At 40.9% G+C, this 72,089-nt stretch overlaps 2 protein-coding genes across 2 annotated transcripts in view; both read left to right on the forward strand.

Moving 5' to 3' along the window:
• Positions 1-6,395: 6,395 nt before the first annotated feature.
• On the forward strand, positions 6,396-43,910 carry LOC145407520 (myosin light chain kinase, smooth muscle-like). The gene is made up of 13 exons (XM_080278444.1): positions 6,396-6,431; positions 31,880-32,024; positions 33,114-33,266; positions 33,835-34,015; positions 34,557-34,703; positions 35,279-35,426; positions 39,399-39,505; positions 40,048-40,257; positions 40,809-40,991; positions 41,311-41,443; positions 43,001-43,065; positions 43,520-43,656; positions 43,905-43,910. The coding sequence occupies exons 3-13, from the start codon at positions 33,177-33,179 to the stop codon at positions 43,908-43,910; spliced, it is 1,407 nt and encodes a 468-aa protein (XP_080134570.1). The 5' UTR covers positions 6,396-6,431; positions 31,880-32,024; positions 33,114-33,176.
• Positions 43,911-48,303: 4,393 nt separating this feature from the next.
• The window catches only part of LOC145407439 (uncharacterized), a 447,869-nt gene continuing 424,083 nt past the window's right edge, over positions 48,304-72,089 (forward strand). The window contains exons 1-12 of the mRNA XM_080278366.1: positions 48,304-58,581; positions 60,902-61,105; positions 62,855-63,040; positions 64,984-65,164; positions 65,497-65,640; positions 66,164-66,271; positions 67,042-67,059; positions 68,767-68,877; positions 69,879-70,035; positions 70,440-70,633; positions 71,030-71,202; positions 71,796-71,901. Of these exons, the coding sequence (XP_080134492.1) occupies positions 48,304-58,581; positions 60,902-61,105; positions 62,855-63,040; positions 64,984-65,164; positions 65,497-65,640; positions 66,164-66,271; positions 67,042-67,059; positions 68,767-68,877; positions 69,879-70,035; positions 70,440-70,633; positions 71,030-71,202; positions 71,796-71,901 (11,860 nt within the window). The remainder of the gene's footprint in view (positions 58,582-60,901; positions 61,106-62,854; positions 63,041-64,983; positions 65,165-65,496; positions 65,641-66,163; positions 66,272-67,041; positions 67,060-68,766; positions 68,878-69,878; positions 70,036-70,439; positions 70,634-71,029; positions 71,203-71,795; positions 71,902-72,089) is intronic.

A 72,089-nucleotide genomic window follows, 5' to 3' on the forward strand; every position in this document is an offset into this window, starting at 1 on the left:
TATATATATATATATATATATTTGCACAGGGATGATTTTGATATTTTTCTGAGATGAACTAAGACGTTTGTTGTTAGCTGGGTCCTTTTTTTTTTTTTTTTTTTTTTTTTCTATTTACAGGTCTTTTTTATTATCTTTCTGCTCAGAGAAGGATTTAATATTTTTCTTAGGTGAGTAATATCGTCAGTTGTTTGCTGGATTAAAAGAGAGAGCTTCACACCGTCAGTCCTGACTTCCCTCTTCAGGCTACATTCCAAAATTATTAATCTGAGGTTCTTTTTCGAACTGAAGGGATTAGATATAGCCTTCAGCAACCTTTTTAGGGCAACAAATCCTCCCTTAAATTGAGTTCAGTAATTTGGAAAGAGTAAGAGTGAAATGTCAATAGACTTAATCGTTGTGAAAGGGTTAACTCGTGGCAAAAAATTAATCGGAGAATATGGGTCTCTCTCTCTCTCTCTCTCTCTCTCTCTCTCTCTCCGGTAAGCTTGTCTCAGGTGAAAAAAGCCGCATGATGTTAATTGGAAGAATATTAAGGTATTTCCCAGGCAAGGTGTTAAGGTGCCAAGGTGAACTCAGACACAACACAACTACGTCACGTTATGTCATGCCCAGGACCACATGGCACCCCCCCTCTCCTCCTCCTCCTCCTCCTCTCTTGCGCCTCCTCCTCCTCTTCTCCTCCTCCCCCTCCCCCCCCCCGCCAGCTCATGACACCTGCTATTTTTAGGCCCTGGATATTTGTTTAGGCTTAACGGTGTGCTATTTCGGTTTATCTCAGGCCGTGATGCGTCATTCGTGCGTACTGTACTGGCGCTGCGATGCCAAGCACTTTATTTTCGTGCGTGGACTGTGTTGGTGATTTACGTCCCTGGTAAAACTGTCCTGTACTTGCTTTTTAATTTTGAAACAGGAGACGAGGCATTGAAAATATTCTCGAGTATTTAATTATTCTAGTATACCGGTTTTCCTTGTCAATGCAGCATAAATATGGATTTTTTTATACATCATAATATGAAATGCACTTTCCTTTCAGAAATATTTACCGAACTGCAACAGCGTTAATGAAACTGTCGATCGCTTAAAGATCCCCCCCCCCCTTTTTTTTTTTTAACCAATGTACAGTATAACATCAGTGTAACGTAGGCAGTCTGTCGGACAAAGTAATACAAAACCAGTCTAAATCAGGTCTTAGTAAAATCTGCCGTCATGAGAATCACGGCAACGTGTGGGCAGAATCTACCATCATGAGAATCACAGCAATATATGGGGAGAAGGTTTTCTGAAACTTTGCAGATTGGCGATTGTTTGAAAATAATATACTATTCTTATACGATGATGGACAGAGTGATACATTATGAAAGTGCTTTGGGAATGTTGTGTGGGTAGGGAAGTGGGTAGCGGTAGGCAGTGTGTGGGCAGCATATGAGCATTGTGTGAAGGAGTGGCAGTGTTTGGGTGTGGGTGTGTGGGTGTGGTCAGTGAGTAACTAATTTTTGTTGGTGAGGAGTATGGGTGATAGTGTGTGAGTAGTTGTAAGATATAGGTGTGAATGACTGTGTGGATAGTAGAGTAGTTATGTGGGTGGCATTGATTAGTGTGTGGGCAACGCCTGAGTATATAATGATTTTGCTGCTGTGTGGGTAGTGTTGGCAATATATGAGTAATCTTTATGGTGTGGGAGTTATTGTGTAGGAAGCTGTGTGAGTAGAAATGTGAGTGGCAGTAGGTAGTGGTGAATTGCTGGGTATGTGGTATTGTGTGGGTAGAGTAACTTCCCTGCTTAAAAAACAAACAAAAATACACTAAATTATGGTACTGGTTGCGAGAACAGCTCTGGGAAGGATGTAAAGCCATAGTATTATTTCTGTATAACTGAGCTGCGGAAATTTACTGCAAAAGGACAAAAACCTTGGCCTAGTTAAGGTGAAAAGAGTATAGTAAATATAATCATTCTGAGCCAGCAAGAAGAAAACAATTGCTCTGATTGTGAAGGTGTATTAATTTGTATGTGGTCGTAATAGAGTCCTGGAACACATGGCATTTCAATAGGTCTATGGGCGGTGTGGGTGGTGGGTGGTGGGTGGTGATGTGGGTGTGGGCGGGCTGCCAGAACTTGAGTATATTGGAGTTATTGGATAGAACGCGTAGACTCTCTCTCTCTCTCTCTCTCTCTCTCTCTCTCTCTCTCGCATCACGCTACCGTAAACCCTTCCCTCTTTCACCCAGTCTTTCTCTCCCTCTCTCTACCTCCCCCCTCACCCTTCCTCCCTCTCTAACCACCCTGCATCCTCCTTTCTTCCTTCCAGCTCCCTATCCCAAGCTTTTCCTTCCTTCACCCTATAATATGTTCCCTGTCTTCCTCCTCCTCTCACCATATCGTCCTGTGATGATGATGATGATTAAAGTGTCATTATTGATGATGATATAGATGATGTTAGTATTGATGATGATGATGATGATGATGATGATTAAAGTGTCATTATTGATGATGATTTAGATGATGTCAGTATTGATGATGATGATGATGATGATGATTATAGTGTCATTATTGATGATGATGATGATGTCAATATTGATGATGATTAAGTGATGATGATGATGATGATGGTGGTGGTGGTGGTGGTGGTGATGATGATTGATGATGATGATGATGATGATGATGATGATGGTGGTGGTGATGATGATGGTGATTAACGTGGTCAGTATTGATAATGATTGTGACAAAGATAGCAATAGATTTGATTAGTAATACATCTTTATGGATAATTACTGATGATAATGACAATAATAATAATAATAATAATAATAATAATAATAATAACTACGAAGAGAAAAGAGCGGGAAATAAACTAATACGTGACAGATCGTTTCGCCTCGGCAGGGACAAATTCAAGGTCGCGATTGTGCTGAAGCCAAGAGAGAGAGAGAGAGAGAGAGAGAGAGAGTCATGCATGCACAGGAATATGGAGATGAAACAGGTAGATGATGGTGGTGATGGTGCTTACTATTATTATTATTATTATTATTATTATTATTATTACCGGGTATTATTATTATTATTATTATTATTATTATTATTATTATTATTATTATTACCAGTGTCACATACATGCATAACATAATCAGTAATGCACCCTCATTCTCACACTAATTTCACTACGAACTCACCTTACCAATACGTACTTGGCCTGCGTGGGGAAGGGGTAATTTTGGCCATCGCTCTCCCTTCGAAAAAAAATGTCCAGTCCTGCATTGAACCTCATATTGATTGATAAGGATACAGATACAGAATTTCTCTCGTTAGAAAACCACTGATTGCCATTGAGATTTTGGTGTTGTTTTCTTTGAGTATGCGTCTGGCGTTTTGGTTTCATCTTCATGTTTTGTTTTGTTTTTTAATTGTTCCTACGCGGTCAATGAGAATGTATATCGGAATCTCTCTCTTTCTTTGTGTGTGTGTGTGTGTGTGTGTGTGTGTGTGTGTGTGTGTGTGTGTGTCTGTTTTTGTCTGTCTGGATGCCTTTGTTTACATCTTTATCAGTCTGTGTTTGTCTGTCTGCCTGTTTTATCTGTCCCACTGTGTCTGTCCATGTTTGTGTCTGTGTCTGTTTGTTTATGTACATTTATATCTGTCCCTATGCTTGTATCTATATCTATCAGTATATTCACCTATTATAATTTGTGTAAACGATAAAGCTAATCTCATTGCATCTGTGTAAAGGACTTCTAATATACAGTAGTGAGTTTTTTAGGAACACTATTTCATGCACCTGTTCCACATCTTACATAATCATTTCTCCACTAGAGGACTATATTTAATTTTAAGAAGATGTGGTATGCTCTTTTTACTCTAACTTGGCGTAAAATTGCTTTCTCTCCATCTTGAATCTGAGTTCTGAGTTTTAGTATTAGATGTACAATAGGCATCAAAAGTCCTGTCCCCTGTCATGCTTTTCTCCCCAAATACCATGAAAAATAGCTTGATGAATCCGTAGCAACCGACACGGATTTATTATTATGATTATGATTATTATTATTATTATTATTATTATTTTCATTTTTTTACTTCTGATTAGTGTTGTTGGTGTCGGCTGCTGCGTAATTACCACACTGATTTTCAAACTCCATAGAGAGAAGCAGGAGAGGCGACAGGACTTTTGCTCTCGACCGTACAATACACCAGAATTTGATGCTAGTCACGAAGACGTGCGATAGAAAGGATGCTGAACCGTATCATTGTCTTTGTCCGTCATTGATCTTCGTGGAGTAAGCTACGAAAGGACGAAAATTTTTGCCAAGTTTAGGTGAAAGTAAGTTGCAAAAGGACGAAAATTTAGGCCAGCTTTAGGTGCAATAAGTATAGGAAGTTGCAAAAGGAAAAAGACATAAAGTTGCAAAAGGACGAAAACCTAGGCCAAGTTGAGGTGAAAAACGTACAGATGGTTGCAAAAGGACGAAGACGTAGAGTAAGTTGCAAAACGACGAAACTCTGGGCCAAGTTTAGGTGAAAGAAATATAGGAAGTTGCAAAAGGACATAGACGTAGAGTAAGTTGCAAAAGGATGAAAATCTGGGTCAAGTTTAGATGAAAAACGTATAGGAAGTTGCAAAAGGACGAAGACGTAGAGTAAGTTGCAAATGGACGAAAGTATGAGCCAAGCTTATGTTAAAAAACGTATAGAAAGATGTAAAAGGACAAAAATCTGGGCCGAGATGAATAGTGAGGTGTGTAATAAGCCAGTGCGGCCTCTCTCTCTCTCGTCTGGCAGGCAGCCCAAAAACAGGGATATTTCCTCACGTACTTCCCTCATTCCTCTATGCAATCATCCCCCCTCCTCCCCGCCCATTGAATAATCTCAGGGTTAAGGCCATAATAAGAGATTTTTACTTGTTTTTAATGGATTTATTTGGCTTTGTGGCTGAAATAATTTGGGTGTTTTTACTGTATAGAGAATATCGCAGTCTAACCTGATTTTACATAAGGTAAATTAACCTTACTTTACCTTGCTTAACCTTACCTTGCCTTACCTTGCCTTACCTTACCTTACCTTATCCTATCCCATCTTATCCAGCCCAACCCAACCGAGCCCAGTTAAACTTACCTTTACCATATCCTACCCGACCATACATTTCCAAGCCCAGCCCAGCCCAGCCCAACACAACACAACACAACACAACACAACACAAGCCAAACCAAACCAAACCAAACCAGCCCAAACCAGTCGAACCTAACCTAACCCTTTTTTAACTTCAGCCAATCCAACTCAAGCCGACCTGACCTAACCTAACCTAATTCCGCTGTATAGTTTTGTCTGTAAAAACATGAACAGTACTTTCACAGGACCTAGGATTTTGATGAAAGAATACTACTTGAAAATATACAATAGAGCTAGCAGTGAAAGAGTGAGGTTTACGCATAGAACTGGACGGTATTGTACAAGTTGGTGGAATAGGGGGCTTCGTAGCTCCATTTGCTTTGCGATTTACTTCTGTGTGTTATATCAGCTTTATTTTTTTCGTTTTGGTATCGACGTATTTTGGATCAGCAACACACAAGATGATACTGAGATGTAATGTGCATGATAAATCGCTAAGGAAGAAGCGTTAGGAAGTCCTGTATATTCTAGGTTTCTGTTGCGTTTGTTTCTTGGCTGACAGGTAAATGCGGGAGACAGGTGCTGGGAAGAGGAGCCAAATGTCACCGTGGATTTATTTGTGTCCCTCCTGGAAGAATGAGACCTTGTTTGTCTTTTATTTAAGGACGGATCTCTGCAGTATTAAGAGAGTTAAAGATGGGTTTATGTATCTGCTTGTCTATTTCTGTCTGTATGTCTATATGTCTGCGCATCGCAGTCTGTGTTTACCTTTTTTCTTTATGCCAGGAAGAAGGAACCAAAGGAAGCCCTCAAGTTTGCCAATATATATATATATATATATATATATATATATATATATATATATATATATATATATATATATATATATATATATATATATATTGGTTTAATCTCTTCCGTCCGGTTGCGTATTTTCTCTTAGTCTTGCTACCTGTAGACGATTTTATACAGCCAGAGAGAGAGAGATTGATTGATTGATTGATTGATTGATTCCGACAGACTGTACTTACAGTAGTAATGATAATATATAGTTAGATAGATAGATATAGATATATATGGTTATAGTTATTGTAGAATGGCCACATTTAATGCAGAATATAAGTAGGAAAGCACCACAGGTTGAGAAGTATTTTTTTTTCCCACAAATATCGACACATTTCAAACCCTTTTGTTGTGCCGCTTGTTCTCACCTGTTGTTTTTCACCTGTGCAGCCTCGGTGACGCCACGGATGGAGGCGGTGAGTGTGGTGGCGGGGGGCGACGCTGTTCTCGTGGTCTCCCTTGACAACATACACCCAGCTAGGATAACATGGTGAGTACAAGAGTTCTTTGTAATACACGGTGGTCGATTAAGTCTGGAGAGCAGAACACCATTGCACAGTCTCCCAGGAAGTGATGGCAGAATATCCAGAAGTTTTCGGTCAGTGATAATACACTAATTCTTCGTCATATCTGGCAGTACAGGGTGACCGAAGTAATCTGAAACTCTGCCATCACACTCTGGAACGATAACAATAAATGGTGATACGAAAATTTTTTATTCATAGGACGTTTTAAGTGTTTACACCATTGTTCCTGATACATAAAACCAGGTGAGATACCCAGGTAGCTTCTTGGGCCTGCAAAAACAGAAAAGAAAAGATTATAGATAGTTTTGAGCCTGCAAAAAGTTAAAGAAAAGAAAAATTTATAGATTGATAGATAAATTAAATGAATACATAAATGAACTATATTTCCCAATGCTTCCAGACTTATGACACACCCTGTATGTTTATTTGATGTGTATTAACTTTTTTATTTAGATATTGTGTCAGTTTGTATTTTTTTTACTCAATCATCATGTGTGAGAGAGAGAGATAGAGAGAGAGAGAGAGAGAGCACATTTTTTTAGTTTGTTAGTTAATCAGTTTTTCCTATTGTTAAAAAAAAATAAATAGGTTATGATGGGGTGAGATAAATTTCAGTAGATATAGGTAAAATAATTTGGGATTGGATTAGACTTGGTTAGATATGGGTAAGTTTGGTTGGGTTGGGTTGGGACAGCTTGGTTATATTAGACTAGGTTGGACTGGGGTAGACTAGTTTAAGTTCAAATTGAATTAAGTTCGGATGGGTTAGAATGGATTAGATTAGGTTAGGCTAGGTTAGGTTAGGTTGGGTTAGGTTGGGTTGGGTTGGGTTGGGTTGGGTTGGGTTGGGTTAGGTTTGGTTAGGTTAGGTTTGGTTAGTGTCTCCGTCTGCCTGTGTGATTGTGTTGCTAATTATAATGATTGTAAAAGCCTCAAGGTATTTCCATCTACTAAGCAATATTCATAGATGTTTAGCATTAACGAGAAACATGTGACGTAGAGGTGAAAATTTCTAAGGTATACCCTGAGCTTTATTATTATTATTATTATTATTATTATTATTATTATTATTATTATTATTATTATTGTTGTTGTTGTTGTTGTTGTTGGTATCATTATTATCAAACAGGAAAATGTTTACGCTTTACCCTGAACTGTTACTGTTGTTATTATTATTGTTATTATTATTATTATTATTATTAGTAGTAGTAGTAGTAGTGTTTATTGTTGCTCTTGTTGTTGTAATTGAGCCGACAATAAAATCAATAACCAAAGCAAGCAAAAAAAAAAAAAAAAAAAAAAAGCCATCTTCCAAGCACTATTGATAAACGTTCACCATATCCCCGAATCGTGTGACGTGGACATCAAAATTAACCTTGGCCATGGCAGCACATACCACCGTCTCGTGACTTTTATAAATCATTGAGAATCCCACACCATGAAGAGAATCAAAGCCTATAAACAGTGGCCATACACAACGAGAAATGAATGATGAAGAAAATAGAGTGGTGGTATAAGGAACAGAAGAAATATAGTGTTGTAGTTAGAGAAGGCTTATTCATAATGGTCATACACTACGAAAAATGAATGATGAATAAAATAGGATGGTGGTATGAGGAACAGAAGTAATATAGTGTTGCTATTAAAAAAAAGTTTATGCACAATGGCCGTACACTACGAAAAATGAATAATGAATAAAAGTAACGTGGTGGTATTAGAAACAGAAGTGATATATTGTTTTGGTTATTGGAGACTTTCTTACCTTTTAATACGTATTAGTCCAAAAATTAGTAGAATCGAGTTTTTAAAGACACGTTTTGAGAATGCAAAATTATATATACGAATAACATTATCTGTGAAGTTTGTTGGCTGTCAAGAAAAATGATGCTTCTTTTCTTCTGGTTAGTATTTATGGTTCATTTTGTTAGCTTTCTATAAAACACTATGATTTTGTTGTCTGAAGTAAGCTCGCAGTTCAGCCCTCAGGCCATGTAAGAGTGGATGTTTCAGTGTAATAACGTAGACTACAGTAAATCTCAGAGGCTGGAATCCTACAGAAATTCGTTCTAGCCAAAGACAAGTAAGGAAAAGAGAGCCACTGTCAATATCCATTCACTTTGAGGTACACGGACACACTGCATAAAACACACACACACACACACACACACACACACACACACTGAATAATCATAGGCAGAGTCTAGTGCAGAATGATGAAGACAGTTCCAGATTTGACCAGTTGTACTCATAAAGAATTGAAAGCTCCTGTTAATCTTTGTACATGAAGGCTGTATAGAAAAGGAGTGACTGATTTGTTGGAAAGGTACTGCTCCCCCGACGTAAGGATGGATGGACGAAAGCAGGCAGTTGAAATAGCATGAGTAGAGGGCGTGGGATTGTGTGTGTGTGTGTGTGTGTGTGTGTGTGTGTGTGTGTGTGTGTGTGAGTGTGTGAGAGAGAGAGAGAGAGAGAGAGAGAGAAAGAGTATAAGAGAAAAAAGCGACAGAATCACATCATGGGCGTCGTTGTGGGTGTGTCGTGGGGTGAGAAAGGTGGGCAAACTTGGCATCCAGTTCTAAAAATCTCCCCCATGAGTAATACCTTGGCGTAGGGAGCCACAAGGGGGGTGGGGAGGATCACCTGTTCACTAGTATTTGTAGTAAAGGGAAGGGGGGGGTAAGGTTTTTAGGGCCCGAGTTGTTAGGAAGTTTTGTGGGGTGAGGGAATGGGTTGTGTGGGGTTGTGTGGGTGGGGGAATGGGTTGTGTGGGTGGGGAATGGGTTGTGAGGGGTTGTGTGGGTGGGGGGATGTGTGTGTGTGTGTGTGTGTGTGTGTGTGTGTGTGTGTGTGTGTGTGTGTGATGACTCCTGCGTTTGTGTTTTCTGTTTCTTCGTTAATTCTACTTCACCTCACACAGCCACACCACACATCTTACACACCCATCACTACCACATCTCCTACACACCTCATACGTTACTTCACCTTTCACTGCCACACCACACACCTCCCTAGCACACTCGTAACTACCATACCTCACACAGTCTCCCCTCATACACACCTCATACCTTGCTTCACCTCCCACTGCCACACCACACACCTCTATAGCACACCACTCGCTACCACACTTCGGTCACCCCTCTTTCGCACCTCACGCACATTAGAACTCCTCACACCGTCTCGCGCATGTGACAGACTTTTCGTGGAATTCGTGAATAGGATGTGGGTGACTCACTGTAGACTTTTAAGTGTGCCAAGGGCGTTGTGATAGGCGGGTGTCCAAAAGCCGTATTCTTGTATGCGCACCAGACTCCGTAGCACCTGTTTGTTACTGGTTTATTTCTGTATACGGCATGCTGGTATTCTTTGTAACGCTTTCGTGGCTGTGAACACATTCGGGTTATAGTCAAGTCAACTCTAGACGGCATTGTTCAGTTGATAGAAATCGTAGGAGTCAGAGTGTAATATGGTATGGTAGTGAATTGGATAGGATAGTTGGTGTTACTTAACCCTGGTCTGTCTAGCCGAGCAGTCCCGTCATCCACAGGTAAGCAACTGCCTCTGTAGAGACATCCTCCAGGCACAGTACCGGTACGGTACATACACCGAGTAGGGATTTGCTGCCCCCACCCCCCTCCCTTTTGGTGGACAGCGCCTTACCTGGGTCGGACCAGGGCCCTTCCCACGGTAAGGTGCAGGGGAATACGAGGAGGTTTGGCTCCTAGGTGGACATCGCAGCTGCTTCACCCATGGTTCAGAGCGCCACCACGTGTAGGCTCGCCGTTAACCCCTGTATTGTATTGTAATGTGTTGTGTTGTATCGTATCGTATCGTATCATATCGTACTGGCCAAGTGAACCATACGCTTACAGGCGGGCATCTCTGCTATTAAACGTTTACGCCGTGTTATGATCTTGAAGGGCAGGTGATCTGTGTAGCCAGGGAACACCACTTGATGTCAGCAAAAAAAATGACAGATCCCTACACACTGCCTCACGCTTCGGTGTAGAGGTGGATGGCGCTCTCTTATTTTGTTTTTTGTTTTTATTTTTTCTTGGAACAATCTTGAGGGCTTCTGGGTTTTTGTTCCTTCATCCTTGCATTAAAAAAAGGTGGGAAGTGCATGTGGAAAATTGTACTGGAGTGGCTGTGCTTGTGAGTGAGAAGTCTGTAGGGTGTATTTTATCGAGGGACACTCAGTGGGATGTGGGCATATGAGAAAACAGGAAAGGACATATTATAGCGTACACTCTTAAATTCCGTCCCCGGATGTAATCGAACCCAGGTCATCAGGATTGGTAGACACATACACAACCAACCCAACCACCGGAGAATTAGCGATAAACAATAAATCACAAAAACTCGCAATAATTTTAGTGTCTTGGTGACTGTAATACACTATAATGGCAAAGTCTGGTTCATTTTCGTATTTTTTTTTAGGCAGGGAAGAGGAACCAAAGGCCAGACGTATTATTATTCCCCGATTCTGGACAGAGGCTAGACTATCCGTTCCCCAAGGCCCAGCAATCCTTCCTGACCTTCAAATGTCACCCCTTGGACTCTAATACACACCGCCCATAATGAATACACGTTAGGACTATTTCATTCAGGAATTGTGTGATAGAATTAGCGGATATATTTCTTAGCCTTATCGAAGATCTTATGAAATATTAATGAAGACGATTTGAACGACACTGAAGTCATCAAATTGTTCCTTGCCTCAGTTTTGGATCGAACGTCCGTCCTTCTAAACAGGCGACGTGACGGCTGGCGGGACAGGTAGCGGGCAGGTGGCGAAATTTGGCCAGCCCTTGTCTTATCGCGAGGATGGTGACGTAACTGGCGAGAGAGAGAGAGAGAGAGGAGGTAGTAAGAATAAATACACACGAAGTTGTAATAAGTGGCGACCATGATTGAAAGCACAGTAGTGGGAGAAATGATGCTCTGAGATGGCGATGGTGTGGTGGAGAGTGGTGGTGGTGGTGGTGTGGTAAATGTGGTGAACTGTTGTGGATGTGAGGGAGGTTTGGTTGGCTTGGTCGTGGTGTGGTGCTTATAGGATGCGTTTTAGGTAAGTAGTAATTGGTAGTGGTGTGGTGAAGAGTGGTGGTGGTGGTGGTGATGTGGTAACTGTGGTGAACTGTGGGGGAGGTCTGGGTGTAGTGTGGTGGTGTGGTGCCCGGAGGATGTGGTTTGGGTATGGTAGTGTTGTTGGGGTGTGGTGAAGACGTCACAGGTGTGGCTAGGGTGTGGTTAGAGAGTAAAATGTGGTTGAAAAATCATCGCTGTGGTAAGAGTGTGGTGTTGTGATGAAGTGAGTTGGTTTGGTGGAAGTGACGATGACAGGGAGGTGGAATACGTGTACGCATTGTGTGGTGGTGTGGAGATGGAGATGATATGCGTGTGGTGGTGTGGAGATGGATATGTGATACTTGTGGTGGAGGAAGAGTGGAAATGTGGTGAAAGTGTGGTAGGAAGACTTGAGATATCCTGATGTGGTGGAGGTAGAGAGAAGAGAGGTGAAATAGAGGTGTGGTACGGAGACGAGGTGTGGTGGAGGTGTGGTGGGGGTGCGGTAGGTAGGTAGAGGTGTGGTAGGGAAAGTAGAGGTGTGGTTGAGGTGTGGTGGGGAAACGAGAGATGTTGTACAGATGTGGTGGTGGTGTGATGAATATGTGAAAGGGAGACTAGAGGTATGGAAGTTGTGGTAAAGATGTGGTGGGAAGACAGGAGGTGTGGTAGTTGTGGTAGAGCTGTGGTGATGTGGTAGTTGTGGTAGAGGTGTAGTAGAGCTGTGGTGATGTGGTAGAGGTGTGGTAGAGCTGTGGTGGAGGTGTGGTGATGAGACAAGTCGCCAGGAACACGCGGAGAATTTGGCTGTCGGAGGTAAACTTGGCAGGTTCATGGAGTTACCCCTATACCTCTACCCCCTCACTGCTAATCCTCCCTCTCTCACTCTCTCACTTTCACACTTTCTCCTCTATAGCTCACTCTCGATCAGTCATACCTATTTGCATCACATTCACTTTCTTCCTGCTTCTCTCTCTCTCTCTCTCTCTCTCTCTCTCAAGCTTGAATGAAGAGTAGTGAATGGAACTCTGGCCACTTCCTTTTTTCTTTCATTTTTCTTATTCTTTCTTTTTTTGTTACATTTTCTTTGAACATTCTTTATACTCACTCATTTTACAGCGAGGGATGGTGGTGGTGATAGTGGAGGTGATGGTGGTGGTGGTGATGATAGTGGTGGTGATGGTGATGATAGTGGTGTTGGTGGTGATGATAGTGGTGATGATAGTGGTGGTGGTGGAAGTGATGGTGATGGTGATGATAGTAGTGGTGATGATAGTGGTGGTGGTAATGGTGATGGTGGTAGTAGTGGTGATTATGGTGCTAAGTATATTGTTGCCTTGATTAAAATGTACACGATTTAGGGCATTTAGGTAACCCATTTATGAGGTTCAGTAGTCTTATATATCCTTCAGTATTCAACAGTACATAACCATTTAATACAATAACATTACGTATTCATCCAATTCTAGACCATTATTCATTTTAATTTCTCCTCCTGTATTTCTCCTCTTGTATTTTGTTTCAGATAAATATTCTCACTTATTTCCTCTTCAGTGCTTCAAGACAACAATACATTTAATCTTATTCTCGATGATTTCTCCTCGTGTGTATGCTTGCCACATCCAGACGATTTTACTCAGCTGAAGGGAGACATTTTATAGGGAAGGGATTAACGTAGGCTGTATTTAACCTCTCAAGCCCCCCAAAACCTGGTAAAATCCAGGTAAAATCCACTTAAAATTGCTCGGTGGATGCAAGAATAGGATGCAATAGACGCCATGATAGTGAAGGTGTGACGTGGTGAAGGGATTAGTAATGGTGTTGGAATGTGTTGTCTTGCTCACCCCACCACAGCTTTATTTTGTTTATTCAGTTCACGTGGCTTCTAATGCTATATACAAGGGATCAGCGTTTGCATTTACTGGCCTGATGTTGGGCCTTATGTGAAGAACGAGGAGCTGTTTTGACGAGGCTTGTGTCCTCTGTAGCAGTCGGGTGCCTCTCAGTCTTCATGTCTATCTGTCTACTGGTTTTTATCTATGTGTGTGTGTGTGTGTGTGTGTTAGAGAGAGGGGGGGGGGCTACATTTTCACTGGTCTACTCTTGTGCTTACCTTTGACCTGTTTCCGAATCTTGCTTTCATCATGCAGTGCTATATGGAAAATAAAGGATTAAGTTGATGATGATGATGAGGAGGAGGAGGAGGAGACGATGATGATGCTGATGATGATGAGGGGGAGGAGGAGGAAAATGGTGATGATTTTTTTTTTTTTAAATAACAACAGAGGAAGGAAAAACAAATGAATAAAAAAAACTAATCCATACACCAAATTACTGGTGTCCCCTGTTCGTAAAATATCTGTAACAGTTAGACTTGAACAGCTGTAGGTTGAAGTTAGGAGGGAAACAACTCTCGGGAAGCGAGTTCCAGAGAGATGCAGTTCGGGGAATGAAAGAATTCTGATAGGCAAGTTCTGCAAGGATGATGACGATGTTGCAGTCCTGAACAAACCTTGGCAGTTAGACAAAGATAGGTGGCTTGGAGAAAGGTGAATGGAAAGACTGATTTGTGTACTAGAGTTTGTTTACGAGTTAAGGTGCTGTGGTGAGGTACTGAGGGAGAGTGTGTGCATATTTACAGATGGGTTTGCCGTGTGGTAAGTGTGGTAATTAGATGGTAATGAGGCAGATTGGTTGGCTAATTAAAAGGAGAAGTGATTTGTGTACTAGAGTTTGTTTATGAGTTAAGGTGTTGTGGTGAGGGACAGAGGGAGAGTGTGGATATTTATAGATGAGTTTGCCATGTATGAAGCTCGGTAGTATAGAGTAAAAGATGTTATTTAAAGGAAAAAATATTAAAGGAAAGAATTATTTGTGCGTGCATGTTGTGGTGGGTAGAGGACGGATTATATGTCGATTTTATGTTTTTGTGTGTTTATTATGTTGTGCAGTAATTAGACGTTTATTTTCATTGTGTGTGTGTGTGTGTGTGTGTGTGTGTGTGTGTGTGTGTGTGTGTGTGTGTGTGTAAATTCATTCTTGATTCTGCCTACGATGAGGCGATAAGAAAGAATGAAGAATCAACGAAGTTTCAAGTTCCTCTGTTTCGTAGTAATGAAGTGAAAATGACGGGTATGCTCTCTTTGCCTTACCTTTGCTCAGATTTTTGCCATTTCACAGCCTTTTCCATGTAGTTCATAGGCAGAAAAAGACACCACTACGGCTCAGCATCCTTTCCATAGCGCTTCTTCGTGACTAGTGCCTTGTTGGGGTGTTAATTAGTTTTTACAATTCGGCGTTGAAGATCGAGAGATGGCAGTTTTAGGACAAGTTAGAGTAAAAAGAGCATAGTTTAAAGGGACTGATGTGTGTATTTGAATGTATGGCTCTTGTGAAGCAAAAAGTGAAAGTCTGAATGCATTGTTTTGACGTAATAAGCCGCCAGTTAAAACCCTGAAGGAAAGTAGAGGGAATGATAGATAGACAGAATTAATAGAAGCTGTTTGGGATTTAGGTATTCTAGAAGGGTGGAGAGGGAAAAGTCTGTGTGTATTTCTAGACTGTGTGCAATGTTCAGAAGGGCTTAGACAGCGACTTAATAGCAGACCCGCTCACCTAATTTTTGTAGAAGACTTTGACTTTATCTGGGGCGAAGAGCAGCATTTTTTTTTAATACGCAAGGAAGAAGGAACCAAAGGCCAAAAACCAGCAAGATTGTTCCTTCGAAGAAAAAAAAAATAACAGAGCCGAATTCACGATCCGGTCATTTCATGTTGCCTGGACACACTGCTTTGAAAAGACTGGAGATCATAGGCAGTAGGAAATGCAGAGGGGAAGACAGCCCCAGAAAGCCATCGAAATCCTGAAAACTAAGCACAACATCCATCCTAGCCTTGCTGAAAAGATAGGTAGATGGGAAAATAGGATAGTAGATTCTGTTTACTAAATAGGTGTTGTGGTGAGGTGAGAGTAGAAAGATGATGTGCCTGTATCGACTTGTTAATGGAGAAGTGAGAGTGTGCAGGGAGACGATTTTTCTATTTTCCTTTTTTCTTAGGGCGGGGGAGAGGTGGGTGTATGTGGTGGGGGGAGAGAAAAGAGGGAGATTTTCTTTTTAGGCAGGGGTGACGGGGGGATCTGTGGTCGTCCCCCTGCCTCCCCCTTCCCCTCCATTATTTACTGGCGTGGTGAAGGGGTGAGGGTGACTTGTGTACATTTCCCCTCCCGGCGCTTTAACACCCAGCCATCTGGATTTATACAACACCTCTTTCTTTACAGACTTCTTTCCCCCCTATTTTCCTCTCCCTCATTCCTCCCTATTTTCCTCCAGCTCCCTACCCCTCCTTTCTTCCTTCCATCCCTCACTTCTCCTCCCTCTTGTCTTCCTGTCCACTTAACGGCGCATCTTCTTTCCCCTGTAATTGTCTCTTTGACTTCATCGTGTCCTTTCCCTCTTGTTATTTCATGGTCATCTTTTCCTTTCCTGTCTGTCCTTCCTTCCTTCCTTTCCTTCCTTCCTTCCTTAGTTACTTATTTCTTTCCTCCTCCATCCTCCCTTTTCTCTGTTTTTTTTGCTTTCCATATCCTCTTCTACTCTAGTTTTCTTCTTCTCTTTATCGTCTCCTTCCCCTCTTTCATCTCTCTTCCATCTTCTTCTTACCTCTTCCTCCCCCCACCCCCGCCATCTTCCTGCCAGCCTCCCTCCCTTTTCTCTTCTTTCCCTTCACTTCCTTTCTTCCTCTGATTCCTCCACCATTCTCTTCTTTCTCTGCCTCTCACTCCCTCTTTCCCTACCATGTCTTCCTCTCTCTCTCTCTCTCTCTCTCTCTCTCTCTATCTCTATCTATCTTTCCTCTTCCCTCTTCTTCCTGTGCCTCTTCTTCCCACTTCCCCCATCTCTAAACTTTCCCTCTTTCTTTCTCCACTTTCTCTTTTCCATTTCCTCTTCCTCTTCTCCTTCTCTCTCTCTTTCCCCTCTACTCATTTTCCCTCTTCCACCTCCCATTTCTTCTTCGTCAGTCTCTTCCTTTTTCTCCTCTTCATCTTCCCACTTCTCTCTCTCTCTCTCTCTCTCTCTCTCTCTCTCTCTCTCTCTCTCTCTCTCTCTCTCTCTCTCTCTCTCTCTCTCTCTCTTCGTCGTTCCTTCATCCTCTATCCTACTTCCTTCTTCCTCTTTTTTTCTTAATTTTTTCTTCTTTTCTTCTTCTTTCCTTTCCTTCTTAATCCTTCTTCTTATTCATCTTAGCATTTCCGACCCTCTTATTAATCACTTACGAGAGAGAGAGAGAGAGAGAGAGAGAGAGAGAGAGAGAGAGGGAGAATCATAAATATAAACATTTTCCATTTTCCCCCCTCCTTGAAAGAGAGAGAGAGAGAGAGAGAGAGAGAGAGAGAGAGAGAGAGAGAGAGAATCATAAATATAAACAATCTCCATTTTCCCCCCTCCTTGAAAGAGAGAGAGAGAGAGAGAGAGAGAGAGAGAGAGAGAGAGAGAGACATTTTCATTCACCAATTAGTCTAGTCTAGTCGTTGACATCAATGCTTTATCCACTGGCTTACGCACAGAGAGAGAGAGAGAGAGAGAGAGAGAGAGAGAGAGAGAGAGAGAATGAATCATATAACCAGTTCTCCATTTTCCCCCTTCCCTGAGAGAGAGAGAGAGAGAGAGAGAGAGAGAATGAATCATATAACCAGTTCTCCATTTTCCCCCTTCCCTGAGAGAGAGAGAGAGAGAGAGAGAGAGAGAGCAAAAACCATGCCCCCTCAAGTATGATATTTATGAACGTGTTAGTCATACCTTACAAATACACCTGGCAAATACCGCACGTCCATGAGGAGGGGTGCAGGAGGAGTGTAGGGGTGGTGGGGGTGTGATGGGGAGGAGGACATCCTCTGATTCATGTCCCAAAGTCTCTGACGTAACCGGGTATCCGTCAGCTGAGGATAATTTGCTGACAAGACGATGACACGTACGCACATGAGCTTAACACCTTCCTTCCGATTATTTATCAGTAGGGTTTGCGCTGTTCAGTCAGTCCGTCCATAATTTCGTTTCCGCTCTTTAACTTTCACATGCTCGGACAGATTTTGATGTAACTTCACTCGGTTGTTCCCCATACCATGACGGTGTGTAGCGTGGAACAACCAGCCATCTACTCCCAAGGTCAATGTCACACTTGGGCCTCAAACAAGGTCGGGTGCTGTCATACTTAGCCATACCTACATTCGTGTCCACTCTGTAACTTCCACATGCATGGACAGATTTTGATATAACTTCACACAGAGTTGTTCCCCATACCATGACGGTGTGTCGCGTGGAACAACCAGCCATCTACTCCCAAGGTCAAGGTCACACTGGGGGCTCAAACAAGGTCGTCTGCAATTTCGTGTCCACTCTGTAACTTCCACATGCATGGACAGATTTTGATGTAACTTCACTCGGTTGTTGCCCATACCATGACGGTGTGTCGCGTGGAACAACCAGCCGTCTACTCCCAAGATCAATTACAAATATATGGTTATTATCCGGTAGGGGACTTTGTATTGCATGGCACTACTGAATACACTTGCTTTTTCTTACATTTTTCTTTCTACCTTCAGTCCGATTACTTTTCGTTACTTCGTATATGTGTTTATTTTTTTGTTACCTCCAGGTTAATTAACTCACCTAAGATGGACTTTCATAGTGTGTACAGCTTAATTTGTTCGGTTTGTTTTCTTCTTCGTCTTCTTCGTCTAACATTCATCTTCTTTTCCTTTTTCTTCTATCTCCTCCTCCTCCTCCTCCTCTTCATCTTCTTCATCTTCGTCATTTTGTTTTAGTTTCTTTTCTTCGTTTTAGTTTTTCTTCGTTTCTTCTTTTTGTTCTTCTACTTTTCATCATCATCATCATCATCATCGTCTTCTTCTTCTTCTTCTTCTTCGTCATCGTCTTCGTCATCGTCATCTTCTTCTTCTTCTTCTTAATATGTTTTTTGCCTTCATTTCCTCGTCAGTTCACTACAAATTTAGTACAACTGTTTCTCGAGCAAATACCCCAGGCATCTGTCTCTCTCTCTCTCTCTCTCTCTCTCTCTCTCTCTCTCTCTCTCTCTCTCAATACAATCGTCTGGATAGCATAAAGACAATACGTCATTGGAGTGAAGGGGTTAAATGGAACTGACGGGAATTAGGTAGTTAAATATCTCCCTCAATAATTCCAGTAGGTGTTTCGAGCTGAATAAATAAATAAATAAATGCAATAAATAAATAAATAAATAAATAAATAAATAAAGGAGAATAAATACTGTGTAAAATAAGTATCCGGTAGAGGCAAAAATAAATCACCTTCAGTAATTCCAGGAGGTATTCCAAGCTAAATAAATATAAAAATAAAATGGTAAATAAAATACAATAAATGAATAAGTAAAAATATATAATAATATAATCGGTAGGGGCAAAAATAAGTCGCCTTCAGTAATTCCACTAGGCATTCCGAGCTAAAGAAATAAATAAATAAGATAAATAGAATAAATAAATAATCAGGTGGCAGGTATAATAGCAAATGAATAAATAAATAATCAGGTGGCAGGTATAATAGCAAATGAATAAATAAATAATCAGGTGGCAGGTATAATAGCAAATGAATAAATAAATAATCAGGTGGCAGGTATAATAGCAAATGAATAAATAAATAATCAGGTGGCAGGTATAATAGCATCGTAGTGAAGGGGTTAATTATCGTCTCTCACCTGGCCTAAGTATAGTGTACCTGGGGAAAAGGATCTTCGTGTATATTTGAGGCGGGGAAATCCACCGTACGAATTAAGGGACATGAATCAGAGGAGAAATTAAACCGTGGCTGCAGTTCCTCCTCCTTCTCCTCCTCCTCCTCCCCGCTCCTTTGTTGATTCGCTGTCTTTCATATATGCATCAGGTCAACTCTGGAACTGTCATCTTCATTTTGTATTACCCGTTGTATATTTCCCTCTTCCTATGACCCCCCCACACCATCTTTAAACGCCATTTTTCCGGGCATGTTGAAATCTGAATTTTGAGTTTGGCTTGTAATTGTTCAGTTGTGTGTGTGTGTGTGTGTGTGTGTGTGTGTGTGTGTGTGTATGTGTGTCTGTGTGTGTGTGTGTGTTCTCTTGGGAATGAACAGCAATTAGCGTTTTTTTTCTTTTAGTTCTTTCTTCTCTCTCTACAGAATTTAAGCACAAGGACAGGATGGTTTTGGTGGGTCTCAGTAAGCCATAGATTCTTATTTTCGGCTGTTAAGAAGCTCCCTAACACCTCTTCTTTAGCGATTTATTTTTGGATACGGCTAGCTAGTATAATCTGGTACTTTATATATGCAGTATGGTGATACTGGAATGATTTAAGTGACAGAAGGGGAGGGAAAGGTGTAACGAGCCAAATAAATCGCCTAGGAAGAGGTGTTAGGGAGCTACTTTGACCGATTTCGTAGCACCTCTTCCTTTGTGACTTATTTTGCATATTACACCTGTTTTTGGACCTCCTACGGACCGATTATGTGACGGTGTGAGTGGTAAAATGATTGGTGCCACCTTTGCTTATTTTTCCCCCAACACCTCTTCCATTGCGACTTATTTTGTATATTACACCTGCCTTGAACCTCATATGTGAAGGGGAAATTGACAGGTGCCACCCCGTACCGATTTTCTTCTTGCCTATTTTTCCCTACACCTCTTCCTCTGCGATTTGTTTTGCATATTACACCTGCCTTGAACCTCATATGTGTAGGATAAATTGACAGGCGCAACCCCGTACCTATTTCCTCCCTACCCTAACGTTAGACAGGTGTGGGTGCGTCTGAGGTGAAGGGCAGGACAGGTGGTATGGAAGGTGGTGTGGCCAGTAATGATATACTTGGCCACCTTCCGAGTCAGGCCCCCTTCTGCTGCTGGTTCTGGGATTTGCTTCAGTGCTCCCCTTCACCTCACGCGCCATCCCCACCTGTGTCTCCCTTACCTGTGACTTACCTGGCCGCCCCCGCCTCACCTGGGCTCCCCTCACCTGAAGTTTCAATACCTGGCGTACTCTGCCCATCCTTATTCTGTCCTATTCTGTTCTATCTTGCCCTGCCCTGCCCTTACCTGTGACTTACCTGGTCGCCCCCGCCTCACCTTGGCTCCCCTCACCTGAAGTTTCATTACCTGACGTACTCTGCCCATTCTGTCCTATTCTGTCCTATCTTTCCCTTCCTAACCCTATTCTGCCCTGCCCTGCCCTACCCAGCCCTGCCCTGCCCTGCCCTGCCCTCTCATGGACTTCCTTCACCTGACCTACCTTAACCTAACATAAATGTGTCTGACCTAACCTTGCTTAATCTAGCCTACTATCTCACTTCTGTCACCCTCACATGACCTCGTCTCACCTCACCTACTGAATCGTATCTCTTCTAACCTGACTTAACCCCCATAACCTAACTTTGTCTTTTCGCCTGACCGTCCCATATATAATCTCCCCTCGCCGTTCTCTCCACCTCTCACCTTGGTCTCTTATCTCTTCCTCCCTTCCTGACCTTCCCCCTTCCGTCACACATACTCTTGTTGTCTCCCTCTCCCTCCCTCACCTGGTTTTCCATCCCTCTTCCTTGCACATAATATCCTTCCCTCCACTCTGCACCCCTCACCCTTGCCTCCCTCCCCATTCTTCACTTCCCCTTCCTTGGTTCTCCCCTTCTCACCTGATCTTTTCTTAACCTTCCGTCGCTCATACACTGCCTTAGATTCCCCCCCCCCTCTCTCTCTCTCTCTCTCTCTCTCTCTTACATACTTTCCTGACTTCCCTCCCCCTCCTTCTCTCTCTCCTGGCACTCTCCCCCTCTCTTCTACGTCTCCTTCCTTCCTTCCTTTCCCTTCTTCCCTCCCCTCCCTCCTTCCTTTCCCTCCCTCCCTCCTTCCTTCCCCCTCCCTCATACCTCTCCCACCCTTCCTCATCTAACATCCCTTCCCTCACACCCTCTTTCCCTCCCTCTCTTCTTCACCTCTCCCTCCCCGCCACACACACTCATTCTCTTCCACCCTAGCACACCTTCTTTCCCTCCCTCCCTTCCTTCTTTCCTTCTCTTCCTGTCGTTCATAGCGTTCCTCTTCCTTCTACCTTTTCCTCCCTCCCTTACCCCTATCTTCCTCCCTCCCTCCCATCCCCTCCTTATCCTTCCCTTCATCACCTTCCCCTCCCACATCCCTCTTTCCCTTCCTCCCTTCCTCACCTCCCCACCTTACCCTTCCTTTCATCACCTTCCCCTCCTGTACCCCTCTCTCCGTTCCTTCCTCCTTCCCTCACCTTCCCCCACCCTTACCCCTTTCTCTCACCACCTTCCCCTCCCATACCTCTCTCTCCCTTCCTCCCCCCCTCACCTCCCTTTACCCTTCCTTTCACCACCCTCCTTTCCCTTACACACACACACACACACACACACACACACACACACACACACACACACACACACACACACACACACACACACACACACCACTCCTACCCCACCACCCCTCACCGAAGCCGCCCCAAAATACCCACATCCACGGTAACTCCAGCTTCGTTCGTCAAGGAGAAATGAGACTAAATTCTTAAAGTATAAAGCTAATTAGTCTTGTTAATATGAGGATTTGCTCCGAAGTTAATTAGCCTCCAGTCCAATAGAGGATTTATTTTTATTCTTAAGGTGATTTAATTCAACTCAAGCTTTATACGTGAAGGGTTAATGTTGTATCTAAATCCTCCTGAAAAAAGTGTAACCAGTGCTGAAAAAGTGTATACAAAGCTGAAAAGTGTATCCAAAGCAAAAAAAGTGTATTCAAAGCTAAAAAAAAAAGTGTATCCAATGCTGAATAAGTGTATCCAAAGCAAAAAAAAGTGTATTCAAAGCTGAAAATGTGTATCGAAAGCTGAAAAAATGTATACAAAGCTAAAAAAAAGTTTATCGAAAGCTGAGGAATGTATACAAAGCTGAAAAAAGTGTATCCAAAGCTAAAAAAGTGTATCCATAGCTTAAAAAAAATCGTCTTGTATGCAGAGAAAATATAGCATCGGATTCAAGAGGCAAAATCGTCATAATCGTACTGAAGAGGTTAGCTGAGGTCAAGTGCGTACGGAGGAAAATGAAAAGGAAGTGAAATATACTAACTTCGTTCCGTGCGTCAAGGGAATGTGAATTAAATGAACGAAATATTCCATAAAGTTTAGTGTGTTAGTAAGGAGAGTGCATGGAACTGGACTCACGTTGCTGGTATGGATGTTTAAATGTCTGAAATTAACTGTGCTTCTCCCTTGTCGATAAACATGCTGTCTTTCTCATGGTCGCAATGTTGTGTTTCATCATTTGGACTTATTTTGATATCACAGAGACTTAGAAATGCTTCATATTTATCCCGAAAGCAGTGTTGAAATGTTTAGTGGATATATAAACAAATAAGTAAAAATATTGTAATTGGGGTCTTAATTGTAAACAGATTGCAGATAGGGTATGCAGCCGTTTATTTAAAAGGAATCGTTTTTCTCAGCTGAATAAACTCAGAAGCCCGGATTCTCGTCTGTTAAGATATTTTATTCTGATTAGGTATTTAAGGTCCGTATTCTCCTCGGTTAAGGAAGCTCCCTAACACCTTTTCCTGTGCGACTTATTTTGCTTTTTACACCTTTCTTTCTTCGTGTTACTTCTTTTCCTAAACGACTTATTTGGTTTATTGCACCTTACTCTTCTTCGTAAAAGAAAAAATCCTTCCGATATCGCCATACTCTGCATAGATAACGTACACAAGGATATTAACCAGCCATATCCAAAAAATAAATCGCTAAGGAAGTGGTTCTAGGGAGCTTCCTTAAGTGTTTCCATAGCAACGAATGGTAAATGGAGATACTTCTGAACCCATCTGTTAGCAAAATCTACATCATGGTCTGTGCCTTAATGAAGTACAGTTACCTTCAGAAGTTACGTCACCTCTCCAGTTTTTCTTCTCATGGTCTTTGAAAATCAGTGTGGTAAATCTGCAACAAGTGACACATTTGACATTGATCTGTGGCCACATAAACTCATCATTGTCAGGCACTACGGATTCGCCTCACCGATTTTCAAAGTTCGTGGAGGGAAAAGCAGTGACAGGAGTTTTGATACTGACTGTACATACGAGTAAGTCTGTCCATTGCAGTGAAAATTTTAAGGAAGTGTAGCTAAGAAAGAAAAACTGAAAAATATATAGAATTAAATCTTTTGGTATTAGCTTGCTTGAAATACCGTATCTAATTAGGGAGAGTGTTAAGGGATACGGAAAGTTCAAATTGTATATCGGAGAACAGTGAACAGGGGATAGGGTTGAACAGTGTATTACATGATGAACAAACAAATATCAGTAAAAATGAAGAATGAATACTGAGAACTAAATAAATAAGTAGATAAAAAAAATAGCGAGTTGAACAATGAACAGTGAATGACGATAAACAAATGTATAGATTAAGGATACGTAATTAAAGTGCACACTGAATATCGGACAAAGAACAAAGGACGGTGATGGATGAACAGTGAATTGAACAAAATTAATAGTAAAAATAAAGAATGAACAATACAAACAACACCATAAATAATTAACAAGATGAACAATGAACAGTGATTTATCTGACGGGCAAAAATATACACGAATAAATGAACAGGATGAACAATGAACTACGATGAACAAAATATGACAAGGATAGATTAAAAGTGAATTATATTTGACACCTAAGGCCAGGAAATAAGGATATCTGATCATGGAACCAAAATGGCGGATCATGTACCCAAAATGTCTGACAAGTGATGGCACAGTGTGTTTAGAAATGAACTAATGGGACAACGGTGCTGTTCATGTACTGAGAGGTGGGTATGATGATGATGGTGATGATGGTGATTGTTGTGTAGGCAGTGATGGTGGTGGTGGTGGCCGTGGTGGTGCTTATTGTGTATGCAGTGATGATGATGATGATGATGATAGGGGTTGTTATTTTGTAGGTAGTGATGATGAAGAGGAGGAGAAGGATAGTGGTAGTTACTCAGTTGGCAGTGATGATGATGATGATGATGATGATGATAGTAGTGTTTGTTGGTGTAGACACTGATGATGCTGGTGGTGATGTGAATGTATTTATGTATATATGTAGTGTATGTATAATGTGAATGTATGAATGTATGTAGCAACCTGTTTGTGTATGCATGACATGGGTGTGCATTTGTACCATTAATTTCAAGCTCTATTTAAGGTTCCTAAAGTGCAACCGCTCCGTAGGCCGAAAAAAACCACACTCTGTTACTGGGGAATTGAGCCTCCCCTACCCAAAGCCTCAAGCACTGGTATAGGCGTGGAGAATAGTGAGTCCAAGGATGGTAAGTGATTTTTAGGTAGAGGAAAGTGTGTATATGCGTTGTAGGCACCACAGTCTTGATGAATAGAGGTCAGTTTTAAGCCATGATAGTGTGAAAAGGGTATAGTGAAGCTGGTATCAGAATGGGGTAGGTTTCTTTGGCACGCGGCCCTCTTTTGTTTACATTGCAGACTCTTAGCACGCTGCGTCACTGCCACTCGTTGTCAATACTGCGTCACACGTTGTCAACACTGCGTCTCATGTCAAGGGCAGTGTCAGAAATTTAGGGCATTTTTCAAAGTGTGTGTGTGTGTGTGTGTGTGTGTGTGTGTGTGTGTGTGTGTGTGTGTGTGTGTGCTTTTCCTTAACATATTCTTTAGTGGTTTATCTTATACGTTTCAGTTCAGTATCCTTTTGTATATAGATGAAAACGGTGTCTAAATGAAAGCGAGATAACACGCAAGAATATGTTCAGGTATGTGATAAAAAATGTTAACGTGTAATGTGCTAAGTAAATCGCTCAGGAGGAGGTGTTACGGAGCTTCCCATACCACTTAGCAGTTTTATTTCTTTTTATGAAAGGAAGAAGGAACCAAAGGCGACACTGCACCTTAGAGGGGTATTATATCAAGGGCACCTGGAAATTTTAGGCTATTTCCTGAGAAGCTATCAAGATTCCGTAACACCTCTTCCTTAGCGATTTATGCACCGGGAAGGAAACTCGTGTCAAGGGCGCCATTAGAAAAATAAGGGGCGAATTTTAAGATGATTTGGAGGTCTTTTTAATAAGTCTTAGTGATTTCTTTTTTGACCATCACAGGTGAGCGTCTACCTGTATGTTATTAATGCAAGGTATATCGGTTTGAAAATGAGAGAGAGAGAGAGAGAGAGAGGGAGAGAGAGAGTCCATTATCTCCACTTCACACCGTTACTAGTAAAATAATAATAATAATAATAATAATAATGTACTAATAATCTAGAGTTACCAAAAATTAAAAAAAAAAATGAAACTTTTAAGATCAGACATTGCCAGTAGACCGAGAGTGACAAAATTGGAATTCCTCAACAGTGCTCTTCTGGCGACTTGTGGCTCTCCATTCTTTTTGCATTCTTGGCATCAGGGGCGAGTCAGGTCTTCGTGTTTTTTCAGTCTGACTCTTGAATTTACCATAGTTACCCCTTCTCTATTTTCTCTTCGTTTTCTTTTCGTTTTCATTGTTATTTCTCTCTCTCTCTCTCTCTCTCTCTCTCTCTCTCTCTCTCTCTCTCTCTCTCTCTCTCTCTTTCTCTCACAGTTTTATTTTACCTGAGAAATAAGGTGTGAGAGTGTCGCGTGCTTACTACTGTCTTCTTTCGTTAAATCCACGTGCTGTCACACACAAATCATCTTTCCATGGATTTCATCTCATTTGGTCTTTTACTTCTTCCTGTGAGTCTTTTTTCTGTATCTAAATTACTCTCATTTATCTCCTCTTCCTCCTCCTCCTCTTCATCATCATCTTCATCATCATCTTCATCATCATCATCATCATCATTTCTTTATTCTTGCTTTCCTTTTTCTTTTTCTTCTTTCTCTCATTTCCTTGCAGTTTCCATTCACTTTTTAGCTTAGCCGGTGATGTCATGCCTTCATTCTGCCAGCTGAGAGAGAGAGAGAGAGAGAGAGAGAGAAAGGGAAAGGGTATATGAAAGTATGTATGTATATATATATATGAGGTGTGTGTGTGTGTGTGTGTGTGTGTGTGTGTGTGTGTGTGTGTGTGTGTGTGTGTGTGTGAGTGAGTGAGAGAGAGAGAGAGAGATTGCTGTACATTAGCTAGCGTGCAGTACCCGTATGTGTGAAAGTGACTATCAATGTGTGTGTGTAATTCACCGGTTCGGTCAGGATCACTTGATGGTCGTGATCGTCAGCTTTTACCTCCCCGGAAGGGAGCTGAGAGCTCATATAGTCCGATCTAAGGACAAGGCTGTGACCTTCACACACGCACACACCCGTCCTCTTGCTCAAGGGGGACAGTAACCACCCACTTCGTCAGTGAAACTTTTCGCAACCTGAGCGAGGCGCGAACTCCCGTCCACCAGTTGGCAAGCGGGAACGTTACCACTGCACCAGCGAGCGGTGTGTGTGTGTGTGTGTGTGTGTGTGTAAATGCATCTGTGTACGTGTGTGTATACCATTTTTCCTACAGTTCTGTTTACTATTTACAGCCAGACTAGTGACATCACAACCTTTTCCACAAACTTAAGTCTTATTTTTGTTTATCGTCACCAATTTATTTTAGTCTCCCCCCCGAGGTCTTTCGTTGAGCTTGTGTTTATACTGTGTTACATTTTTTTACGCCTCATTGCCTGGGGGAGAGAGAGAGAGAGAGAGAGAGAGAGAGAGAGAGTATACCGTCTTAAATACCTGGTTTCAGTTGTTTCAGTGCTGTAATTTGTCCTGAAGCAAGAGTTATGTCACAGATGTTTTTCTTCTGTAGGCCCAGTTTTTGCTGGAATTTCGTACCCTCACTGTAAACTCGATTTCACCGTGGGATGTAATTATTAAGTTTGTACCCTATGACCTCAGGAAGGAGGGGGAGGTGGTGGGGAGGACGGGAGAGAAGTGACAGGTTGGGAAGGGTAAGGAAGTGAGAGGGGGAGGGGTGTGAAGGGAGAAGGAAGTCAGGGAGAAGTGACAGGAGAGGATTAGGTGAGAGAGAGAGAGAGAGAGAGAGAGAGAGAGAGAGAGAGAGAGAGAGAGAGAGAGAGAATTTGAGCTGTAGAAAGTTTGGGAAGGGAAGGAAGGAGGGGAGGTAAAGGGGGAAGGAGGGGAGAAGTGTCAGGAGAGGATTAAGTGAGAGAGAGAGAGAGAGAGAGAGAGAGAGAGAGAGAGAGAGAGAGAGAGAATTTGAGCTGTAGAAAGTTTGGGAAGGGAAGGAAGGAAGGGGAGTAGGAGAAATGAAGTTAGGAGGTGAGAGAGGGAATGGGGTTGGGGAAAGATAAGGGGAATGGGTGAGGGGGAAGGAGGGGAGAAGAGGTAATGGAGGAGAGAGAGGGGGAGAGGGAGGGAGAAGAGATAAATGAAAGAGGAGGGGAATGAAGAGAGGTGAGTGAGGGGAGACCAAAATGGGGAGGGATGATAGGTGAGGGAGGGAGAAGAGGTTATGGAGGAGAAAAAGGAAGTAGGTTGAGGAGAGAGAGAGAGAGAGAGAGAGAGGAGAGGAAGGAGGAAAAGTTATAGGGGAGAGAAAAGAGGGAAGGAATGAGAGGAGAAGGGGGAGGACGTGGTGAGGGGAGGGGGAGGGGGAAAGAATGACAAGTCTTTGGTGTCCTCGAGGTCGACAGGTGTTAGGAAGGTGAGGGGAAGGAAAGGGGGGGGAGGGGAGGGGAGGGGAGGGGCGGGGAGGGGAGATGAAGGTTAAGGGGGGGTAACTTAGCTATTTGTGAGGTACCGGCACAAAAATACACAGGACACACTAAATTTATCACGTTACCTTGTGCACTGTCACCCAAGATCACCACCACCACCACCATCATCATCATCATCATCATCATCATCATCATCATCTCAACCGTTCATCCTTATTTTCATCATCATCATCATCGTAGTCATCATTATCATCCTGTTTATCATCGTTATGTGGATCATCATTATCATCTTAAATTCATCTTATAATCTTAACCATATTCCTTTTTAGTATAATATTCATTCCTTTTATAATATAATAATTTCGTACTTTCATATTACATACTTCTTTGCTCCTTTGAGTCTTTAATCATTAGCACTATTTTTTTTCCTTCCTCCTCCTCCTCCTCCTCCTCCTCCTCCTCCACACTGTCATTGGCAGCGGTATGTTCATGGTGGAATCAAAGATAGAGCAGAAAATATCAAAGACCTTGGTGTTGAAGTTTGTGTATATGATATCGTGTTGAAAGAGTTGCCTTTGATAATAGTAGAACAGCAATACCGAGATCTTTGTGGATGTAGTTTTTTTGCATTCGATTTTGTGTTGAAGAAGTTGGCTTAGAGAATGGTATAGCAGAAAATAGAGATCTTTGTTAATATTATTATTTTGTCATCTCATTTCGTGTTGAAGTTGAGATAATAGTATAACAGAAAGCGTCTATTTTTTTTTTTTTTTTTTTTTCGTGTTGGAGTTGTTGACGTAGATTATAGGAGAATAGAAAGTATTAAGGTCTTTGTTGGTGAAGTTTTTTGCATTTAATTTCGTGATGAAAAAGTTGACTTCAGGTATTAGAAGAGAAGAAAATATCGAGATCTTTGTGTTATTTATTTTTATGCACTTAAATTCGTGTTGAACTTGGCCCAGAGAATCGTAGAGCAGAAAATACCTAGATCATTTTTGCTGAAGTGTGTACATTTTGATTTTATGTCCTAGGAGTAACATCGTAGGATTTTTATGCGTATTAACTGCGGGAGGGCCATTATAGACAGACAAAAATTTCAAAGTTCCTTTCATGTTGACTTTTTTCCCCTTAAATATGAAGACAGGCATTCTTGGAACTTTTTGGGGGTGGTTATATAAAGCTCCTTAGTGTCATTTCTTTTGCAGTTTATTTCAGTCTATGGTGCATGTGATAATCTCTTGTATCTTATTTATTTACCTAAGACTACGTGTTTAGCAGTTTATTTCCCCATGCCAAGTTAATATTATGTAAGTTTTATATTTAGCACCCCGTCCTTACCAAATTATTTTTCATATGGTACGTTAATAATCTCCTGTGTGTGATTTGATGCACCCAGCACTTCTTCCTTACTGATTAATTTTTGCATAAATCACAATAATATTCTTTCCTGTGTGCAGCTACCATTTCTTCCTGACCGTTTGTATTTGAATTTGGCGCGTTAATTTTCTCGTATGTTATTTGTATTTTTATTTTTTTGACAATGAATGAAGAAGGAAAATAAAGGAAATAAAACAAAAAGTTAAATCTAAATATAACACGCTAATATTCTCTTGTATGTTATATGTGGAAACTACGTCGGTGTTGTCAAGGGGTTTAAATTGGCGGGAAAAGTTGACATGACGTACCCGTATCACACTGGCGTGACAGACGAGACACGTAAGTCACATATATCTATTTAATCCCCCTTACAGACTTTGACATACGTAAATATAGCGAGACAGCATTTTCATATGTATCTTTCTTTCTCTAGACATCCCTTTTTAATTCATACTTGGCCGACATAAAGAAATAAGTTACATAAAGATACTAGATTTTCAGTAGCAGCGTCGACGCACAGGAGTATAGCAAGACAACACTTTCATATGCGCCTTTCTTGCTGTACATATCCCGTCTTCAGTCATACTTTCCTGATATAGAGAAATAAGTTACGTAAATAGACTAACTCAGTACAAAATTTATTACAAACATACCCAAGACACACTTTCACATATACTGCCCCAATAGACATCCCGTTTCCATTCGTTAATCATTTGTATATCCCTAGGCTTATCAGAAATTTGAACCCAGTGAACTGCAGGCTTAAATTTATTGTCCTCCAGCTCACTGTTCTCCTTTTGGGGGATAGAGAAGTAGGCAAGGACATTTTTATAATTATGCAATGGAGCCGCCAGGTTAAATCGGTGTCATCAAATGAACGCGTCCTTGTCCACCATCTCCCATTTCGTACTTGGCTAGCATAGAGAAAAAAGTTACCTAAATACACTTGAATCTCAGTGCGCACACACACACACACACACACACACACACACACACACACACACACACACACACACACACACACACACACACACTGTAGACATCGCATCCCTATTCCTGGTTGGCTGACTAGAAGAGGTTATGTGAGTATGTGAGCGAGATGGAGGGGGATAGGAGACGGACGAAGGATGAGATGAATGGATGGAGTGGAGAGATACAAGTGAGAGGGGTGTGTGAGGCGGAGGAAGGGCAGCCAAATTGCCGAGGACAGAGCGACGTGGATGCGATTTGTTTGTGGTAGGTAATTAAATAGATAGATAGGTGGAAAGATTGGTAGATTGTTTTCAGCTCAGCGTGGAAGAGTTTAAATATATATCAGGGTTGTCTTTGTGCATTTCTTTTTACCCAGTGTCCTCGAGTCAAGGTGAACTATTTTTAAGAAGCACTTGCGTTATTTTGAGAAGGTGTTTTTTCGTCCTTGTTGGGGCTGACATTGGAAAGTTACGTGAAGGTTGTGCTGGTATGTTTGTTATAGTGAAGCATTAAGGGGAAAAAATTATGTGTGTGTGTGTGTGTGTAGAATGTTTGAAAATTTATGACCAGGGAGGGAAAGACCTTGCATTTTTGTTGTCAACACATATTGAACCTATGCAGTTGTTTTCTTTGTAATTAACTTAGCATAGAGACTCAGTAAGTGTCGTAAAAATTGAGATATTGTTAGATTTAGCGTGATTTTCTCTCTCTCTCTCTCTCTCTCTCTCTCTCTCTCTCTCTCTCTCTCACACACACACACACACACACACACACACACACACACACACACACACACACACACACACACACACACACACACACATACAGAGAGAGAGAGAGAGAGAGGGAAAGAGAAAGAGAGAGAGAGAGAGACCCCCAGTTATCTAAGACCAAACCAAAAAATGTAATCACTTTGAGAGTATGATAAAATATATGTGAGCAGGAAAAGACTGTTCAGATGGTTTAGTCATGTGAAGCAAATGTACTGTGAGAGATTAACTAATAAAGTGAGTATGAGTGAATAGAGTTGTGGAGAGGAAGGGGAGACTGAGGATGGGGTGGAAAGGACAGAGTGAAGTATATGACGGAAAGTGGTGTGGGATGTTGAGATGACCTCCTTGTTGTGGGAGATAGGGCAGTGGCAAGGCAATTAGTTTGAGACATCTTGTACAACAATTAAAGCATCTGACTGTAGACAGAATGATAGACAGGCAGATAGAGGTGGGTTAGTGGAGTAAGTTGTAGTTTGAATAATCATACAATCATTTTATTTATGTATTTATTTGTATACTTTTTCTTCCAGGCAAAAGGGTGGGCGTGAACTGGTACCCGGGGAGCACTACACGACCACCCAGAGCTCCGAGTCGGCCCAGCTTATCATTCACGGGGCCTCTGCTCATGACACTGGCACTTACACCGCTGTGGTCACCAAGCACGATGGCACCCAGGTCAGCACACTGGTCTACTGTATATTTCATTTACTGTAACTAGGTGGAGGTTTTTCATCCTTCTGTGGCTTACTTTCCATACCTTAGTGGAAGAAAAATAGTGCTACAGCCCAATATCCTTGCCATAACACTTCTTCATGAGTAGTATCTTACTTTGGTGTTAATAGTTGTTGCTGCCTAACATTCAGTTGGGGACATTCCATTTTTATGCCTAGATAAAGTGAACAAAGAAAATTTGAAGCATCTGTGGCTTGGAACCAAGGCTAGTATTGGAGAAAATGGTATACCTGATGAGCTGAGCTGTAAAGGTATACTTAGACTATGATGTGATGAGATTGCTGATTAGTGTTTGACTTCAGAAATGAAAATTAATTTACCCACAAACTACAAAGGAACCAAGTACTTTAGAGGGCACGCATCTGTTACACTGGGTACTGTATTTTAAATAAAGTTTGCTGTGTATTTTTGGTTCTTTCAATAAAATAAGGAGGAAGGAAAACTCTTTGAATCCCATTATCCTTATTTCTCATGTTGCTTTGTAGCATGCTTCATAGTTGTTTATTGAAAACATGAATGTGCTCTTCCAAAGTAACACACTTTCATCTTGATATAATCTGTTCATCCTTTGGTCAGTGGGAACTTTTCCCAAAAATTTTATTCATGATCTTCCCAGTTAGTTTTTTCCAAATCCATTGGATAAACAGAGGGACAAAGGTGATAATATAAATTTCTCTCACTGGTAGTGTAGGTAGTTTGTGTTGTAAAAGGTACAGTAAAGGTACAGTAATGGTGGCCTATTAAGGGAGCCTTATCTAGGAAGACATAACTTTACAGACAGCTTGTTAGTTGCAGACAGTTGTACTGCTAAAAGTAAATTCATAGATAATGGACAGTGTACTTTTAGCCCTAGACTCAGCAAGGAAAGAGTACAAGTTTAAATAAGGTGATAGATGTAGGGATGATTAAACTTAATCTTGTGGACTTTAAGCGTGGGGATGTCAGTTTTACTTTAATTTTACTTTGTCTTGTGTTCTCATTTTGTCTTACCTTATTCATCCTAGAAAATACCTCCCATTGCTTATGTTTTAGGCAAGAGCAGCGGTGGCACTCCAGGTGGGAAGTGCAGGAGCCCCAGCAAAAGTGGAGGCGCCGATGTTTGTGAGATCGCTAAATGACTTGGCTGCCAAGGTGGGCACCAGGGTTAGGTTCCTGGTGGAGCTCCGACAAGCACACGATGTCCAGGTAAGGCACGGTACATGGGGAGGACGTTGTGTGTGTGTGTGTGTGTGTGTGTGTGTGTGTGTGTGTTTGTGTGTGTGCATTTACATTGGAAAGAAAAGAAGTTGATAATTTCAAAGGCTTGAATGATGGGCGACAAGAGATGCTTACTTCTTGATTTTATGATATCTTGGATGACCCATGCTTAAGTACTAACTATTAATACAAAATGACACCCAGACTAAAGGTGAACACTCTCTGCTGACGGTAGATTTTTTTCCTTCAGTTCTGTACATGTTGCATGGTCAGTCAGTTCAGTCATGTTAATCAGATGATGCCATACCAATACTTTCTCTTAAGGAATCATCATATTGAAGGTGGCCATGATATAGCTAATGTTCTCTGTTAGGTGGAAGGTAAAACAAGAGCCAAAACCACTTTATTACCATACTTCTGAATATTTGCTGTTTTAAATCATTATAGTAACAACATTGGTGAGGCAAAATGTTAGATATAATAGCCACTTTTAAGAGATGCAGTAGTTACTTGCTAAGATATGAGGAACAGGATTGTAAAAAGCACTGTATTTCAGGTGTACTGGTATCACAAGAACCAGGAGGTGTCTCAGGACTCCCGGTACAAGATTTTGCATGAGGGGAACTTCTACTGTATTGACATCTCACAGCTGAGTGTGGCTGATGAGGGACCATGGAAGTGTGTGGCTGAGAGTCCTTCAGGCCAGGCCTCCAGTAGTGCCTCTCTAAGGGTCATTGGTGGGTACAGAAAGAGAGTTTCCTTTTTTGCTTTATATTAATAGGGCCATATCCTGTGGGCTCTTGAGGCCTTGTGGTAGGGTGGGGAGTGGGGTAAGGGAAGGAGTGGAGGAGGATGGAGGGTGAGGGGAAAGTGTTGGTTGCTGGGAGATGGTGAGAGGTACAGCCTCAGTAGCCAGTTGTAGTCCACCTTGGTGCAGCTGGGGTCATCATTTGCAGGTAACAGGTTAAGGTATGTTTTGAGATGATTTAGCAAAGCTTATTGTTGTCAGTAAAAAAAAAAAATAAAATGATTTTGTAGATTCTAATGTCTGGTGATGTTTTGGGTCACTGCAAAGGAGTCAGTCACATAGTTAAATTATTGTTGTGGAGGCCATTTACGATTGGTTACAATATTCATAGAGTTTTACTATTTGTGGATGTGTCTAGTCCCTGACACCCATAAAAAATGAAGGATAACTTATTACAGTTATGATACAACTCTTTGCTTTTAGCATAACCTTTCAAATTCTTACTGTATTTAATTTTTTTCATCCCACAGTTCCCAAAGGTTACAGGTCTCCAGTATTCTTGGAGGAACTTGAGGCTATTTTGACAGCAGAGGGCACCGTCAGTCTTGAGTGTAAGGTGGTGGGTGTTCCAACTCCCGTTCTCAAATGGTACAAAGATGGCGAGGAGATTAAAGCTGGTAAGCACATAAGGCCATTGGGAAATAAATAAACTTACCCACATGATCAGGTTCCTGTCATAAATGAGAAAGACATCGAAATAAATGTGTAAAATTACATGAAATGTTTAATAAACTCTTTTGGTGGTATTAATGTACATACTATTTTCTATAGGTGGATCAGGGAAGTTATGATGCAGCAGAAGCGAATATTGTACCTGTATTTACAGCTGGAGAATTATAAGAAAGATTTTGGTTAATCCTTTCACAGTTGGAAGTGAACTTGGACATAACATTCTGGCTAAAATTAGTATTTAAATTCACCTGTAAGATACTGTAGCAGCCAAATGATTCACACTTTCAGAGCAGTGCCATAAAATATTATAAAACTATTACTTCTTCCAGACAGTTCCATTCAGTTTAGGAAAGACCAGATGAAGGGTTTAATGAAGGCTGTAATAACCCCTGAAATCCAAAGATCATCTGATAATAGAAGGTGTAAAATAAAAAGGCATCATCATAGGGAAGTGGTTAAAACTGTCTCATTTGATCCCTTTTCTGCTCTGGACTGACACATCTCCTTTTGTCCCCTGCAGGAGATGTGTTTGCCCTCACAGCCAATGCCAATGACCCAACCTCCCTGGGAACATACACCTGTGAGGCTATTAACTGCATGGGGCGCTCTGTATCCTCATCTCGTGTCAGAGTGGTGTCTAGGGAGTCATCACTTAGGCCACCATCAAGGTATGTGTGAGTTCCATATAATTAGTGGGAACTTTGTTTTTCCTAATGCATATTTACTAACATATGGCTAAGTCGTACCTAAGGAAGATTTAGGAAATCTGTAGAAGCTCATGCCATTGCCTTCTTCTGGAGAGTAAGTTCCTATGTATCTATCTTTTTATAGCCAGACACCTGAAACCTGTAAGGGGTGGCCTATGTACTCTATCTTTTATAACCATCTTATGCCCGTAAGGGATGGCCACAAATATATTGCCTTCCTGTCACCTTGTCTTCTGCCATTTGGCTTCCCTCCCTCCAGCTCACACACCCCTCTCTCATATTTCCCTCCACCCCATCCCTCCATCTCATCTGCAATCTCCCTCTTACCCCCTCCTGAAGATAACCATAAAATAAACTACAGTGAAAAACTGATGCCAGTGCAGTTGTAAGAAAGAAGACTCGAGCAGTGGTGTTTCTTTAAAAGTACAGTATCTTGAATACATAATGATGCACAGATAATAATGTGATTGGTAGCTAATATTCATATATTTAATTTCATTTTCACATTTGCCTTTACCTCTTTCTTAGCATTCATATCTGTTTACCACATGAATTCAGGATTTCTTTTTACCCATGAATATCAGAAATAACAGTCAAGAGTCATCACCAAGAAGTTATATCATTAACAGAAAGGCAGAATGGAGTGTGTAAAGGTACCATGGATTCCACAGATTAACACATCTTAATTATCTTAAAATGAAGATGGTGTGAGTAGTATCAGAGGCAAAATAATATAGATAGCTTGTGTACTGTTGTCTGGTTTGGTGGAAATTGGTTGTACAGTGTCAACCTTTTTGTTGGAAATTCACTGAAATTTACAGTGAAATTATCATTTAAAGTTCCTTTGCTTTGTATAAAGTTGTTTTGTCAGTTTCACCTAATTAACAGTTCCATTTGTACAGAAAAAGTTTTAGTATTATACAGCACATCACCAACATAATAATCTATCTATCTATCTATCTATCTATAGCCCGACGCCCTAATCCCGCAAAGGGTGGCTGCAGACAAAACGCCTCCAAGTCACTCTGTCACCCACCATTTGACTCCCCTCCCCCCAACTCACCCCCCCCTCCCTCATATACCTCTCAACTCCATCCCTCCACCTCATCCTCGGTCTACCCCTCCCTCTCCCTCCCTCCACCTCACCTACATACACCCTCTTAGTCAGTCTTTCATTCTCCATTCTCTCCACATGTCCAAACCACCTCAGTGTATTTCTCCTAATCTTTTCAACCACATCCACATCTACCCCACAACGTTCCTTCACTTCTTCATTCGTCAACCTGTCCCTCCACGTCACTCCACATGCTCCTCTCAAGTAACTCATTTCCACTGCTCTCACTCTTGACTTGTTCCCCTCTTGCAAGGTCCACGCCTCGCTTCCATACGTCAGGGTAGGGATCACAATACCATCATGCAGTGCCTTCTTAACTTCCATACTCACCTCCCTATTTCTCATCACTGCTTTCAGTGTACCTACAACCTTTCTTCCCTGCTGTACCCTTTCACGTACTTCATCCCCCAAAGTTCCATCCTTACTCATCACACTACCCAAGTACTTGAATGCACTCACATTCTCCAAATCCTCACCATCCAACCTCACTGCACACTCTGTGACTTCATTCCTCTCAAACACCATAACTTTACTTTTGTTTACATTAACTTTCAGCTTCCTCCTCCTACACACTGTCCCAAATTCATTCACCAAACCTTGCAACTCCCATTCATCTTCACTCAACAATACTGTATCATCAGCAAACAGCAACACCGGAAGCATCCAAATCTCACCCTCATTCATTAGGGCCACCCCCACATCCACTGCCCTACCCTGCACCTCCTTTACAATCCCATCCATATATATATTAAACAGCCATGGAGACATCACACACCCCTGTTTCAGTCCCACATTGAGATCAAAGAACTCACTCAGCTCACCATCCACTCGCACCGTAACCCTAGCTCCCTCGTACATACTCTTCACAGCACTCAACAATTTCCCCTCCACCCCATATATTCTTAATACCTTCCACATACCTTGCCTATCTATTCTGTCATAAGCTTTCTCCAAGTCCATGAAGGCAGCATACACTTTCCTTCCCTTCTCTAGATACTTCTCCACTAAACATCTTAGAACAAATATCTGATCTACACACCCTTTTCCCTTCCTAAATCCCCCTTGTTCTTCTCCAACTAGCTCCTCTGTCATATGCCTAACCCTATCAATGAGTATTCTACCATATATTTTACCCGTCACACTAAGAAGGCAAATACCCCTATGGTTACCACATACTTCTTTCTCCCCCTTTCCTTTGTACAGAGGAACAATTATACCTGATTTCCAGTCCTCTGGAACCCTTCCCTCTTCCCAAGCCAATCTACACAACTTCCATATCCACTCCACAACAATCTCACCCCCATACCTAAGCATTTCACCACACACTCCATCAATTCCTGGGGCCTTTCCCAGCTTAATCTTCTTCATCGCTTCCACTACTTCCGACCTACTGATCTCTTCCTCCCTCCTCTCATCTCTTCTTCTCCCAGCCATTCCCCAACCACTTATACTCACACTGCTCTCACTCTCTACATTCAACAAATCCTCAAAGTGCTCCTTCCATCTCCTCAATTTCTCTCTCTTCTCCACCAACAATCTATTGTTCCTATCTTTCACTCCCCTACTATTTCCCTTTTCACACTGCCTTACTTTCTTTACCTCCTTCCAAAACAATTTCTTACTCTCCCTCCATTTCACACTCAGATTCCTCCCAAACTCTTCATCCACTTTCTTCTTACTCTCCTTCACCAGTCTCTTAACCTCCATTCTCCTGCTCACATATACCTCTCTCTTCTCTCTCTCATCTTCTCCCCTACCTCTACTCGCCAACCATTCACCATATGCCTTCTTCTTTTGTTCCACAGCTCGTTTCACCTCATCATTCCACCATGCTGTCCCTTGCACACCCTTGCATCTCCTCCTCACTCCACAAACCGCCTCACACGCTGCGCTTATCTCTTCCGTGAATATCTTACATACGTCTTCCACCCCTTCCATCTGCTCTAGCTCATACCTTCCCACTCTTTCTTCCACTATGCTCTTATACTCCGTCCTTTTCTCACTATCTTGCAATTTCTCCACTCTTCTCACAGGAGCTGCTTCCTCCTGTCTTCCCCTTCGTCTCCTCAACCACTTTCTTTGCAGCTCTACCTTGGCCATCACTAAGTGATGGTCCGAGACTTCATTCCCCCACCCTCTCCACACCCTTGCATCCAACACTTGTCTTCTCATTCGCTCATCCACACACACGTAGTCTATCATTGCCTTTCGTTCAACAAGTTCACCATCCATCCTCCTCATTACTCTCCATGTATACCGGTGGATCATCTTATGACGAAAGTAGGTGTTGGCTATTGCCAACCTCTTACCAGCACAGATGTCCACCAAAGCACTACCATTCCCATCTACTTCAGCTGGCACACCCCACTGACCAACCACTCCATCCACTCGTACATTCCCAACTTTGCCATTCATGTCTCCAATCAACAGCACTCTCTCGCTCCTCTCAGACTTGTCCATACATGCTTCTACTCTCGCCCAAAACTCATCTTTCACTCATGCCACCCAATCCTCGGTTGGAGCATACACACATACAATCGCCCATGCTTGTATACCTACTTTCATCCTCACCCATACAATCCTTGCACCCACTGTTCCATATTCTCTAATATTCTCCTTCCACTTCTTGCTTATCATCAGACATACTCCCTCTCTTGCCCTCTCATTCTCACTGACTCCCGCACATATACCTACACCGTATTCCCATTCTCTCATCCTTTCACCTTTGCATTTAGTTTCAGTCAATCCACATATATCCACTTTTGCATCCTCAGTAAATGAAAAGTGGCACATATGTTTTTGTTTGTTTTTGTGTTCAGGAAAGAGATGCGGACACCAACACCCATAGGTCCTCCTCCAGTCCTGCTTGATGAACTGACTGACCGCAAGGTGAAGGTTGGAGACAAGGCTAGACTTAGCATCAAGGGTGAGCATTTGTCTGTTTATTCAGCTGTATCTATCAGTCTGTTTATCTGTCTATCTGTCTTTCTGTATGTCTTTCTGTCTATCCATCTGTCTATCTGTCAGTCTGTCTCTGTCTGTCTATGTGTCTGTTTGTCTTTCTATATCTGTGTGCATTTGCCTGCCTGTCTGTGTATGTATATATGTATGTTTGTGCATCGAGTCCATTACTGCCCCCATCAGGAGCTTAAGGATCTGGGGCTAGGTTTCCAGGCATTTAAGGCAAGAATGACCAGCTGACTCACACAAGTAGCATTTTGTGAGCAGTAAACTCAAACAATCTCATGATGTAATCCATTATAGGGTGCATCTGGTTGAAGTCCCTTAATCCAGTATACCACCAGGCTTCTTACAGCTAATTATTGTTGCTGGTAGTTTTGTGGCTATAGATATTTTTTATTCCTCTTCTTTGTCGTTTATCTACTGTATCATTTTTGTTAATGAAAAACAAGACAGAATTAAATGAAATGTCTCATAGAATCATCTGTCGTGTATGTGACCCCACAGTTGAGACCCCACCAGAGGTGTTATCAGTAACCTGGTACAACAACAGTAAGAAGATCGAGCCGAGTGATAAGTACAGACTGAGCGATGAAGGTGGGGGGCGACACATGATTGAGATCAGCCCAACAGAACTGGGAGACGATGGAGAGTGGAAGGCTGTTGTGAAAACTGAGGGAGGCTACACAACATCTGTGTGTAAGCTGACACTAACAGGTTGGTTCATTACTTTTTATTTATTTTTTTGGTGAAGGTCATCATAAGCCTTTAAATGTTGCCCTATATGTTTCCCATTATAATGAAAAACTTTCTTAATTCTACATAAACTAAAGTACCATTGCTACCTGTAAAGCTGATCTGCCTGTTTCTCCCACTTTACAGTGCCAGTACTGTATTATGGATAAAGTTGTTATATCTGCAGACACATCTTTTGACATATGCTAAGGACCACCTTTAGAAAAAATGAGGATAGAGTTAGATGTAGCAGTATTACATATCCTTGTGAGGCTACTCCAGCTCCCTGTATAAAATGATGATGATGATGGGGATGATGGTAATGTTGCTTAAAATGATGATGGGGATGATGGTAATGTTGCTTATAATGATGATGGGGATGATGGTAATGTTGCTTATGATGATGATGGAAATGTTGGTTCTGATGATGATGATGTGAGGATGATGATGATGGTAAGTACTACAGTGTATTGCTGCTGTTGATCTGCAAGATATATGATGATGTTCTTAAAGTATGGTATCCCATTTCTCAGTGCCACGTAACTACCGGGCACCACGCTTCCTGGACAAGCTACGCGCACTGCTAACAGAGGAGGGGCTTGTGTCTTTCGAGTGCAAGGTGGTGGGGTACCCGACTCCCACCCTTCAGTGGTTCAAAGATGGCCAGGAACTGAAACCAGGCGACGTCTACCAGCTCTCTGGCACAAACTCTCTAGGTGAGTACAGACTTGCTTAGCTGAGAAATAATGATTAACGTAAGTGATTTGGAACTGTAGATCAGACCACACTAGCCAAACAACCTTGCAACACTAATATGGGGAATAAATATGATAATGGTGATTATAATGGTATTTTTTATCTTTTTTCTGATGGGCCACTATGTTAGTTCTATGTTTTTGCAGCAAAACATTATCTAGTTGGACCACCTCAAAATAGTGATAGCAACACATAACCTAATCTTGTAGGTGGGAATTAGTGTTGGGATGATGATGATGTTGACGAGGATGAGAATAAATTATCACTTTGTCCTTCCAGGCAAATACTCATGCATTGCCAAGAACTGCATGGGAGAGGCTGATTCGTCAGCAGAGCTTACCCTCGAGGATATCAAGGCTCATCTCAACGAAGAAGAGAAGGAACAACTACTTGCTACTAACATTCCTCCTAGGTCAGTGTATGAGTATGATAGTTCATTTATTTTTCTAGTATTATATGAGTTTTAGATCTTATAAATGTTTTTGGTACTCTTCTTGAATTTCTTGTCTCATGCATTTTAAAATATTTTTAAATTAATAACTGTTCTGCTTATACTTTCAGTTATACCATAGTATGTGTAGAGGTATATAGTTGAGAAAGTGCATTATGACAAATAAAAGAGTTTTGAAGCGTGTTGTGGAAGATTTGAATGAAACACTCTGTTTTAGTTTAGCCATGTGAAATGAATGAAGAATTAAAGATTGACAGGATTTTCTGCATGCTTTTTTGTCTGTTTATCCATATATTTCTCTCTCTGTTATCTGATGCTACATCATGTAGGGGATGAGGGAATTGTGCATACTATAATTTCTCCTTGTATGATGAGGGATAGACAAGGATTGTGGAAAGTGTTAAGAATATATGGAGTAGATGGGAAGTTGTTGAATGCTGTGAAGAGTATGTACGATGGTGCAAAGGCTGCAGTGCGTGTGGATGGTGAACTAAGTGAATTTTTCTCTTTAAAAGTTGGTTTGAAACAGGGATGTGTCATGTCTCCATGGTTGTTCAATCTGTATATGAATGGGGTAATAAAAGAGGTACAAGGTAGGGTAGTGGATGTTGGAGTGGCCCTGGTGAGAGAGGATAGTGTTTGGAAACTCCCTGTACTGTTGTTTGCAGATGATACTGTGTTGTTGAGTGAGGACGAAGGGGAGCTGCAAGGCTTGGTGGATGAGTTTGAGAGAGTGTGTAAGAAACGGAATCTAAAGGTGAATGTAGGGAAGAGTAAAGTGATGGTCTTTGAGAGAGGTGAATTAGTGAATGTACAGCGAGGTTGGATGGTGAGGAATTGGAAAATGTGAGTACGTTTAAGTACTTGGGTAGTGTGATGAGTAAGGATGGAGGTTTGGAGGGTGAAGTGCTTGAAAGGGTACAGCAGGGAAGAAAGGTTGCTGGTTCTTTGAAAGCAGTAATAAGAAACAGGGAAGTGAGCATGGAAGTGAAAAAGTTACTACATGACAGTATTGTGATACCAACTCTAACGTACGGAAGTGAAGCTTGGACATTGTTGGAAGGACACAAGTCAAGAGTGAGAGCAGTGGAAATGAGTTATTTAAGAGGAGCCTGTGGAGTCACGTGGAGAGACAGGCTGACGAATGAGGATATAAAGGAGCATTGTGGTGTGGATGTGGATGTGATAGGAAGTGTTATGAGGAACACACTGAGGTGGTTTGGCCATGTGGAGAGGATGGAGGGTGAAAGACTGACGAAGAGAGTGTATGTGAGTGAGGTGGATGGGGGAAGAGGGAGGGGGAGGCTGAGGATGAGATGGAGGGATGGGGTGGAGAGGTATATGAGAGAGGGGGGTGTGAGTTGGGAGTAGGGCAGTGAAATGGCGGGGGACAGGGCGACTTGGAGGCGATTTGTTTATGGCCACCCCAAACGGGATTGAGGCGTCTGGCAATAGATAGATAGATAGATGATGAGGGAATTATGCATACTATAATTTCTCCTTGTATGTCACGTGCAGGTTCATCCAGGGATTGAGGAGTCGTGATGTGAAGATTGGCGACCCCATCAGACTAACGGTTCAGGGTAAGCCACTTACTTATCATGCAATGATCCCTAACCCCTTTCAACTTAGTTGATGGTCAGTTGTAGTTAAATTTGAGAGTTACTCTGTTAACCAAGAAGACTCATTCTTACTTCATAAGTAAGGCTCATTTAGTGGAATCACAACGTAGTATTCTTACTGTTGGTGTGGCCCAGTCAATTAAAATTGTATCATAATTCATTCCTTATGGTATATTTTAGACCATTGAACGAATGTTTTGAAAATATTGTACAGTAACTTCTCACATACTACAGTTTTATATGTGCTACTTTTTTTTATACATCACACAGTAATGTCTTTCTTTTCAACTCCTTACTCAAGCATGCTTTCCCTCATGTAAAACATTGAGACTACAGTTTGGATGATGATGATGATGATGTTGGTATGTATTGTTTTAAACTTTAGCGTAACCCCTTCTTCCACTCCACTCCACAGTGACAGTGAACCCACCCCCTAACGTGACATGGTACCATGAGGATGAGGTTATCCTAGACTCCCCCAAATACAAGCTGACCCATCAGGAACCTGGCCTTTTCCATCTCGACGTGACCGGACTCGAAATGGTGGACCAGGTAGGAATAATTGTTTAAAAATTAGGTAGAATGTTTATTTGATCTCTCTTTTTTTTTTTTTTTTCAATCTGATTTGGTTGGCAGTGTGTCTGGTCATATTTATTATTGTGTATTATATATACCATATGTCCAGGGCCTGTATTTGTAAAGGCTTAGAAGACTGCATAACACCTCTTCCTTATATTTCTGCATTTGGCATACTGATATTCTCTTGTGTTATTTGTACAGACTTTGTCTTTATTTCCCAGAGTTAGATAACATAGAGCAGAGGAGGATAATAATTCCTTCAGTCCATGATGTATTTAATATTCTGTTTCTGTTATTACAGTACCAGATGACTAATTTGCTTAGGAGAGATTTGATAGAGTTTTCATTAACCCCTTCAGTACAGGAGGTCTCCCTGAAGCTGAATAAAATTGTCTTGGAATTGTTGTTGTTGTTCTTGTGACCCCAGGTTCATCTGGACATGAGCCTGGTGGACTGCAGGCTGAAATTGCCATTCTCCTGCAGGCCACCACTCTTCTTTTTGGGTATAGGGAGAGATATAAGGAATATTTATAAAACTATTCAGTGGTTATATCGGTGCCACCACATGAAGGCATCCCTCTCCAGCATCAGTCAAGAGGTAGCAGTAATAATTCCACAGAACATGTCACCAGATTGAAAAGTGTAAGGTGTACTGTAATATTTAAAATAAATAGTTTAGAAAGAGATGCCAGGGAGGCTGCTAAGTGTGCAAGAATACTCTAGACCAGTAGACCATCCCATTAAATTTCTTCCAAAACTTCAGGGTGAGTGGAAGTGCGTGGCCAACAATGATTTTGGCCACAGCGTCACGGCAGCCTCCATAAAGTTGGTCATTCCAAGACACTACAAGAAGCCAGTGTTCCTCGAGCCACTGCGAGCTGTCCTGTCACAGGAGGGCACTGTCAATCTCGAGTGCAAGGTCAGTAATTTTAGTTGCATCCAGCTTTATTTCACATTGCTTAATGATATTGGAGAACAGCTTGTTTACAGTCTGAATGTTCTGTTGGTTCCGTGTATTTCAGAATCTTATCATCAGTATGAATTGACTGTGTTTGAACATTTTCATGCTCAGATTATGAGATGATTTTCATAACTACTGAGTTGCTGTGGTTCCATAGTGCATACCTCTGTGTATAGAGCCATGCTGTTATTCTGACTTCTGCCAGATAACTTAATTCAAATGAGGAAAACCCCTGTCATAGAAAGGTGTAATTGTTTTATGAGGAGTAATTTATAATTGGTGTTATTATTTATGTGTGGCTTGGCAGGTTATTGGTGTGCCCCAGCCAGTGTTGAAATGGTACAAAGATGGGGTGGAGTTGCAGCCGGGTGACATCCACAGAATCATCAGCGGAGAGGATGGCACCTGCTGTTTGGGTACCTACACTTGTGAGGCATACAACATTATGGGGTCTGCATCCTCCTCTGCAGCCCTCCTCGGATTTGAAGGTGAATTTTTTACTGGCTCTTGTTTATGTTCTTTACTTCTTACCTGTTAAGGATGGTACCCAGTTCTGTGTGAATTATATTTTATAGCTTTCCTCGGTGTGTGTGCTTTATCTACATTGGAGGAGGATTGATAATATTGTTTCATGATAAAAATGCCAAGTACAGTTGTGCATCATAGTATGTTTACTGTTTGTAAAAATTACTTGTATAGCCACCTTGTTTGGTACGTAACACTATTATCCTTTTTGCCACAAATCACAGACTTGGTAAGTAAGGGCTTCCCATTATTTCCAGGTGTAAAGATCACAGGTATTAAAGACATAATTGTGAAGTGTGATCCTTCAGGAAGTATTTTAAAATAAAATTTTCGTCTTTTAGGTACATTTGGGAAATACACACTCTCGTACATTTAGTGAACATGGGCACACTTACTATTGCTCTTGCTGTAATGAAAATCAGAAGTATGGTATATATTCTTCCAGTCAAAATCAGGACTGAAGAGTAAATGTATGTATACAAACATGTGAAACCAAATAGGCACATTTTCTAAATAAACTACTGTAACGGAAAAGCAAAAAGAAAACTTGCGTAATTGGCTACACTTTCTGTGTCACTTAGGTCTGTTGATTACATACCCATGCAATTTTATGCTGTCACTTTATTTTTTAAATCCTGCCTACTTCATTTAAAGGAAGGGAACTTTGGTGATGATGAAATTGGATGATGATGATGATGATGACGACGATGACAGTGACGATGATGATTAACAGTTGACGATGATGATGATAATTAACAGGTGACGATGATGATGATGATTAACAATTGACAATGAAGAGGAGGAGGAGGAGGGTGATGTTGATGCCAAAGAGGATGAGAAAATACAGTACAGCCAAAAATATTGTTCCAGATAAAATGCTAGAGAAGGAAAAAGACAAACCTGTCCTACCTCCTGGTTTGGCCGATGCCCGTGGTGGTGTCATAAGGAATCCATCCCTCTCCACCATCAATGAGGAGAGGTCATCACAGATCTCAATGTACGAGTCGGCAGTGTCAGAAGCATCAGGATTGGATGATGAAAAAGCTGACGTCTCAGTTAGTATCGATGGCAAGGAGGTGTCTCTCTCTCTCTACGAAACCCCAGATATCTCGGAAGCTGAGGCCAAACAGATTGCCGAGATTTATGCAGACGAGATATCTGATCACCTGTCAGGTATGGGTTATTTATTACTTAAGAACATCTGTAGTGCGATGATGATTCTTTTATTTTCTTTCTTGTTACACAAATAGAAAATTTTAGTCAACTGTAAATGGACTCTTGAACTTAAAGAGTTAAATAGTAATGATTTCAGACTCCTTCAGTTACTGGGGTCCTTCCAACTTGATTAAAATCATCTGGTTTTAGCAAGGGTAAAATGAAAGGCATCATTGCACAGAAGAGATTTGGGTGTTACCATAAGAATATCATGGTCTTGATTTTTGTATTGTGCTTTACTTAGCTTATCATGTGTACAGTTTTTAAATTCATTGTGTGTATAAGATATTGTATAGGATTTGTTTAATAAATGAACATTTATTACAGCACATGAAAGTACTCAGGCAGAGCTTCCTCCTCTTCGCTTCACTCGAGAAACATCTCGTAAAGGTCCTCTCCTTATGGAAGCCATGGTTATTGATGTGGAGAATGATGCTTTTGATGAGTACATGAGCATGGCAGATATTCCATTTGATGATGCCCGCACCGAGGCTGATGTAGAAGAACTGTCTCCACTTGAGGCTGTCGTGGTTGAGGAGAAAGAAGCGTTGCGTTCAGATATAGCAGACATTTCAGACATCTCAGACTGGGAGGAAGAACATATATCTGCACACACTGTGGCAGCAGAGGAGAAAGGCATTGCTCATGTCAGTCAGAAGGAAGTTCTCAAACATGATCTTAAATCTCTCAGTGAGAAAGGCATTAGTTTATTACAGGAACAGAGTGAACAGAAGCAAGAGCTTACAAAAGTGGAACCTCCTCTTACTGAAGAACAGCAGCAGGATAAAGGTAAAGCAAAGACAGCTGCAAATGAGAAACTTCAAGCTGCTCCTGCAGAAGGTCAGCAGATAGTAGATAAGAAAACAGCTCAGTTGGTAGAACAAGGTGCAAAGAAAAGACAGGCTCAGGAAGCAATAATGGGTGAAGAGCAACAGATGACTGTTGAAGGTGAAACTCTATCAGGTATGGCCAATATTGACAGAACTGCAGAGCGCTATCCTAGCTTTGTAACACAAGAAGCTGTCATGGTTAGTGCTCAAGAGACTATGGAGGAAACTTCATCCATGGCCCCTGAAGAGAGACCTGCTAAGAAAGCAAGAAAGTCTTCTGTCAAGAAGGAAGAAGACAGTGGAGAAGCAGCTGCTCTTCAGGCTCCTGAAGTACTGAAAGCAGAAAAGAAGGACCTTCAGAAGCAACTGAAACCAGAACAAGCAAAGCAGGCAGTTACAGGTGATCAGATAATGGAGGAAGTAGGTCCTCTTCAACCTGGAGTGAGTTCACAACAAGCACAAGTACAAACTGCCAAAGAATGTGAAGCACACGTGGTTGAGGAAGCCGGTGTTGTTAGTGGTGCAGATGCAAAAACACTGAAGATTGATGAAGCAAAATCCCAGAAGGCACAGGTTGGTCAGGCTTCTGTTACTGGTGTGGCCGAGCAACAAGGACAAGATGTTCTCTCTGCTGTCCAAGAAATGCCTGAACAGTTAAGACCTGAAGTAGCAGAGGCTGAATTCAGTGAATTCCAATCCATGTTAGAGCCTGTGCAGCAGTTAGAGCAATATGGCTTTGAGTTTGCACAAGTTCTTGAAGCTCTATCACCTGAACAGCAGATGGCTCTGCAATTAGACCCCAATTACCAAGAGGCTGTAGTGGTAGCTATCAGGGAAGGTCTTTCTCAAATTGGAGATCTGTCACAAATGAGCAAGCAAGAAACTCAAGCATATGCACATCAAGTTGTTCATGAAGCCATACAAAACTATGAACAAACAGGATTGTCTGGCGATATTCAAGAAATGGCAGAATATATGCAGGCAGTGAGTGACAGGGCTCAGGTCTTAACTGAGAGCACACAAGAGGCTGTTATGGTTCAAGAAGCTGATGTAGATTATGCTAATCTTAATGTCTTCAATAAGGAAGATATGACACAAAGGCTGACAGTTGCAGAAGAACCAAGTGGATCTTTGGCTGAGTGTATAGTTGTTCAAGAGGCTGACTTGCAGTCAGAAGCTGCAATTGTTTCTCAGCGACCAGCTGCTCAGCCTGAGAGGGCTGTTGCTGGTATTGTTGAGGGTGCGGCTGAGTCTGCTACAGTTGGAGAACCACCTGTGATATCAGAAATGGGCAAAGAGAAATCTGAAGTGAAAGGAGAGAAGCGTTCTGCTGCAGAATTAGCATCAGGAAATGGAGAGGTTTCTGCTCAAGAAGATGAAATGGCGAAAAAAGTAAAACTTGAAGAACAGCAGATAGAGGGTGAAGTAAAAAAGACTGAAGAATTAGCAGCCTCAGGTGCCATGACTGCTGAGGAGATTCAAGCAAGAAAGGAAGAACTTAAAGCTAAAATGGAGATTCTTCGACAGAAAAAAGAACAAGCGCTTCTCACAAAAACACCTAGCACAGAATCACTGACGTCAGAGTCACTTGAAGCTGAAGAGCCTAAGGGGGTGAAAGATACTGATAAACCTAAAGACAAAGAAAAAAGCTCTGAGGTCACTCCAGATGAAGCTGAACAAAAGTCAGATGAGAAGGCACAGAAGAAGCGAAAGCACAGTGCAGAGCAAGAATATAGTCAAGCTAAAATAATGGAAGAAGAGCAAGCTTTGGAAGAAACTAAAGAATGTAAGATAAAGAAATCGAAAGCTGTTAAAGTAGTACAGAAAGGTGAACCTGGGGAAGGTGAAAACAAAGCTGAAGATGAAAAACAGAAGGAAAGTGGAGGAGCTGACCAAAAAGAGGGTGAGCCTGGACTAAAAGTCAAGGCTGAGGTTTATGAGGAATCTGTCATTGCTGACAGTACCTTTTCAGTAAAGAAGAAGAAGAAAGCTAAGAAAGATGGAGAGTCAAAGGAAGGGGAAGAGGGAGAAACAGATGCTGGTGAGGAAGAGGAAGAAGAAGAAGAAAGTGCTCCAGAATTGAAAGCTAAAACTGAGGTGTATGAGGAATCTGTGATAGCAGATACCACTTTCAAGGTAAAGAAGAAAAAGAAAGGTGAACAGGCAGAGGGTGAGCCTGATGAGGCAGAACCAAGCGAACCAGGACTGAAAATTGAATCTGAAGTGTATGAAGAGTCAGAATTAGCTGGCACTACATTTTCAGCAAAGAAAAAAAAGAAGACGACTCAGGAAGGTGAGACTCAGGAAGAGGATACCACAGAGCCTAAACTCGAGGCCAAGACTGAAGTTTATGAAGAATCTGAACTTGCTGATACTAAAGTGTCAGTTAAGAAGAAGAAAAAGGAACAGAAAGAAGGCAAGGCTGAAGAAGATGAAACTACAGATCCTAAACTTAAAGCTGAGTCTGAGGTTTATGAAGAATCTGAATTAGCTGGTACCACAGTTTCAGTAAAGAAGAAACAGAAGGAAAAGGATGCAAAGGAAGAAGAACAAGAAGAAGAAGCAGGTGAATCTGAAGCTCCAGAAGAAGCTTTGTCTCAGGAAGAAGAAGAAACTGAAGGCAAACCCAAGAAGAAGAAGAAGAAGAAGAAAAGTCTCGTTGAGGGTATGAAGTCAGCAATAACATCTAAGGTTTCTGAAGTCACATCAGCTATTGCTTCAATGGTTGGAATAAAATCATCAAAGGCTGAAGTAGGTGAATCTGAAGAAACAGGTGATGACTTACAACCTCCTGCTAGTCCAGAGACAGTTCCTGATCAGGTAGGTAAAGATGGTGCATCCAAAGAGAAAGAGGCCAAACCCTTAGCAGTAGGAATTGAAGTAGAATCTGTGAAGGACCAGAAAACCCTCTTAGAGGAAAGTGTAGTTGAGTCTCAGAAACAGGTTGCAGATATTAGTGTGGTAGAAGAATCTAGTAAAGAAAAAAGTGCAGAAGAAATGACAAAGGAAGCTTTGGCTGCAAAGAAGGAAGATATTTTAGCAAGGAAACAAGAACTTCTAGCAAAGCAAGAGGCTGCAATGAAAGGCAGGGAAACAAGTGAAGAGCCTTCAAGTGACCTCACTAGTATGAGTGAAGATTCTGAGTCAGTTGAAGCTTCATTTTCACTACAGAAAAAGGCTCAGGCTTCTGAGGAGCCAGATGCAACAGCTGATTTATCCATAGAATTGAAAGATAAGCAGCAAGGAGCTCTCAAAATTCAAGAGGGAGCAGATGTCACAGAAATGACGGACTCTGCCCAGAAGTTGCAAGCTACGGAAGTACAACAAGTAGAAAAGCAAAAAGGTAAGATTGGTGAGAAAGAGGCTGCGAATGTCACAGAAATGACAGATACTTCCCAAAAGTTACAAGCTACAGAAATGGTGCAGGCACAGAAGCAGAAAGGTAAGCTAGGCAAAGAAGAGGCAGCAGATGTTACAGAAATGACAGACTCAGCCCAGAAGGTCCAAGCTGCAGAAGTGCAACAAGCACAGAAGCAGAAAGGTAAGCTGGGCAAAGAAGAGGCAACAGATGTCGCAGAAATGACAGACTCAGCCCAGAAGGTCCAAGCTGCAGAAATGCAACAAGCACAGAAGCAGAAAGGTAAACTGGGCAAAGAAGAAGAAGCAGATGTCACAGAAGTGACTGATACTTCACAAAAGCTACAAGCAACAGAATTGCAACAGGCAGAAAAGCAAAAAGGTAAGATGGGCAAGAAAGAGGCAGCTGATGTCACTGAAATAGGTACTGCCCAGAAGCAGCAAACTACAGAAATGCAACAGGCAGAAAAGCAGAAGGGTAAGCTTGGCAAAGAAGAGGCAGCAGATGTCACAGAAATGACAGATATGTCTCAAAAGCTGGAAGCTACAGAATTACAGCAGGCACAGGAACAGAAAGGTAAGCTAGGCAAAGAGGAGGCTGCAGATGTGACAGAAGTGACAGACACAGTTCAGAAGTTGCAGGCTGCAGAAGTGCAACAGGCAGAAATGCTGAAGGGTAAGCTTGGCAGAGAAGAGGCAGCAGATGTTACAGAAATGACAGACTCAGCCCAGAAGCTTCAAGCTGCAGAAGTGCAACAGGCACAGAAGCAAAAAGGTAAGCTGGGCAAAGAAGAAGCTGCAGATGTCACAGAAGTGACTGATACTTCTCAAAAGTTACAAGCGACAGAATTGCAACAGGCAGAAAAGCAAAAAGGTAAGATGGGCAAGAAAGAGGCAGCTGATGTCACAGATATAGATACTGCCCAGAAGTTGCAAGCTACAGAATTGCAACAGGCAGAAAAGCAGAAAGGTAAGTTGGGCAAAGAAGAGGCTGCAGATGTCACAGAAATGACAGATGGTTCTCAGAAGTTGGAAGCAACAGAATTGCAGCAGGCCCAAAAGCAGAAAGGTAAGCTAGGCAAAGAAGAGGCATCAGAGATCACAGAAATGACAGACTCAGCCCAGAAGTTGCAAGCAGCAGAAGTGGAACAAGCAAAGAAGCAGAAAGGTAAACTTGGCAAAGAAGAAGCTGCTGATGTCACTGAAATGAATGATACTGCTCAGAAGTCGCAGTCTTCAGAATTGCAACAGGCAGAGAAGCAGAAAGGTAAATTGGGTAAAGAAGGGGCTGCTGATGTAGCTGAAATGACAGATACTTCACAAAAGTTGCAAACAACAGAAACTCAACAGGCAGAAAAACAGAAGGGTAAGCTAGGCAAGAAAGAAGCTGCAGATGTCACAGAAATAGATGCTGCCCAGAAGTTGGAAGCTACAGAAGTGCAACAGGCAGAAAAACAAAAAGGAAAGCTGGGCAAAGAACTGGCTGCAGATACCACAGAAATGAAAGATGGTGCCCAGAAGTTGCAAGCTTCAGATGTGCAGCAAGCAGAAAAGCAAAAAGGTAAATTAGGCAAAGAAGAGGCAGCTGATGTCACAGAAGTAGAAGATTCTGCCCAGAAGTTGCAAGCATTGGAAATGGAACAGGCAAAAAAGCAAAAAGGTAAGCTTGGTAAAGAAGAAGTGGCAGATGTCACGGAAATGACAGATACTGCACAGAAGTTACAAGCTATGGAAATGGAACAGGTGGAAAAGCAGAAAGGTAAGCTGGGCAAAGAAGAAGCTGCTGTGGAAGGGAAGGGAAGTGACAGCAAAGCTCAACAACAGATTTCGGACACTGCCCAGAAACAACAAGCAGTAATATCTGAAGCCGCTGAAGGTGAAAAGAAGGCAGACTTAGAGGAAGTTAAGACAGAAGTAGAAAGTGATGCAACTGTGTCTCTGAAGAAGGACAAGGCAAAGGCCAAGGATGAGGCTTCAGCTGAACTCACAATAGACTTGAAGGATAAGAAGGAGGGAGAAAAGAAAGATGTAGCTAAAAAAGAGGGAGAGAAGGATGAGAAAGCTGAAGCTAAAGATAAAAAGGCTGAAAAAGACAAGAACAAGAAGGCTGAAGCTAAGGATGAAAAGGCTGAAGCCAAAGACAAGAAGGATGAAAGTAAGGAGAAAAAGGAAGAGAAAGAGAAAGGCAAGAAGGATGAAGTTAAGGACAAAAAAGAAGAAAAAGACAAAAAGGCTGAAGTGAAAGACAAAAAGGTTGAGGCTAAAGATAAGAAAGCTGAAACTAAGGATCAAGAAGAAGAGAAAGAAAAACAGGAAGAGAAAGACTTGCAGGAAAGAAAGTCTGAAATTGAGAGTGATGCAACTGTCTCACTAAAGAAAAAAGACAAGGCATACGCGAAAGATGAGGCTTCAGCTGATCTCTCAATAGACTTGGATAAAAAGGAAGATAAAGCCAAAAAAGAAGAGGCCAAAGACAAGAAGGAAGAAAAAGAGAAGGATAAGAAAGTGGAAGCCAAAGACAAGAAGGAAGAAAAGGAGAAAGACAAGAAGGCTGAAGCAAAGGATGAGAAAGCTGAAGCCAAAGACAAAAAGGCTGAACCTAAAGAGATGAAGGAAGAAAAAGAAGAAGACAAAAAGACTGAAGCTAAGGATGGAAAGGATAAAGCTAAAGACAAAGATATAAAAGCTGAGGACAAAGACAAAAAGGAAGAAAAAGACAAGGACAGGAAAGCTGATGTTAAAGATGAGAAGGCTAAAGATGAAAATGCTGAAGCCAGAGACAAAAAGGAAGAGAAGGACCACCAGGAAACAAAGTCCGAAGTTGAGAGTGATGCAACTGTCTCATTGAAGAAGGACAAGGCTTACAAAAAGGATGAGGCTTCTGCTGACCTCACACTGGATCTGAAGGACAAAAAGGAAGGTGAAAAGGAAGATAAAGCAAAGGACAAGAAGGATGAAGCTAAGGATGAGAAGGCTGAAGTAAAAGAGAAGGACAAAAAGGAGACTAAAGACAAGAAGGAAGAGAAGGACAAAAAGGACAAAGACAAGGACAAAAAGGCTGAGGCCAAAGACATAAAGGAAGAGAAAGACAAGGACAAGAAGGCTAAAGCTAAAGATGAGAAAGCTGAGGCCAAAGATAAAGATAAAGCTGAGGCCAAAGATAAGGATAAAGCTGAGGCGAAAGATAAGGATAAAGCTGAAGCCAAAGATAAAGCTGAAGCCAAAGATAAGGATAAAGCTGAGGCCAAAGATAAAGCTGAAGCCAAAGATAAGGATAAAGCTGAAGCCAAAGATAAAGATAAAGCTGAAGCCAAAGATAAAGATAAAGCTGAAGCCAAAGATAAAGATAAAGCTGAAGCCAAAGATAAAGATAAAGCTGAGGCCAAAGATAAAGCTGAAGGCAAAGATAAAGATAAAGCTGAGGCCAAAGGTAAGGATAAAGCTGAAGTCAAAGATAAAGATAAAGCTGAGGCCAAAGAAAAAGATAAAGCTGATGTCAAAGATAAAGAAAAAGCTGATGTCAAAGATAAAGATAAAGCTGATGTCAAAGATAAAGCTGATGTCAAAGATAAAGCTGAAGTCAAAGATAAGGATAAAGCTGAAGTCAAAGATAAAGACAAAGCCAAAGATGAAAAGGCTGAAGCTAAGGACAAGAAGGATGAAGCTAAAGAGAAGAAAGAAGAGAAAGAAAAGGACAAGAAAGCTGATGTTAAGGATGAAAAGGCAGAGGCCAAAGATAAGGATAAAAAGGCCGAAGCAAAAGACAAAAAGGCTGAAGGAAAAGATGAGAAGGCCAAAGTTAAAGACAAGGATAAGGCTGAGGCAAAGGACGAAAAAGACAAAGACAAAAGAGATGATACTAAAGAGAAGAAGGAAGAGAAAGACAAGAGGGATGAGAAAGAAAAGGCTAAGGAGGCTGAAGCCAAAGACAAAAAGGAAGAAAAAGACAAAGACAAGAAGGATGAAGCTAAAGACAAGAAAGAAGTAAAAGAAAAGGACAAAAAGGCTGAAGCTAGGGATGAAAAGGTTGAAGCCAAAGACAAAAAGGAAGAGAAAGAAAAAGACAAGAAAGATAAAGCTAAAGACAAGAAAGAAGTAAAAGAAAAGGACGAAAGGGCTGAAGCCAAGGATGAAAAAGCTGAAGTGAAAGACAAGGAAGAGAAAGAAAAAGACAAGAAAGCTGAAGCCAAAGACAAAAAAGAAGAGAAAGAGAAAGACAAGAAGGATGAAGTCAAAGAAAAGAAAGAAAAGGACAAAAAGGCTGAGGCTAAAGATGAAAAGGATAAGAAGGAAGAGAAAGAAAAAGACAAGAAAGCTGAAGCTAAAGACAAAAAGGAAGAGAAAGACAAGGACAAAAAGGCTGAAGTAAAGGATGAAAAGGCAGAAGGTAAAGACAAGAAGGAAGAGAAGGATAAAAAGGCCAAAGATGAGAAACCTGAAGTGAAAGAAAAAGACAAGGCTGAAACTAAGGATGAGAAGGCAGAAGTTAAAGACAAGAAGGAAGAGAAAGACAAGGACAAAAAGGCTGAAGCTAAGGACGAGAAGGCAGAAGCTAAAGACAAGAAGGAAGAGAAAGACAAGGATAAGAAAGCTGAAGCCAAAGACAAAAAGGATGAAAAAGCTAAAGACAAGAAAGATGAAGCTAAAGATGAAAAGGCTGAGGTTAAAGACAAAAAGGCTGAAGCTAAGGACAAAAAGGAGGACAAAGTCAAGAAGAAGGATGAGGCAGAAGCTAAAGACAAAGATAAGAAAGCTGAGGTTAAAGACAAAAAGGAGGAGAAAGACAAAAAGAAAGATGAAGCTAAGGATGATAAGGCTGAAGTTAAAGACAAGAAAGAGCAGAAAGATAAAGACAGAAAGGATGAGAAAGACAAAAAGGAAGAGAAGGTAAAAGACGAGAAGGCTGAAGCCAAAGACAAAAAGGAAGTGAAAGAAAAGGACAAGGCTGAAGTTAAAGACAAGAAGGATGAGAAAGACAAGAAGGAAGAGAAAGAAAAGGACAAGAAGGCAGAAGCTAAAGACAAAAAGGATGAAAAAGACAAGAAGAAGGATGAGAAAGAAAAGGACAAGGCTGAAGCTAAAGACAAGAAGGATGAAAAAGACAAAAAGGAAGAGAAAGAAAAGGACAAGAAGGCAGAAGCTAAAGACAAGAAGGATGAAAAAGACAAAAAGGAAGAGAAAGAAAAGGACAAGGCTGAAGTTAAAGACAAGAAGGATGAGAAAGAAAAGGACAAGAAGGCTGAAGTTAAAGACAAGAAGGATGAGAAAGACAAAAAGGAAGAAAAAGAAAAGGACAAGGCTGAAGTTAAAGACAAGAAGGATGAGAAAGACAAGAAGAAGGATGAGAAAGAAAAGGACAAGGCTGAAGCTAAAGACAAGAAGGATGAGAAAGACAAGAAGAAGGATGAGAAAGAAAAGGACAAGGCTGAAGCTAAAGACAAGAAGGATGAGAAAGACAAAAAGGAAGAGAAAGAAAAGGACAAGGCTGAAGTTAAAGACAAGAAGGATGAAAAAGACAGAAAGGAAGAGAAAGACAAGGACAAGAAGGCTGAAGTTAAAGACAAGAAGGATGAGAAAGACAAAAAGGAAGAGAAAGAAAAGGACAAGAAGGCTGAAGTTAAAGACAAGAAGGATGAGAAAGACAAGAAGGAAGAGAAAGACAAGGACAAAAAGGCAGAAGTTAAAGACAAGAAGGAAGAGAAAGAAAAGGACAAGAAGGCTGAAGTTAAAGACAAGAAGGATGAGAAAGACAAAAAGGAAGAGAAAGACAAGGACAAGAAGGCTGAAGTTAAAGACAAGAAGGAAGAGAAAGAAAAGGACAAGAAGGCTGAAGTTAAAGACAAGAAGGATGAGAAAGACAAGGACAAGAAGGCTGAAGTTAAAGACAAGAAGGATGAGAAAGACAAGGACAAGAAGGCTGAAGTTAAAGACAAGAAGGATGAGAAAGAGGAAAAGGAAGAAAAAGAAAAGGACAAGAAGGATGAGAAAGACAAGAAGGCTGAAGTTAAAGACAAGAAGGATGAGAAAGACAAAAAGGAAGAGAAAGACAAGGACAAGAAGGCTGAAGTTAAAGACAAGAAGGATGAGAAAGAGAAAAAGGAAGAAAAAGAAAAGGACAAGAAGGATGAGAAAGACAAAAAGGAAGAGAAAGAAAAGGACAAGAAGGATGAGAAAGACAAAAAGGTTGAGAAAGACAAGGACAAGAAGGCTGAAGCTAAGGACAAAAAGGATGAGAAAGAAAAAGACAAAAAGGGTGAGGTTAAAGACAAGAAGGATGAGAAAGAGAAGGACAAGAAAGATGAGAAAGCAGAAGTTAAAGACAAGGATAAGAAGGGTGAAGCCAAGGATGAGAAAGCTAAAGACAAAATAGATGAGAAGGAAAAGGACAAAAAGGCTGAGGCTAAAGATAAGAAAGAGAAAGACAAAAAAGAAGAGAAAGACAAAGACAAGAAAGATGAAAAGGCTGAAGCTAAAGACAAAAAGGATGAAGCCAAAGAAAAGAAGGATGAGAAAGACAAAAAGAAGGATGAAAAGGCTGAAGTTAAAGACAAGGATAAGGTTGAAGCTAAGGATGAAAAAGCTGAAGCCAAAGACAAAAAGGCTGAGGCTAAAGACAAAAAGGATGAGAAAGACAAGGACAAAAAAGCTGAAGCTAAGGACAAAAAGGATGAGAAAGACAAGGACAAAAAGGCTGAAGCTAAAGATGAGAAGGCTGAAGCTAAAGACAAAAAGGAAGAGAAAGATAAAAAGGACAAAGACAAGGACAAGAAGGCTGAAGTTAAAGACAAAAAGGACAAAGAAAAAGACAAGAAGGCTGAAGCTAAGGATAAGAAAGATGTTAAGGAGGAGGAAAAGAAGGACAAATCACCAGAAGCCAAAGATGTGAAGGGTAAAGATAAGGAAATTAAAACTGATGAAGTCAAAGAATGCAAACGATCGAGTATTAAGGAGGAACATGCAAAGAAAGATGCCAAAGATGTGGAGAAGAGAGAACGCAAGCGGTCTAGCATCAAGGAAAATGATACAGAGGCAGTCAGGGATGCCAAGGAAGGGGTGAGGAAAGACCGAAAGAGATCAAGTGTTAGAGAAGATGACAATATGAAACTCAAAGATGGGGAGCACAAGAGATTGAGTGCCAAAGTGGAGGAAGTCAAAGCTGGGGAAGATACTACAGCAACTCGAACTGCAGAGTTGAGACAGCAGGAAGAAATACTAAGGAAGGGAAAGCTAGGGACTCTGGAGAAAGAGGAGGAGGAACGCAAGAAGAGGGAGAGGGAAAAGAGAGAGGAGCTTGAGAGGATGGAAGAGGAGAGAGAAAGGAGAAGGAGAGAAGATATGGAAAAGGAGAAGGAGGAGGAGCTTGAGAGAATAAAGAAGGAAGAAAAACAAAGAGCAGAGATGAGGAAGAAACATAGGGATGAGCTTGAGAGCCATAGGAAAGAAGAAGAGGAATGGAAGCGGAAGGAGGAGGAGGAGAGAGAAAAGAGGCGACAACAAAGGAAAGAGGACCATAAGAGGGCAATGAAAGAGGATGAAGAACGTGTGCTGAGGGAAGATGCTGAAAAGCGTGAGAGGCGAAGACAGAGGATACTTGAGGAAGAAAAGGCCCTGAAAGAACAGGAGGAGAGATATGCATGGCAGGAGGAAGAGAAGAGAAAGCGGCGGCAGTTACAAAGGGAAGAGGAGGAAAGGCTTCGCAGGAAAAGGGAGGAGGAGAGACGAAAGCGATTGGAGAAGGAGAATGAGGAGAGGAGAGAGAGGCTGAGGAGGGAGCAAGAGGAAGAAGATCGTCGTCTAGAGCAGGAAGAGGAGAGAAGGAAGGAAAGGAGGAGGAGGAGAGAGGAACACGATAGGCTGATGGCTGAGGAGGAAGCAAGAAGACTAGCAGAATCGAAGAGGAGGATTGAGGAGGAGAAGAAGAGACTGGAGGAGGAACTGCGAGGAAGAGAAGAAGCAAGGAGGAAGAGAGAGGAAGAAATAAAGCAACAAGGAGAAGAGTTCTTGAAGAAGGTAAGGCTAATTCTTCAAACGCTCTACGCATCTTCAGTTATTCTGCCTTTTCTTCCTGCAAGTTACCGTACGCCTTTTCACTGCAAGTTATATTTTCGGTTCTTGGCTGTTGCTGAATATGCTGGAAATGACCATGCTAACAGAAGACTCCCTTAACTGCTAATCCAAGAATGTGTTATTTCATGACATTTACGAGCATTTGTTTGTTCAGTTATTCTTGTCTGTATGAGCTCTTTGTTATTATTTCTTGTGTTTATGAGAGTTTCAGTGTTATATCTTGTGTTTGTGAAAATTTTTCCATTATATCCTGTGTTAATGGGCTTTTCTTTGTGAATTCTTGTGTTGATGAGCTTTTCTGTGTTATTTCTTGAGTTTATGAGCTTCTTTGTTTAGGTATTTCTTATGTATGAGCTTTTGTTAATTATATTTTGTGTGATGAGCTATTTCTTGTATGTGTAGTTTGATATCATTTGGAGTGCCTGCATGATTTTATACATCACCAACTCATAATGCATTATGTTCAGTAGAGTGAAATTCCTTCGGAGACAGTGGACCATTGACTTTTTCTTTATACTGTTAATGTGATATGACTTGATTTATATATTGTGCATTATCTTTGTTTTGGAATATGATAGGGCACTAATATCTCGTATGGCAAGAGATTCTTCCATTTTTCTTTCAGCCTTTTAATCATTGTTCTAGTATACTTACATTAACAAGAACTGTAACTACTGTACTAAAAACAGTGTGAATAGGAAAACTCACCCCCGTTTGCATTTTCTAAAAGAATGTTTTTTGTCTTTAAAATAATGTCACTCCCTCTATCTTTTACTAGAAAGTGAACAGTAACTTATTGCTTGCATTGAATAGCATTGCCCTCTCTTCGTGGTTAAAGTACTGTCAGTGCACCTGTCTCACTTGTCATTGCAAAGTTGAATTCCATAACGTGCGAGACAGAATTGATGCAAGATATTTTAGAAACAAACTGACGTATTGTTGAAAATAAATAGTAATTTACTGTCCAATACAGCTCTTACAGAACCTGTAAGCCAGGATGATTTGTTGCTATTTCAAGTTTATGTACCAAGTTAACATACGGTGTTGTATGAAACAACAGATCTTTTCAGAACAGTTTGTTTACTCTTTCAGCAAAAGGGCTTCTTATTTTTTGTTTTAGCATATGCTGAGCTGACGGAGTTGACAACTGTGTGTAATAACATTAGAAATATTCATGTATATCTCTACCTGTTACCTGTAAGTGGAATACCTGACAACTTGAAGAGTGCCAAGGTGTATAGTGTAATAAGGATAAAAGTTATGTGTAACCTCAACTTGCACATTCTCAGCAACAGTACAGTATACTGGAGTCAGTCTGTAAAAACTTAATCCAGCCACTGAAAACCATGAGCAGAGGGGCAGTGCTTTATAACCAGGTTTGATACACTGGAGTAACTAGTAAAACCTTATCGTCTGTCTTCTTCCAGTAACCCAGCTTATGATATTTAACAGTCGTTATACACTCACTTTCTTTCACATCTGTTTTCTTATTAATTACTGTACCACTAAAATTTCCGTTCATCTTAAGTCCTGTCCTCCTCCTTTGTACAAATATTCAGAGTTTTCCTAATTTTCAGTACTGCAGCATCTTTAATATTTTGTTCATGCCAGTGCCAGATGATATATGGTAACTTTGCCTGTGAGAAATCTCATATGCTACAGGGGTTACAAACAGTCTCTAATAACTCCTGCTGTATGATAATTTATTCTTGCCACCAACAAGTACTTTTATTCAGCTTAGGGGAGACCTCCAATAATGAAGGGGCTCATTACAGATAAAAACTCCGTCTAACATGATAGTGTCATTCAGTCAACCTCAGATAAGCAGAATAGAATAGATAAATATACTGCTGTTTTTCAGCTTATTTGAGGATTACAGTACTGTATTTATTTTTTTATGAGGAAGGACTCCTTTCATGTAGAGGGAAAAGGACGTACATACCTCCTTAAATCCATCAGCAAAATGGATCAGTGCAAAGCTGAATAACATTGCCTGGATGGAGGAAAAATAAACTAAAAAGGGTATTACTGCAATATAGTAGCTAAGTTCTTCTAACCTAAATGAGTCTTCTGGCATTCATCAAATACATGAATAAAATTGAAAAGGCATCCCCACACCGAAAAGGTTATTTGAGAACCTTCTCATCATGAGAGTATTCTAAGCTAAATGAATACTCTGGCATTAGCAAGAATGAATTTAAACAAGCATCCACAATCACAGGGTTAGCTTGACCTTTAGAATCATTAACCTTTTCATTCACAGGAAGAGGAGTGGCGACGTAAAAGACTGGAGGACAGCCGACACGAATATGAGCTTCAGCAGGAGGAGTACCTGGAGAAACGTCGGGAGCTTGGACGGCGCAGGTTGGAGTACACTGAGAAGGAGCTCATCACCAGTGACAGATATGGGTCCCTGGACAGACTAGATAGACTGGGTAGAAGGAGGTCACGCACTCGAACCCCTGACGTAAGTTTTGTCGAAGAGGTATTCACAGTTTCATTTGTACTTTTTCTGCCACCTCTGACTCATCATTAGTGTAAATTTTGTAACATATGATAACCTGTGTATTTCTTGTGAACTTTTACATCATCATCATCATTAATTGGTGTTAGGTGGTGGCGACCATCATCCACTCACTTGATGTAGTGCTGCCTACTTCTTCCTTAACCTTTATCATTCTTTTTCTGTGTCTGCCCTCCCCTCTTCCTATTTCTGCCATCTTGCCTGTCACTTCTTATTGCTTTTCTTTCCTTTACAGGTGGCTTTACAGTGAGTGACAAGCCAAAAGGTTTCCTGTAAGCCAAGAAACCATTTACAACGCTGGGTGGTAACCATATAACCAAACCATACGTGCTCCCAACGTTTCAACAAGTGGGTTGGTGGAGGGTTAGTGTCCCTCCCCGTAAAACAAATAACTCAAAGGCAATTGGCCACCCCTTACGGGATTTATGGTGTCTGGCAATAAATAGATAGATCATCATCATTATCATAATAATCATCATCAGCAGCAGCAGCAGCAGTAGTAGCTACAGCAGCATTATTCTAACTCATATTTCCACTTTTATAAATGTGTTGAGTAAGATTGAAAATCATGATACCGGTACTGTTTAGGAAAACATATAAAGGAGAACTGTCGTCAGAATGCCCAGGGAAATAAACTGTTGTACAGATCACATCTATGTAGTCAGTATTCAAGATCATAATTTTTATTTAATCTATGCAAAAATTGTTTTGTGTAATATTTATAATTTCATAACCCCAGAATGGCAGAGATATAAATGAATATTTCCATTTTCATGTTTCTGGTTCCCACCCATCCCTTTGAAGTCATGAAAATGGGGATGTGGCGGTGTTGGTGGTGGTAATCAAAAATTATGTTAATTCACTTTTGCCTGTTTGACTAAGATTGTTCTGGTATGTCTTCCTGTTTCCCCATGAGAATGACGTACTATAGGTCAGTTTCATTACATCCATGATTTCTGCGCCATGTATATGAATATTGGTATGCTAAGTAATATTTATTACCAGTATTCTCCATTTTAGAATACGTAGATATTGCCTGAATTTACTGGTCTGTGTTACTTGTTTGAAAGACACTATGCTAAATTTTACTAATACAGGTATTCACTTTTTTCTCTTTACTTGGGAAAGTCTGAGTTCACTGGTAGCTGTATAGCTGATGTATCTGTTTATCTCACCCCATTCTTAGGTAGGAAGAGGAGATGAGGATGAGGATGATGGTGATGATCTGCACATTTTTCCTTTAGGTTGATGCAAGTCAGCTCCATCAGATGGGCGAACCAGTACGAGTAGTACTTTCTCCAACTTTTTACATGGGGAGCTGGAGAAATTGTCTAAATTTCTTTGCATGTTCAACTGTTGTGTCTGTCTACTCTGCAGATGGACACAGTTCCATTGGGAAATTCTGTATGCTAAGGACCGTAATATCCACACGTCTATTATTATATCTACCTTTATATATACTGTTTTATTCCAGGTTGTTTACCTGAGAATATTCACAGGAGTCACAGTGTCAGTACTGTATCATGGTTTCATATTCTCTCTTATATTGTTTTAACTAATAGCAGATGGTTTATTTCAGCTGAATCAGTTATAGGTATTTGAAAGGTTAGTTTTTTACCTTGGAATTTTCAAAAACTGCATGAATTCCTTAGCTGCTCATTTTGTTTATGCATTTATATTTCTGTCCTTCAGATTGACATAGGTCGACGTGATGCTAAGCGACGCCCCAAGTTCAGCACAAAACTCCAAGACCGACAGACGGTGAAGGGGACGAGGGTGAGGCTGTCCTGTAATTTGCTCTTCCCTGCTGATGAGGAGCCCCCAGAAGTAGAGTGGTTCAAGGGAGGCTATCCTGTTAGGGAGGATGAGAGAATCAAGGTGAGAGATGCTGGAGGGTGTGGTACTGGGGAGAGGTGGTTTTATAAAATTAAATGGTATAGTAATAATAATAATAATAATAATAGTAATGATAATAAACTTTATTCTAGACTCTGATAGTACATTGTATTGAAGATAACATTGGTCCATATTAATTTTCTTACTGATTATACACTTAAATACTAAATAAAAACTGAATGTATACAGTAAACCCTCACTATAATAGACTAACTAGGGGGAAGCCTGATCCAATAAATTCGATGGTCCATTATATCCTAAGCACATGTTTGAAAGTAAATGAGTACAATAGCATATTCTAGGACTAGAAATGAAAACTATATCCATTTTGTATATTGTTTATTTGTCCATCACTGGGCAAAGGCCCAACAGTCCTCCTGTATATAATACACCTCCACATGTCACCATGCTAACTTGGCCCATAATTTTGCTCCTTTTCATAGCATTTCTTCATGACTAGCTCTGTATTGCTATAGTTTGTTATTACAACTCAGCAGTCATGATGAGGAGTTAAGGGCAGTTTCAGGCCAGGTTGGAGTAAAAAGGATGGGAAACATATGTAGTGCAACCCCCTGTACCCCATTTAACAGACATCGTTCATTATAGCCGACAGAAACTTGATGACCTTTGTAATATTCATTAAAAATGATATCTGGTCTGTTGAGGTCCGTTAAAGTGAGGGTCTCCTGTAATGTATACTCGTTTACTTCGAGAGGTTTCAGCATGGCTGAATATAACCATTGGGCTGTAGAAGAGTAGCTGTATTTAAGAAATTATTTTATATACCTGTACAGTAAGTTTACATTATAATTCACTTATTTAACTTTTTTTTTTTCCAAGTCTACAACAGATTACAGATAAATTGCCAGTTAAAGTTCCATTGCCACTTGTAAACCTGATTTGCCAGTTTCCCACAGTTTACAGTACTAATTGTATTTAAAAGATGTGGCATGAAAATATAAAGTCAAGAGTGAGAGCAGTGGAGATGGGACTGCTGAGGAATGTATGAGAAGTACAGAGAGTGGATAGGATACGAAATAATGTGATTCGTGAAAGTTGTGAATTGAGGAAGTCTGTGGACACCAGAATCAGAGAGAGTGTACTGAGATGGTATGGTCATGTGCAGAGAATTGATGACAATAGAGTAGTGAAAAAGGTCCATCTGAGTGAATTTGAAGGAGGGAGGAGGCGAGGTAGGCCAAAGAGAAGGTTGAGGGATATGGTGGATGAGTGTGTGAGGAAGAGAGGTTTGGAAGTTGGTGAGGCTAGGGACCGACAAGAGATTGAGCGAGCTGAGTTAATATTGTGAGAAGTGCATGATCAGGGATTTGGCACCCCTGTTTAACATGACAGCATCCGGATTGACTCTCGGATACGTTTATGTGAAGCTACAGAACGTGGTGAATGTTTTTGGCTAATCAGATAGAGCCAGGATTCCAGTGGCTTGAATGATGAGTGAATGGAAGCGTGGCCCATTAGAGATACAAATTTGAGCTGTCTGGATATTGCTACTCCTCACTCTGCCCTAAGGTGGGAAAACGAAGTCTGGATGATGATGATGATGGTATTTTGGAAAACATTTCCTGACTATGTTGATGACTGCCTTCTTTTTGTGGAATTCCCCAGTTTTATGTGAAAGTGTTATGCCTTTTACAGTATTTTCCATCAAGAGTGTATAGGCCTGGGGTTAGGGTACAGTACTTAGTTCAGACATTTAAGGCAAGAATGACCAGTTGCCTAGTACTGAATGATACTTTGTAAGCAGTTAAGGCCAAGCACCCTTTAGATTTAAACCCCTTATGTGCAACATCTGGTTGGATTGCCTTAACCTATATGTCATCACCTGCTACCTGACAAAGTTAAATAGTTAAAAGTGGAACTTCATAGTGTTCTTTTCCTTAAAGGGTTAACATATATTGTGCCAGATCATCAACCATGATGGTGTAGCGTGCCTGGAGCTGAGCGAGACTTGCCGCAGTGACTCAGGCGAGTACACTTGCACAGCAAGAAACAAACATGGACGCACCTCCACCACATGCGACCTCAGGGTGAAGGGCGAAGAAGACCACAAGCCAACTCCACCCACCTTTACCACCAGCCTTAGAGGTAACTTAACTTAGGGTTGATTTTGAACAACCACGTTATTTGTCTATTTACTTGTCATTCTCATTTGTCTCTCCATACGTAGTACACACAGGCTCAATTGCCCTTTCATTATTACACCAGACTCTCTTAAGGCATTGAGTGGATTGTGATTAGCTGTTGTTGTGTTATACTTATGTTCTAACTGTATACATCTTTAAAATCACTCTCCTATTCTTTGGATGCTGTATTATGACCACAGTGTTTCTGCAGAACCATTCTTTTGATGCTTAAGTGTGTCAGAGGGAGACTTATAACTCAGTTTTGTTTTTATTTTTTATTTAATTTCTTTCCAGAGAGGTACTTAAGTGAGGATGATCAGCTGGTGTTGTCATGCCATGTGATGGGCCATCCACAGCCCAAGATCACTTGGCTGAAGGATGCCGACAAGCTGCCTGCTTCACCTCGCTTCCAGACCTCTATAACTGAGGAGGGCATCTGTGAGTTCATTCATACAGTACTAGTTTGTTGTACGGATGTTTTGGTCTTTCCATCTAATGTATATACAGATTATGGTATACTTGGCTCAGTGATCAAAATGTTGCAGTGTATTTTGGGCATTATAAGCAAATAACCTAAACTCAGAAACTCCAAACTGAACCTATCCTGTCCTGTCCTGCTGTATCGTGCCCTTCCCTGCACTGCCCTGCCCTGCTTTTATGTTTCCCTCCCTTCCCATCCTTTACCTACCTCACACAACTCTAAGCTACCCAAACCATAACAGTTAGATTCACATAGATTAGCATAAAATAAGTTAGATTTAGGTCAAGGTAGGGTACATCATGTTAGCTTAGTTTTAGATCTGGTTTGGTTTGGTTCAGTTAGGAAGTTCTGTTTCTGGCTTCTGAAACTTTTTTGTTTAGATCATTGAGAATCCTTAGCATCATTTGAGTTTGTTTGCATAGTTTGCCTTTGATGCCATTCATCTGCAAAAAATTCTGTATGGCCCTTTTTGTTTCCCAGGTAAGCTTATCATCACCTCTCCTCGAGCGGCTGACTCTGGAAACTACACCTGCCATGCTGAGAACAGAGTGTACCGCGATGAGATCTCTGGCAATGTGCAAGTTCAGGGTAAGTTGACAGTAGATTGTAGCTACATTGTTCCAACCATAGTATTCCTTGCTATGGTTTTCATACTTGTTGCACCTGTTGTCTGGTTAAAAGTCATTGTGTTTCATCTGCATTGTCGCAACTGTGGCCTTGATTAAACCCTTAATATGTGGTAATTAAGGTACTGTTAAAAACCTGCATGCATATGAATGTTTATGATGAGAGAATGTTGTTAGTGCTTGCAGAAGTATGTTGGTGCCTCACATTATAACAGAACTTGGGAGTTTTTAATGTAAACAGTGTGTGTACATTCTAACCACTTAAGTTCAAGATCAATTGCAGCTGACATTTAAAAATCTGAAGCTTATCTGTGTATACATATGAGCAGCCTAATATGGGAGGGAAGCTTGAATAGCTTATATTGTATTTACATGATTGCTAAACTCCTGAATATGTGGGTCTTACAATTATTTTGAAATCTCCAGCAAATATTGATATTGGCACAATATGCGGGTTGTTAAGTATCTTTCATTAATTGTCTGGAATAGTTTTTCAAAATGTAATTAGTACTGTATTATACATACATTTTTCCTTGGTTTACTGCATACAGGTTATAGAAACATGTGAATCTTGCATGGTAAGTTTGCAGTTTCACAGGTAATGATAGAAGTAGCACACAATCTGGGCAGTTTGGTAAGTACCAGTACAGTGTGTCAGTATTAATGTACATGTGTTATGTATAGTGTCAGTGTTCAGTGAATACACTTTAACACTTTTCATTGGTATTTCAGCACTCATGGAGAAGGAACGTGAGTAGAAAATTACCTGTGCTTCTAACGCTGATTTTTTTTTTCTTCTTCTATTTGGTATATGCTAAACAACGGGCTTATGATATTTTTCAGTTTAACCATGCTGCTCCCTGCTGTCTTCAGAATTAATACAGTATTTTCCATTCCACACTTACACTGTCTTCTAAGTGTCTTGTAGTATTTATTTATATTTCTCTTAGTTGTTTTTAGATAAATCCAAATGAAAATATAATAAAAATTTTTAATTTTAATATAACAAGGTTATTGGTTGCCCATCACTAAAACAACAGCCTTCTGAATTAACCTGTATTACTTTCTGTACCTCAGTTTTCACTATTGTCCCAATAGCTATATTTCTCATAGGTTTCTATGGTTAATTTGAATTTAAATAATATGCTAAATAATTTCCTTCACTGACTGCTTTGATTGGGTACCATGTAAATGCCAGACCATTAATTTCCCATTTCAACTAATATTCTTTGACATGGATTCAAGAAATATATTTTAAAATTTACAGTACACACATTAACAGAATCTAGTGATTGTGTGCTTTATTTAGTGGGGTGGGCAGTAGGTCTGCAGAGTTAAAGGAAGAACATTAATTTTAAATATTTGTGGTATTAACAAATGCAAATAATGCTTAGTTTTATGGAGTGGGGTTGGAAATTGTCAGCAAAGGTAAAGGGAGAGCATTTAGTATTACACTTTGGTTCACACATTGTTGCATTGAATAGTGTTCATTATTGTATATAGTTACAGTAAATTCAGTCACCTTGGGTAATTGGCAGTTATTTTAGTCTTCATACCTACCGTGACTTACAAATTCTGTCAATTGTAAATAACATAACTTATGAGGAAAATTACTTATGCGTCTATCCTCTCAGCAAAGTTGCCCCAAACCACCATACTTACACCCGACCAGTCACCAGCAAACACTAACACCCTTCCAGAACAATATGTAATGCATATATTTAATGGGAATGAACTGTATCATAAGGTTCTTACCTGACTGCAACTGACGACAGTGCTTATGTGGACGGGGGAGGGGTAGGGGTTTCGGCTCTTGAGGCACACTACGGTCTTTTAGCATGAGGCGAGTGTAGCAGTAGTGGGGACAACAGGGTGCACTAGTGTGCCCGCTTGCTGTTAGGGGTGGGTGGCAAGTGCTGTGATTGGCTTGTCATGTTTAAATATGATTGGCTTCCAGTTGTGGCTAGTGTAAATGATGCCACGGCCTGGAAAACCCCTCAGAAATGAGTCACTTGGGACAGCAGATGCGGCTATCAAATTTGTTAAATTTGTTACCGCAACGTACAAAGCGATCACAGATTGGCTGGAAAAGTACCATGAATTACAAAACCATGACTAACAAACCCGTGATATATGCGAGTTGACTGTACTGTATATTAATATTTGACATTTTGCTCCACTTTATATTCTTTACTGCATAATCTTAATTTATAAACTCACATTATATTTTGTAGCAGCATCATATGACATATGATTACAGTAGTGTATCACATGATACTCATTTTCAACCTATATGGGCAGATATGAGCCATATGGGAGAGGCGTGCGCATACCTTCTTCCTGTTTTAGGACTAGGCAGATGATCTTAGGGAGTTTTGAGGCTAAGTTTAGTTTTTGTAATTTCTGAAGCTTCTGTGATTCATTATGATATATAGTTAATATTTGATTCTGATTTAGGTAAGAATGACCATCGACCTGATGACAGTGAGTATCCACGGTTCATCAGTGAGCTGTGTGACCAGTTTGTGGAGGAGAATGGCACCCTCACACTGCAGGTTGAAGTGGCAGGTCAGTTCCACCTTTGATTTATTTTTCCTAGCCTCTTTTTTTGTGTGTTGCACTCAGAATTATCAACATCTTCAGGTTGGTAGACTCTGCTTTTTATTTTTTGTTTCCATAAACTGACTAGCCTTGTCAAATCTAAATTGCCATACCTAACATGATTTAAGTACATCTAACAACTTAGCTTGTCTATAGCATACCTAATGATTAACTGAACCTAACCTTTTTTAACTTGATTAACCTATCCTAACCTCTTTTAACCTGATTAACCTAACCTTCCCTGTCGTAACTTCAGTACAGAATTGGAGGAATGTGATATCTGCAAGTCTGCAGAAATCATCCAGAATGCTCAGATTTCCCCTGATGCATCGGTAGAAAGAGGTGGGAAGGAGCTTTTTGTCACTGTTTTGTTATATATAAGACTGTAATTTATGTACACTGGGTTGGTTTTCAGGATGTGCCTTTATGACCTGTCAGTGTATCAGCTGTTGGGTATCTTCCCAGTTTTCTTTGAAGCTTATTTAAGGAATTGATTGTTGTGTTGTAATTTTGAGTTTGGTCAACCAGTATTATTATTTATTACTGTTGTTATTATTATTATTATTATTATTATTATTATTATTAATACAGTATTCACATAATGCCACTCAGGGATGAGTGAGGCTGGTCACTCTCATCTTAAATGTCAGGACCAACTGCCTAGCCCCGGGCTCCTACGCTCCTCATGGGGCAACGTAGGATTGGATGATGGATGGATGGATTATTATTATTATTATTATTATTATTATTATTATTATTATTATTATTATATCATCGATACTAGCAAAACATAAACCAGATTTTAACTGGATTAATGTGTGTCTGATATTTCAACTTTTCCACTATGTATTCACCAAACACCAGTAAGATAATCAGTTCCCAGGATGTACCTCACTAGGGTAACATATTGGACTGACTTTTACTACTGTATTACCATTTAGCTGTGAAGGGATTATTATTGCTTTCAGGATCCCCAGTACCAGATGTCCTGTGGTTGCATAATGGAAGGTCGCTGCATCCCTCTGGCAAGTTCCGTATCTCTGCCATGGGAGGCACACACACCCTCACGGTCTTCCAGGTTACTGAGAAGGATCTGGGTTGCTACTCATGCAGGGTTACAAATAAGTAAGTCAGGATTATGCAGTTTTGAAATCTTTACAATTATTAAGCATCTGTTGAAAGTTTACAGTTATCAGCATCAGTTGAGCCCAGTTTCCTCTTCACTGCAGTGATGTACCTATATTTTTCAGTTCACATAGAGTACCTACAGATAACGTTGCTTGACCTAGAAAGGATTTCTAGTTGAGGAATTAGACTGAAAAATATACCTTACCTCTCCAGATCAACAAGTTTATCCTAATGTTAATATAGAATCATGTGGAGGTAGCAAATATTAAATAAAGAAGATATTATCAAAGTAAAAAGGTTTACTATACTGTCTTCTTCTGTGTGACCAAATTTTCCTGGAATAAATATTGAATTTAAGCTATGTCTGAATTTTACCACTGCTGATTTAAAATATGCACCAGGTATGGCCATGCATACACCATGAGCACAGTATCCTTTGGCGTGCCCAAGCGTCAGAAGGGCATGGTGGTGCTGGGCCTGGAGAGGGAGACACGAGCACCCACCTTCACCACACGACCCGATAGCATGGTCACAGTCTTCAGGGAGGAAGAGATTCGGCTATCATGTGTCGTCCAGGGAGAACCCATGCCTAGAGGTGAGTGGAATTAGCTTCAGTGTCACTGACATCATTGCCATTAACACCACATACTATTATTTTTGGTATCACCATTATTGTCACTATTTCCATTGTAAAGACCTTTACTGTTATGATTGTCTTAATACCATCATCATCCTAATACAGTATATATATATATATATATATATATATTTTTTTCCGAAATATCATGCTAATGAGTAGGACTGATTCAGTCCTAAATGTATCTCATTATAAATAAGTGGTGAGAATCCTCTTTACCTCACTAATGCTTCATACTGTTTTCATCCTCCATTGCAGCGCTCTTTGATAATGAGTATAATTTTTTATTAGTTGATGATAATGATAACAATGATGATGGTGATGATAACAGTGTTGTTGGTCATTTCCCTCCAGTGACTTGGATGAAGGGAAGCCATGACGTTTCAAACACTGCCCGGGCACATAAGAGCGTCCGAGAAAACCAGCACATTCTCATCATCCGTGGATCCCAGTTCACCGACAGTGGAACATACACTGTCGAGGCCAAGAATTCCAATGGCACTGTCAGGGCCTATTGCAGTGTCAAGGTAAGTCTTAAGTGCAGTCAATAATCAGTAATATTAATCACGTCACTTTGATAACATATTTTTACATTTTATTCTCATTACCACTACCCAATATGGTTCTGTTTAGGAAAGACTTCTCAAATAGTAGGGGTGGTTTAAGGGTGCTGTGGCTAACACTTCTAGTTAGAAGAGACACTTATATGCTAAATAAAGTCCTGGTTAGGTGAAATTTGGCCTTATATTGTTTATTAATCTTGATTTCACAGGTTTGATCAGTGTTGCCTGGATTTATTTTGAAGCTTTGTGTTTACTCTGACATAATTTCATCAGTGTGTCATAAATATATGCTTTCCATTCCCAGTACACCAGTCTGTGTGAGAATCACTTTCAGTAAGTACAATAGGTAAACATGCAAGTCATAGTCTTAGTATGAGGGAAGAGAGGCAACACACAGCAACGCCATCTTTTGGGGAGCAAACAAAGCTTGACTCTTTGTTAACTAATACTGTGCCAGGCAGTACAGGTTATGCCAGAACACAATGTCTTTGTGGAGAGGTCAAAGCATAGGTATAATTAAACAAATAAAGCTAACAATGATTATTATTTTTCCACAGGTACGAGAGAACTTCCGCTGTAGAAGCTACTCACCACGAGGTAGAGACGAGAAGTTCCCTGGCAAGATAGAGGAGAGGCGCATCATGTCTGGCAGATTCATCAGAGGTATGGTAAAACTGTCACTTAGCTTATGAGTCTGTCTTTTTCCTATTCTCATTATTGCCTAATGCCGCATCCTGTGAGGTTAATGGCCTCTCCACATAATACACCACCTTCCTTTGTGTAATCTCCCATCTTTTCTTCCCAAGTCTGCTTCTTGCTTTCCATTTGTGCATTTGCTCCATTGGCTGAAC

The sequence above is a fragment of the Coenobita brevimanus genome, chromosome 73 (assembly GCF_032717465.1).
Source record: "Coenobita brevimanus isolate Jiangsu-jjx chromosome 73, ASM3271746v2, whole genome shotgun sequence".
Lineage (NCBI taxonomy): Eukaryota > Metazoa > Arthropoda > Malacostraca > Decapoda > Coenobitidae > Coenobita > Coenobita brevimanus.

Coding starts and splice junctions, on each gene's coding strand:
- LOC145407520 (XM_080278444.1), top strand. CDS start 33,177: ATGTTTGTGAGATCGCTAAATGACTTGGCTGCCAAGGTGGGCACCAGG. Junction 34,704..35,278: donor TGGCGAGGAGATTAAAGCTG/GTAAGCACATAA, acceptor TGTCCCCTGCAG/GAGATGTGTTTGCCCTCACA. Junction 40,258..40,808: donor GTGTAAGCTGACACTAACAG/GTTGGTTCATTA, acceptor CCCATTTCTCAG/TGCCACGTAACTACCGGGCA.